We start from the raw sequence: 72,089 nt of genomic DNA, 5'->3' as shown, positions 1-72,089 counted from the left end.
CCTGACAGGTGTTTGTCCAACCTGCTCTTAAAAATCCCCAATGATGGAGATTCCACCACCTCCCTAGGCAATTTATTTCAGTGCTTAACCACTCTGACAGTTAGGAAGTTTTTCCTAATGTCCAACCTAAACCGCCCTTGCTGCAATTTAAGCCCATTGATTCTTGTCCTGTCCTCAGAGGTTAAGAACAACAATTTTTCTCCCTCCTCCTTGTACGATAGTGTAGTCTCTGGCCCATTTGTAGTATGTAGCTGAATGTTCCTCCAGTGTGTAGTTTTGGTAGGAATAATATGGGTCTCTGGCCAATATTGAAAATGTGTTTCAGGGAGTGAAGGATGGATATTTAAAAACCCACTATTTTTCCTGTGTGTCAACATCAAAAACCCATGATTTTTAGAAAAATCATCAGGACAAAATTTATAAGCCCAGGTTTACAACTGAAAGGACACACACAAAAAAGGCATCTTAGCCAGATCCTGATGCCCATCTCAGTCCACTTCCCACAGTAGTAGAACCACTGTTCCTCCTCACCTTGGGTCCTGCACTAAGGGTAACTCCGTTTATAATGATGTTAGTAGGTTGAAAAGTTCATTTATCATTTACCACAGCTCTCGTGAAGTTATAAACATGGAAACCAAAGGAGCTCATTTTATAATTACTCAAAACCCTTCCTCTCCAATTTGATGAAAATAGTCCTGTGCACTATTTCATATTGGATATTATAGTATAAAACAAGCTTAACATTTCTTACAGTAAACTCTGAATTATGAGTAGACAAAACTAGAATAATTAAAAAAAAAGATACACAATTTTTTCCAAAATCTCGGAATGTGAAAATAGCTTTTTTGATTAACCTCACACTATCCCGAATGAACTCTTTTCTTCATAGAGATACACCACCCAGCAGAAATCCTGGGTGAAAAAAAGATTTTTCAGCAAATGAGGGAGCTCAGAATTGGAGCTTTCAATGGAAACTTGGGCCAACCCTAACAATGGAGACACAAGTTAGGCTTATGGGATGAAGACAGGCTGAGTTTTTAATTATGGCTCAGTCAAAAGTTGGCATACATAGTTCAAGACTCTTGCTTCTCAAACGTAGATTCCAGCACACATAAACAGATGTTTGGGTTTATCATTTTAAGAGCTGTTTCAATAAAGGAAGAGGGGAGGGAAATCAAAGCAGCAATGCTATACTCTGCATTTTTTTTTATCTTGTCTGCAGACTATCTACCCACCCCAACACTCTATTAAAGTTTGTGAAGGGCAATTATTTTTAAAGGGCATCTGATAAATACATCTGGTCAAACCTTTCATTTTAAATAATGTATTTATTAGTTTGAGACCTTTACTCGGTTTCAGAATTGGCCACAAATAAGTCATGTGATTATCAGTCAATGTGATATATTCTGTTAATATATTTGGTCCTATGGGCTATTCCAGACTGTTCTTAGCCAGGCTGATTCTCAATTCGTGTGATTGGTCACCTAACTCATCTGGCCTAGTCATGCAGTTTATATACCCACAGAAATCTGACAATTTAAATTTGCTTGTGTACCCATGTATTCACTGGTGAATGGATTAACAAAAGTTTACAGGAAGGGGATGCAAAGCCCCCCATATGTGTACAAGGGATGATATAGTGTCATAAAATTTGGGCCCCTTTAGAAAATGTTGGGGCTCATTCAGAGCATGAGGTGTGAATAAGCTCAACTTTCTAATCCTGCCTTAATCCATTGGTCAGAAAACCCAAGTAGTTAGAAAGTCGAAGTCCATTCTGGAATGTCAATTGCTTTGTGTATTGGAGTAGCTGCCGACTAATTATCAAGTATCAAACACACAGACAGGGGTAACTACGAGATTGGAAACAATCGCTCCTCTTTATTAACATGGATTCAGGGACATATAGAACAAACAGGCCTTTGTCAATGACTTCTTCAGTTTATGGGCCAGTTTTGGGCTTGAGTTGCACCCATATACACCAGAGGTTGGCATTCAATTCACTTGCCCTAATTTTATTTGTCTGAAGCCAGCACCTTGGCAGTTTCCCCCAAGAGAATTGCACTTTGTTTTAGAAAACCTAAAACCAAGGACAGTAGGTTTCAAAATCCAGATACAATAAAGGACAAAGGGAGGCGCAGGAGTGGGGTAACTCACCAGCCTTTCAGATCACCCCTCCATGAAGCAGCATTCCAGTACAATAAAATCATTAAGGACAGTCTAATAAAACCACGCAGAAAACTAAAAGCACAGCATAAAAACCCTACTTCATAGATTAATCCAATGGAAACAATAGTCAAAAGAACACCCCAACATATCCATATTCTAGTTCTGAACACCACCATTCCTTGCAGGAGGCATAGAAAAGCAAACATACATGCTGAGCTCCAGCAAACCTCATTCATACAGCCAGCACAGCTTCTGATCTTTACCCTAGAGCAGTAGTTCTCAAACTTTTGTACTGGTGACCCCTTTCACATAGCAAGCCTCTGAGTGGGACCCCCTTAAAAATTAAAAACACTTGTATATATATTTAATACCATTATAAATGCTGGATGCATAGCGAGGTTTGGGTGGAAGCTGACACGACCCCCATGTTATAACCTTGCGACCCCCAGTTTGAAAGCCTCTGCCCTAGAGCATAATCCAGAACTGTACTTCAACACAAACCCCACGCTGCTGCTAGAATGCCCTTTTTTCTTTCCGAAACCAGCTCAGATACAAAGAGTAGTAGCCACAGCAGCATCTGGCAAGAGCCTATTTTGCTGCTTCTCCTGCCAATAAACAAAAATTGAAACATCCTTCAAATTGAAAACCCACTGCAATAATTTACGTGCCAGAGAGGCTAATGAACTAATTTTTTTAGACCGCCTCTAATTATGTACCAGCAATTTGCCAGCCAAAAATCAATTGCAGGTGCAGATAACAGCATTTAGATGTCTAATTAACTGATCAGTCCCTCAAATAAACCATATCCAAATGTTGTAATTTGCATACTACAATTTACTCTAATTTTGCACAGTTGGGCCCACCTTAAAAATGTGGACCATACATTTTCCCTACAGTCTCACATTTAAAAGTGAGACTCATTTATCTTGCATAAGCATACACATTTCTCAAAAAGTTCTGGTATTATAATGGTTAAAGTCTGTAACTCATAGTAATCTGTGGAGATTTATATTCCAATACTATATTTTGAGTGTAGGTCAAAAGGCAAAAATACCCTGTGACACTTAACTCAGTTAAACATACTTTTTTAATATCAATAGCAAAGTCATAGAGTTTAAGGCCAGGCAGGACCACCAGGTCATCCAGTCTGACCTCCTATATATAATAGGCCACCAACAGCACCCAGAATCTGCTCACTAAACCCAACAACTGCAGTGAGACCAAAGTATTACAGCCCACAGAGATTACTAGACTATTATGTGGCATAGGCAAATAGGAGGGACTGAGGTGCACCAATTTCAGGGAAATGATTAAGTGAGATATACCCAGTTTATCCTGACAAGTCATCCACAACCATATACTTCAAAGGAAGGTGAAAAACCCCCAAGGTCAAAAAACAAAATGAAGGTAACTTAATTGGTCTGATCATCAAGTCTATGCAGAATGGAATATCTAATTTACATGCATGCTTTTGAATGAGTATGCACCAATCTTCAATATCCACCTACAAGATTTGATCGGTTCCTACAAAAAATTAGGGATTCGCACATTCATATCCACTAGTGTGTTCTCAAAGCAGTCCTAAAATTGCAAACCCCCAAATAGAGTGGCCCACTGGTGGAACAGGAACTGCAGCATCTATTCACCCTAAATCTTGTGTATGCTCTACCTCTGAAAGCCAACTCTACTCATGTACTGGGGCCATAAACTCAGCTGAAATGGCAACCAAGAAATCCCCTCCTGACACAGAGGAGCTTCCCCATGTTGGAAGAGTAAGGTGGGAGACTGAGTCACAAGTCCACCCAATTTAGGCTTAATCAATTTTTGCCTTTATTTATAAGTTTTCAGACAGAGCTATTGTCACGTAAAGCATCTGGACATATACTTATGCCAGCCAATAAATAGAGAAGACAAAACTGGGCCTCTGTTCTGGGGTACTGGGAAGCTCTTCTGCACTTCATAGCCTCTGATCCCTGGTCTGGTCCTTCAGTCTCATTCCCTCCATTTTTGATCTGGTATTTCTCTGATTTAGGCCTTGTTCACTTGGTTTCTTATAAAATTTCCATATTACATATTCACTACCTTTTCTCCAGTCATTGTCTTACATATCCCATACAATATACATGTGCAACTTTCAATTTACACAGCTGTCAGTATTTACATTATTTTCATGTCACTATGTTTTCATGTCCCTTTGCTCTTTGTTTTTCCCATTAAATGGAACTGTAACAGTGCTCGCTCACCACTCCAGTGCCACCTTGTGGCCAATAGGAAAAATTAGTTCTGGCAGCCAGTGCGCCCTGCTCTGGAGGTGTTCCGCCTGTCACCTCTTCTTCTCCTGGACCCATGTCCCTCCAAGGATCATGGTAACCTCTTCAGTGACACAGCCCTCCGGCCGTGCCTCACTCTGTGCTCTCCACCTTCTGGGGGACATCTCTGCAATCCCTATCCAGTCTACTGTCTAGCCACTTCCCCAGTGACGAGTGTGGGGGACCCTGTAGAGGCCGCTGCTTGCTACGCCCCTCTGACTCCTCAGTAGATTTCCCTGGGACACTTCCCCAAGGTCCCAGCACTCTCTTTGCCCTTCATCTTTATATTTCAATATCATAAGAACATAAAACTGGCCATACTGGGTCATATCAATGGTCCATCTAGCCCAGTACCCAGTCTTCCCACAGTGGCCAGTGCCAGATGCTTCAAACAGAGCAAACAGAACAGGGCAATTTATCAAGTGATCCATCCCCTATTGTCCAGTCACAGCATTTAGCAGTCAGAGGTTTAGAGACACCCAGAGCAGGCAGTTGTGTCCCTGACCATCTTGGCTAAGAGCTATTCCTGAACTTATCCTCCAGGAATTGATCTAATTCTTTTTTGAACCCTTTTATAGTTTTGGCAATTACAACATCCCCTGGCAACGATTTCCACAGGTTGACTTAATATATGTGTGTAATCGTAACTAGTTTTTATTTGAGCGGGGAAGTTTTGGGAAGTACTGTGACTTTTAAATGTCAAAATTTTTATCTTCTTCAAATATGGGTTTTCAGAAGACTTGCTATTCAAAGTCCATCATCATCTCTGTAGATCACTAAAAAGTCTTATCAGTCATTTTTCTCACTGAATTTTGAGGGGTGCTTTATTTTAGGGCCCTGATAATCATTGTTCCCCAACTCCCAGGTCATATACAACCTATTTCACTTCTTCTCCTGCCAATAAACAAAAATGGAAATGGTCTACCTTCATAGCCTCCTATGTAGAGGCATGACAGAATTGTGGCCAGAAACAGATGAGGTATGTCATGGACCAGTGAGGGTGTGGCCACAACATACTGTGTTATGGGTAGTCTGAGTTGCTGTAACAGCCCTTTGGGGACTATGATAAACAGATAGCTTTATGCCCGAGACCAGAACACTCAATAGCCACCTCCAAAATCTCAGAAACCATGAAGTTGGCATAAAGCCACCTCACAGCACCCAGTTCAGAATTGAGGCCACGATGTCTTATATGTTAGGATTCCTCTTGATTTTTCAACAGGGTTTATAGGCCTGTACTGGAATTTCCATGAATGTGATTTTATACACCCAGTGTTTCCTGCACCCTTTTATAGTGCAACATTGCCATCTTCTGTCCATTCCTTCACCAGCACACTGACAAATTATTGGATGACGTACAGTGTTACAGCTAGTTTGTTCCAAACAACGCTGTTCAAAATGCAAATAAGGTTGCAATTAATCATTTTTAAATGAATTTTAACATTTAAAAATATATAAAAGACATGATATGGCAGGAAAGTATTTGGAGGAAGAATTATGAAGAGTAATGAGAGTATTTAATACCAGTGAAAGAATTAAATCCTGGTACATGGAAACATTAGTACAGGTGTACAACTCCAAGAAGTCTTTCATACCCCTGCAATTCACTCATTCAAAAAAGAAATCATACATTCTTCAAGCTGCAGTTAGTGTGTGTTTGGTTAATATAAAGTGACAGTGCCAGGGTTTATCAGTTTGGGAAAGGATGTACCATATTCCTTTTGCAGTAGGTTCAGTCACCGGTTGAATCCTGTGTGCCTCACCTCAGACATAAACCCTAGAGATTTGTGATCTCTGCTCATTTTTCTTCGTAGCGACTCCAGGAGGGACTCCGGTAAATACATTCCAATTTGTCCACAACAGAAACTTTCTGAATGGAATTCTGGTTTTTGCTGACACTACTAGACACAACTGACTAGATTTCCAGATCTGAGGACACAGATAAGAATTCTTACCTGATTTGCCCTTACAATCATGATTGTGTCCACAGCTTAAGGAGTCACTGATAATTAGGCCCAGTGTGACACATCAGTAGCCCTAAGATAATTCAAAATGATCAAATTGTTGCAAGAGAAAGCTTTGGGAATAAATAGCTGGCTGAAATATTTCCAACAAAATAGGGTATTTTTTCCTATTTTCAACTTAATGAAACTTTAGATGACACACGGCATCTTATGCATATTTTTTCCATTTGCATGCTGTGTCCCAAGAGACAACATGCCAAAGCTGACAGAGCACAGGTCTGGGAGCCAGGAACACCTGGATTCTGTTCCTGCTTCTGCCACCGACTGGGTTATTACTTTGCACATCTCGAGCACTTTACAAACATTAGCCTCACAAGATCCTTGTGAGCAAACCTCCATTTTACAGATGGGGGAACTGAGACTGACAAATGACTTGCTCTGGGTCAAACAGCAGGTTGGTGTCAGAGCCAGGTTTCAGATGCAGAGCTGATGATCCCAGTCCTGTGCTCAGTCCATTAGAACAGCACACACAGGTAAGTAATTTAACTTCACTGCACTCTCAATTTCCCCCATGTGGAAATAACAACTCCTTACATTCCTACCTAGGGTGACCAGATGTCCCAATTTTATAGGGACAGTCCTGATTTTTGGGTCTTTTTCTTATATAGACTCCTATTACCCCCCAACCCCTGTCCCGATTTTTCATGTTTGCTGTCTGGTCACCCTATTCCTACCTGACAGGGGTGTTCTGGGTTTAATAAGTTAACACTTGTGCAGGGCTTTGAAAATATAAAATACTAGATAATAAATAGAATTAAGTGTCCTTGCAGCCTGGACAAGTAGAAAGCAGCAATGCACCAGGGGGAATAAACATCACTCATTGCCTTCCATGGAGCCCCAGAGAGCCCCAGGCCAGACAAAGGAAGCGTGTCTTGACAGAGTATTGACAGGGTATTGAATAACGAGAGGAGCTGGAGCAGAGCAAGAGATGAAGCAATTTCTATGTCTGACTGGCCAGAATGTGGTAGTCTTACAGCACACGTACATTGCATTGGTCCCATTATCTGGCTGAGCTCACAAGCCCAGGGGAGAGAAGACAGATGGTCAGCCTTTCATCTAGGGAGAGATTAGCAGCTTGGACAGAAAACAACAAAAATGGGATTCTGTATGGAAAAAGCAAGACAATCCTCCAAAACTACAGATATTCAGCGGGAGACAAACATAGGCTGCAATTGTACTAAAACAGATCTAGGAGTGAGAGTGGAAGCACATTTGCAGGACAGAGGGCGAATGTTTGCAATGTGATGAGGATGTAAAAAGAGACAAATGCAGTTTTGGCCAGCATACAGAAAGGCAGCACACAACAGGGCAGTACTGGAGTCTCTACACACAGCTCTGGCATAACCCTGCCTGTAACACCCAGAATTCAGTTTAGTAACACTTGAGGGCTGATGAATGATTAAGACAGCAGCTGAAAATGCAGAGCTTTGCTATGTGCCAAGTCAAATATCTGACATTAAGACTCAGGGGAAAAGGAGTCTAGCAAGGTACCAGTAACTGGGAGTCATGAGATAAATGAAGAAATAGAAAGCAGACTGAACATCAAGAAGATCTTCCAGACCAGGAGATCTCTTAACCAATGGAATAATCTCCTAAGGGAGGGCCAGCCCACAACATTTTGGCACCTGAGGCAGGGAGCTCAAATGACACCCCCATTCCCCCTTGCTTGAGCCAAAACTTTGAAAAGTCTCAATTCTGCCTTCTTCCTGTTCTATTTCCCTCATGGTACTGCTCTGCTACCTACCCCAATAACAACTTAAAATGCCTTGTTCAAAAATTTTAAGTAACACTTAACTTTCAAACGCCTGAACAGCAAATGTAACTTTTCTTGTCTGCATAGTAAACACTGGCATTTTTATCTGTTTGAATAATCAAAGTGGTGCTTTCCGTGCCTTCTTGGTTGCAAAGATTTGAACTGCTTCCTGCTGAAGGTCCACAATCTGGGCCAGCTCATGCTCTATTAAGATGGTTGCAAGGCCAACCAGCCTTTCCTGTGTCATTGTGGAGTGTAGGTGTGTTTTTATTAACTTCAGCTTGGAGAAGTTGCGTTCTCCACTGGCAACTGTTACAGGAAGCGTTAGAAGTATGTGCAGAGCAACAAAAGCGTTTGGAAAGAGGATGGTCATCTTATTTGTGCACATATATTCCAGAACAGCCTTTGGAGCTGATCCTGCTGAAATGTATCTTGAAAGGGCTTTCAGTTCATCACCTAAATCACTCTCATCAATATCGCACATGTCATCATGTGTCAACACTGTCTCTAGTGCCCTGCATTGCTGGTGTAGGTCTTCTTCAGGTATAGTGAGGAGTTTTGGAATATCATACAACATCCCAAATATACAGCTGTGTTCCCTGAGCTGCATGAAACGTTCTTCAGCTGACTGTATTGCACAATCTAGCACCTGGTTAAAGAATTCAACTTTGAATTGTTGTTTGTGGTCTCTTATGGGATTATCCTGTGCCTTGTAATCAAAATGTCTTCTTCTTCAGTGACTCTTGTATTCTTGAATGGGTGGGGAAATAGCTTCAGTGTGAAGTTCCTCTGCCAACTTCTGTGCACTCTTCAGAACGTAGGTATGACTTTGCTTTGTCCAGTTGTTCCATTGTTCCAGATATATCAAGGTCAACACCTTGGAGTCTCTTGCTTACAACATTTATTTCAAACAGTATGTCATGCCACAACACTAAGCCACACAGAAATTTGAAGTTAAGTATGTTTCTGGTGATTCCATTTCCCTCTGCCACTGTTCTCCCACAAACAGTTCCTGTCATAGCATTATCCTCCATAATGGCAACTATTGCATCATCTATCTTCCCAATTTGGTGTTTGATAGCCTTTCTTGCCTCCACTCGACTTTCCCATCTTGTGGCACTCAGTGCCACAGAGGATGTTCCCAGATGTTGCTTCAAAATTTGCCATCAATGAGTTGATGCAGAGAAAAATACAAGTTCAATGAATGAGAACTGAATGGGACAAAAAAAGCTCAAGGGTTTAACTCTCGGATCTGTGTCTGCATTCCTCTGTTCTTTCCTCTCATGTTGGCACCATTATCGTAGCCCTGACCTCTGATGTCAGCTATAGCAATTCCCTTATCTTCCACCTTTTTAAGAAGCACATTTGTCATACCAACTCCTGTAGTATCATCAATGTCAATAAATTCTAGAAAATGCTTTCTGACAGTCACCATTGCATGGACATTTTCACTGGGTTCTGTTGTTGTTACAAAACACACCATTAAAGTCATTTGTTCTGTATGGCTGATGTCACATGTGCAGTCCAGAATAACAGAGTAATATTTTGCTGACTTCAGATCTGCCACAATCTTCTGTTTGACTTTTGTTGCCAGTAACTGTATGATCTCATTTTGAATAATTTTTCCAAGGTAGGTGTGTGTGTACATTTCTTGGGAGGTGCCTCTTCTTAGATGCTCCTGGAATACAGCATCAACCTCAGCCATCAGCTCCACAATTTTAAGGAAGTTTCCATTATTTGGCACATACAGCTGATTTGAAGTGCCACGCAGTGCTAGGTTTTGGGTAGCAAGCATTTCTCACAATGGCAATGAGTCATTTCAGAACATTTTGCCAGTAAAGAGACTCTGATGCAATCTTCTCTCCATGCTGATTATCTATGATGGCATTTAACCTTAGTCTCATCTCAAGCTCTTTCCACCTATGGAATGCTCTCTGGTGATTTGCTGCCTTCTCATGGCATGCCAGATTTCTAGCCAGATTTTTCCAGTCCTATGTTCCTATAGAACCCAAAGTGGCTGGAACATTAGATTGGAAGAGTTTGCAACAATAACAGTATGCAGCATTCTGGGTTTTGAGTACATGGCCTCTCCACTTTGTCACCATTGGGGATTTCATGCCAGTAATGTGTTGGATGGAAACTTCTATTTTCATTGTCTTTGGGGAACATGAAGTTTTTCACTTGCTGTGGCCCATGCAGTACAAGGAAGTCCCTCAGGCTACTGCTCAAGTGGGTCCACAGTCCTGGATCATCTAGACTTAAGGAATTAAACTCAGCAGCAGCTGTTTCTTGCGCCTCCACCACACTCTTCTCTGGTCTATACTTTTCTTCAGGAATGTGCATGGTTACATCCATTTGAGATGGAGATATGGATGCTGCAGTAGCTGCCAGGTCACCTGCACTCTGACTAACTGGAAGATCAGGAATTTCCTCACCACTAACAATCTCACTGGAGCGGGAAGGCTCACCATGAACATCTGTGTCTATGTATCTCAGGAGAGCTGCTTCCTGCTTAGACAGAAAAGCTTCCTTTGCTTGTTTTCTTTTTCTGAATGCTTCCCCAGAGGGGCATTTTCTTCTTTCACTCATGACTGCTGTTCTTGCCACTATAGTGGCTCTCAACACTCAACTGAAGGGGACAAATAAGCAGGCTGGTAGCAGGGCCTGAGTGAGGGAAGCATAGGCGGCAGGTTTGTATAATTTTTGGTGGGGCCCAAAATGGTGGTGCCCCCCCCACTCCCGCCCTGTAAGCCGATATAAAATGAAGCTACAACGCGTCAGTGCCACAAGATTACAAGGTTGGAGAAGGGGTAGGGGGTTCCAGGGGCCAGTCAAGGGACAAGGAGCAGGGGGGGTTGGATGGGGCAGAGGTTCGGAGGGGCAGTCAGGGGACAGGCAGCAATTGGATAGGCATGGGAGTCCAGGGGGTTTATCAGGGGACAGGTAGGGGGTGGGGTCCTGGGGGGAAGTTGGGTGGGGTCTCAGGAGGGGGCTGTTGGGGACAAGGAGAAGGGAGGCTTAGATAGGGGCTGGGGTCCCAAGGGGCAGTTAGGGGCAGTTGTCTCGGGAGTGGGTAACGGGGGACAAGGACCAGTGGTGCTTAGATAGGGGGTGGGAGTCCTGGGGGGCAGTTGGGGCAGAGGTCTGGGGAGGGAGCAATCAGCGGCCAGGGGCTGGGATTCAAAGGGCTCTGAGCTACTGGCAGCCGCGGGGAGCCCTGAGCCCTTTAAATCCCAGACGCCGCGGCTGGGATTCAAAGGGCTCTGGGCTCTCTGCCCCTGCGGGCAGCCCAGAGCCCTCCGATTCCCAGCCGCGGCTGAGATTTAAAGGGCTCTGGGCTCCCCGCGGTTGCAGGCAGCCGGAGCCCTCTGATTCCCAGCCGCGGCTGAGATTTAAAGGGCTCTGGGCTCCCCGCGGTTGCAGGCAGCCCGGAGCCCTCTGATTCCCAGCCGCGGCTGAGATTTAAAGGGCTCTGGGCTCCCCGCTGCTGCTGGCAGCCCAGAGCCCTCTGATTCCCAGCCCGCGGCTGAGATTTAAAGGGCTCTGGGCTCCCCGCTGCTGCCGGCAGCCCAGAGCCCTCTGATTCCCGGCCGCGGCTGGGATTTAAAAGGCTCTGGGCTCCCCGCAGCAGCAGGCAGCCCAGAGCCCTCTGATTCCCGGCCGCGGCTGAGATTTAAAGGGCTCTGGGCTCCCCGCGGTTGCAGGCAGCCCAGAGCCTTCTGATTCCCGGCTGCGGCTGGGATTTAAAGGGCTCTGGGCTCCCCGCCGCAGCGGGCAGCCCAGAGCCCTCCGATTCCCGGCCGCGGCTGGGATTTAAAGGGCTCTGGGCTCCCCGCGGTTGCAGGCAGCCCAGAGCCCTCTGATTCCCAGCCGCGGCTGGGATTTAAAAGGCTCTGGGCTCCCTGCCGCAGCGGGCAGCCCAGAGCCCTCTGATTCCCAGCCGCGGCGGGGATTTAAAAAGCTCTGGGCTCCCCGCAGCAGCAGGCAGCCCAGAGCCCTCTGATTCCCGGCCACGGCGGGGATTTAAAGGGGCGAAACCTAGCTCCAAATATTGGTGGAGCAGAGCCCCTGATTTTGAATATTCCTGGGGCTTTAGCTCCACGAGCCCATATAAGTTGGCGCCCATGGAGGGAAGATATCAGCATCTTAAGGACCTAACTGGCTCCTACTACTTCAGTTGACTGCCTGTTCTCCTCAAGTGGGTTCAGGGAAGGAGCAGGAAACAGGAAGCTCCCTGAGAAGCTGGTCTTAATCAGTCCAGGCTCCTGGGGCTGTTAGAGAGGTACATAAGAGGTTCCTCCTCCTCTCTCTCCCTGCAGCTCCTGCTGCTTTCTGTTATTCCCTCTCACCTTTTCTCCTGCCTGCCTGTTATATCTCTTGTGCCCTCCTTCCTCCAGCACAGCACTCCACCATCTCTGTGCTTCTAGAGCAGAGAGAATATATATGCACCAGCAGCAGACACAATTTTCTACACTAGTGGCGCTCCCCCCCCCCCCGCATTCTGGCACCTGAGGCGACCGCCTCAGTTCGCCTCATGCAGGGGCGGCTCTAGGCACCAGCACGCCAAGCGCGTGCCTGGGGCGGCAAGCCCCGGGAGGCGCTCTGCCGGTCGCCACGAGGGCGCAGGCAGGTTGCCTTTGGCAGCATGCCTGCATAGGGTCTGCTGGTCCCGCAGCTTTGGAGGATCGCCCGCAGGCGTGCCGCCGAATCCGCAGGACCGGGGACCTCCCTCAGGCAAGCCGCCAAAGGCAACCTGCCTGCCGTGCTTGGGGCTGCAAAATACCTAGAGCCGCCCCTGGCCTCATGGTAAGGCCAGCCCTGCTTAAGGGAAACAATAGAAGTCCCATCATCACATGACTACTCTGGACACAACAGCAGAAGTACCACAGAGGGAGCAATCCTGCCTCGGCAGAAAAATGAACTGGATGAACTAACCAGACCATTTTTCATCTCTGACTTCAGTGATGTACTATCTCCTTCATTTTGTGCTACTGAATACATTGTAGTATAGGATTTCTGGAATTAGCACATGCACTGCTTGCTGTCCTAGTGGATTCTGTTGTTTTTCTCTGTCTGAATTTCCTCCCTGAAGCTGACACAGTGGGTGCTGTCACCCATATAATGACTAAGGTCTGACAGTTGACAGGCGATATGTCTTCTGTTAGGGAAATTGTTTTTCCCTTACCCTTCACCATGTCAACAAATGCAAATAGCAGATAGGCAAACACCATCATTGCAGTTAGTGAGAGGGCACTGAAGGGGACAACCTGTGAGGTATTGTGTTATTATCCGCATTTTACAAAAGGGAAAATTAGACACAAAGGCATGAGATGATTTGCCTAAGTGGCACGCAATTCAAGAACTGCATATGGCACTGAGAGGCAGGATATCTGGGTTCTAGTTTGGACACTGACATGTTGAATAACCATAGTCAAGTTACTTATTAACCTCTTGCTGTTTTTACTGGGTTTGGCCTCTGTGATATGTTGTGTATTTGGTTGTCATGGTTTTGTTGCTATGGCAACTGAGTTCGATTATTATGGGTTAGCTCAACCGGTTTCAACCGGCTGAGGAGCTCTCTGTATATATGTAAATAAAATGGAGGTTTTGGTTAGCTGCCTGCTCTCTGGCCTCAAGTGATTGCTTCCTACACCGGCTGCCCCAAGGATACAACATGATACATTTCCATGAACAAATGCTCAGGCAGTGAATTAAAATTGGAGATGGGCCCAAACTGAAACTCACATCCAAACATCTCCAAATGTAGGAAAAGTTTGGATCTAAGCTTCATGGCTTCAGCCTAATGACAGATTTAACAAGAGCTTGTAAGATTTAAGATTTTGATTAAAAAAATCAAAGTTTAGATTGTTTTAAAGAAATTATTGGTTGAAATTTGTGATTTTTTTTACAAAAATTACATCCTGTTTTTTGACCCGCTCTAATTGAAATCCAGTTTCTCTACCCACAGCTGTTATTCGTAGATGCGTGGATTGTGATTATCTAGTCTGACCTCCTTTATAACACAGGCCATAAAACGTCCCCAAAGTAATTCCTAGAGCATCTTTTAGAAAAGCATCCAGTCTTGATTTACCCAGTCTTGAATCATTGTTTCCCCTAAATCATTTTAAGAGTACACAGATTTGGGGAATCAAAACTTCAGAAAAGCAAACCAGTTCAGATAAAATAAGAATCCCCTGAATCTGTCCCCAAATTTCAGAGGGTCACATTCTGATATCCTTTCTCACATTCATTAGCTCCTTACTACACAGATAGTCCTGTTGACTCCATTGGGACTACCAATAGCAAAAGGAGCTACTCAACTGGAGCAGGGGTATCAGAATCAGCCTCAGAAAAGTGCCAAAACAGTAGAAGGAAGATGCTTTTGTGATATTTTCAGTCTGAATGGCAAAAGAAAACAGCAAACTTATTTGGATTTGAGGAGAAGCATCTTTCTGCAAGATTTAAAATCTACTTTTGTAGTTAAGTTTTGAATAAGCATCCAAAGGTTTCCCATTAATTAGAACCTAGAAAAATGTTCCCCTGTTTCAGACACTCAGTTATATTCACCAGTAATTTAAATGGTATTTTGTTGTACAGAAAACCAGCACTGTTCGAATTTTCCAAGTTTACCTAAGCAAAGAAGTTTCCTTTTGGATCTTTGAAATGATCAGGCTTAACTCTTAGATCATGTATAGGAAACATTTTCCACCAAAACACCCTGAAATACTATAGCTCAGCCTTCCGCCTTAGTGTCAGTGGTTTAGCTTGGCAAAGAGTTACCTTATTTTGGACAGAAAACTGGGGTTTTGACTAAATGAAATTTTTCACAAGATGTATCTGCTTTTCTTGAAGATGTTCAGTTGTTTGTGGGAAAACCAAAAGCTGAAGTTTTCATTTTTCAGCAACTGGAAAAAAAAATTGCCCCCTCTCCACTCCAAAATTAAGACCAACTCCTATAATGAAATTAGTTGTGCAATCTAGGAAATAGACTTGCTGTAGTTTTCCCAGAGGAGCTAAACTAGGACAGTCAGATCAGCAAACTAATCCAGAATACTGGACTATTTTTAGCTATGGCTTGCTATTACACACAGCACACTCCTTTCCTTTAGGGGGCCACTTGAGAACCTCTCCCTCCCTCAGTGCCGATTGTTGTGTCTGTCAATGGGTGACCAGACACACTGTGCTAGGCCATTTAACAGAGTAATTTTTTGTAAGAAGGAGGCAGCTATGAGCTGTATCAGACTCACACTAGAGAATCAGAGTACTGGAGTTCAGATATAAGCCTGCTGCTGGACTGCAGCGAGCTCTTGTTCTCATTCTTTAGATAAGAATCCAGCTGAACTTCATGAAGGCCTAGGAAAACTATATCTATGGAATTTATTGGGGGCGGGAGTTGTATGTTGTCCTAGTTTTTGGATTGTGATAAATACAGCACAGTTTGTGTTAAGCTATCTTTTCATCAGACCAGCAGGCCTTTCAAGGAGCAGTTACTCAAGGAAAGAGGTCACACAGAGGTGCAGCTGAGTTGTTTGAAAAAAGTTATGCCTGGTCGCCTGTTCTTCCATCCACTTTTTATAAGAATAGGCAAACTGATTAAAAATCTCCAGCTGCCAGCAACATTTCTCAGTTCACTATCCAGGAGCAGCACAGAGCAGCAGAGCTGACCAAGAACTTTCAGCATATTCAGTTCTACTTATGGTCATCTTCTGAAGAACTTCTGAGGCTATTATTGAGTTATCCCAGCCCACCTTTGGAATACATTAGCACACTGCAGAAAGTAAAGAAGCAGAGGCCTCCAAATATTACCAGATATTCTCCTATGGGTCAGCAGTGACAAAACTCGGAACTAACAGTGCCTAACTTTTTCCTTCCAATCATTGTTATAGGCAGAAGTTAACATGTGCACCCAGCCACCTTTTCCCATTTATTATCCAACAGAAGCCAAACTAATTTAGTAATCAGCCTCCAACAATCTATTTCAGCACGAGAGATATTGAGAGAATCACAGCCTCCCATTAACTTTCCATGAAGTACCAGAAAAGCTCAGTGAGAAACCACCAGCCTGCAGACATTTTCTCCTCCAATTTATATTTTAATGGAAGAGCAGAGAACTTATTGCAAAGTGCTGGGAGTTAACAGGATTGTGTAGAGTCTAAGGGTCTGACTAATAAATGTACGGACCCGCATTTTTACATTTGATAGGACAGCCGGGAAAATGGTTGAAGAGCTCATTTGCAGCCGCATTAATTACAATTTGTATGTGAAAATAGCAAAACATGCCACCAAGAGCTAGCTTGCAGGCTGCATTTGTGAGACAGTTCAGACTAGTGTTTAGAACAGGTAACTAGGTGCCAGAAAGGTCCAAAGCTCCAATGGTGGCTGAACCACTTATTGTGTGATCTTCATGGTCAAGACACTTGACTTTCTTGTGCCTTACTCAAATCAGTTGTAAAAGCTATAAAAGCAGCATGACTTCACTGAAAGACAGATGCTGTGTCTGGGTAGAGCTTTCCTAGGTAATTAGATTTCCCCAAGTCATTGTCACTGAAAAACAGAAGAGTTAGTGAAAGGTTTTTGGCTGTGGCATTTACTTTCTCTGATTTAGCACCGGCGTTAATTAGGGCTATGCATTGGGATTTCTCATTCTCTTATCACAGCTGGAGAACACGGCAGAAGTGAAAAAGCCCTGCACTGCCATTCAGCTGTTTCTCTCATTCACTTTTCTAATAGGACAGTGGCAAAACTATCTGGGAAATTCCAGCTTGTATACTAGACTTGAGAGCACTTTGAATCACTTGCTATAGCAGAGGACTGACAGAGACATTGATTCCAAGCCCCATAGTTCTGCCTACTTAATATGTAACTGCTGGTGAGTTGCAGCCTCTTATGTTTGGGTTTTATTACAGATCATAAAAGTAGATTAAAGAGGAGTCAAGTTTGTCCTTGCTTACACTTACTATGCATGCTTAAGTGGTTGACCCTAGCAAAGTTCTTCAAATATCACTGAACAGAATGATCAAAAAGTGCCATGCATAGTCTGTTCCTACATAGGAATTGCGCACAGCAGCCAAGGCCTGGATTTATGGTCTCTTTCCTCCCTCCCACTATGGGAGCTTCAAACACTTTCTTGAGAAACAGTCAACATCTCACCTTCCCTGGATCTATCTAGATATACAGATGGCCCCCACCACTGTAGCATCTGTGCAGCACCTCCCAAATTTGCATGGATTTAGCCTCACAATACCCCTGTGAGGTAGGGAAATGTTATTGCCATTTGCAGATGGAGGCAGAGAGAGACTAAAACACACAATAAATCTATGGCAGAACCAGTAGCTGAATCCACATCTCCTGAATCCCAATTCAGCACCTTTACTGCTCTCAATGGCAGAGCAGAACGGCAATTGAAACATACAGGTCTGCTACAGGGCTCTTTTAAATGACTTGGCTGTGGTTGGCAGATGGATAGCCATATTCGCCTACTTACCTTCTATGGAGTACAAAGTTTAAAAGAAGAGGTGGTCAACAAATGAATCCACCATTGAGCACTGAATAAGGAAAGCAGAATTGTTTGAGAGAGAGAGAGAGAAATACTTCCTAGATAAGTCATCATTTTACCCTCCACGGAGTGAGTGGCAAAGGTAGTTGTGAAGTGCCTGGCCATTCACAAAGAAGAGGTGATATTCCAGCGAAGTAAGCTCAAGACACTGACAGCTATCACAGGCCCGTGATGAAGCAGCCTTGGGTGAATGAATAGCATTTCCCTCTCACTGTCACTGTGAGAAGAGGAGAGCATTTAAGCCATGAAGACTGACCTATAGACATATTTTTCCCTGCTCATTTTTAAAAATGTGGAAACAGTGGGTCTCCTAAGCAGGCTCCAGTCTCAAGATGTGTGTTCCCTCATGAGACAACTTCAGCAAGGCAGCACAAATTGTATTAGCATTAGAGCAGGCACGCCCTGCCTCAACCTCAAGGATGGACCTCCCCTACCTCATCTTGCAGAACCTGAGTGATCAGAGCAAAAGAGTAATCCATAGGCAGGAAGGGAAAGTTGGGAAGCAGCAGAGCACTTAGAGGACTTTCATGAGAGTCTCTCAGTCTTATCAGGATATGTAGAATCTTAACGGTGTAAGTCCTAACCCCAACACACCACACAGATGAACGAGAGCCACAACTTAGCCAAAGTGAGGGGAAAGTATTCTAAAAGATACAAACAACAACAAAAATCAAAAAAAAACAGAACTCACAAAGCATACGGCTATCACCACCACAAGTACTTGGCTCACTGATTGGTCCCTTTGCCCACATCCTTCATTTGCTTTTTGTCTATTCCATTTTCACCAGGGCAAGGACCTACCTTTGTGCACACCTGTAAAGTACCCGTGGGCACTCTCAAACAGTAAATAATAAAGTGGAGAACTTTCCACAGGCTGCCTTCTAGCCACACAGTTCATTATTCTTCTGCACAGCAAACAATTGAGATTTCAATCTACCAAAACCAATCCCAAACCACATTAATTTTAAGACATCGGAGTTGTTTCCTTTTTGCAGGGGGAGAAGGGGGGACACAAGAAACCACCAATAAATATTTTGTATAGATCTTTGCATTTTTAAGAATGAGATTTACAACTTTCCTCTAGTCTTTCCTATTATCCTAGAATTTCCTAATTTAAAGATATATTATATATGTGCTAGTAACATGTTTTAGAAATAGTCTGTATGTAATTACATTAATTAATCCTATACACCATTTCTGAATTGTAAGGGATGAGTTAGAAAAGAATTCTGCCAAGAACAGAGGATGTACTGCCCTGAACTTATGGAATAGGTGTTTGTTTCAGGACCAGAGGATGAAGTCTTCCAGTTCAGACATTTCATCTCAGCTGGCTATGGCAGGGATTCAGATGCCTAGAAAGGAGAGCAGCAAGCAGCATCTATGACGCCACAAGGGGAGAGCAGAGGGATCATACTCAAAAAAGCTCAAACTGATCTGAAGTTGTGACTTATCCGTTGCCAACAAGATCTTGGCCTTGGATGTGCTAATAGTGTTCGTTGGATTCTCATTGCAGATGTTTACTTTTTTTTAAAATTCATTCTCTGTATAGTTTCTGCAAATGCTAGATAAAGCTACCGTTTCAAACACCTTAGCCCAAATTTGCAACCTTTATTCATGTTGGTAAGGACTTGTTAGAGTGTTTTTAAAGGGACTAATCGTCTACATTCTTCTCATTATGAATAAAGTTGCACAATGAGTCTGTAGGGAAAGAAGCATATGTCTGAAAGCTCTGATTATTCTATTGTTACCATTCCGTTGTTGCTTGAGCACTTGGAATGAAATCCTGGCACCTGTGAAATCAACGGGGCTGGGATTTTACATTTATTTTTTGCTCAGTTGCAAGCACAGGTTTACAAGGGCACTCCAGTTCTTCCAAACACTGTCCCCAATGATACCATAATGGAAGTGAGGCTGATGCCAGTTTGTGTAAAAATCAGTTGGATCAAGCTAATATTTTGTCATTACAGAGATGATGCCACTCATTTGACTCAATAACAAATTTCCCATTGACTTTAATGAGAGCAGGATCAGTCCTTTTGTTACCGATAAAATTAGTCACTGTAAGACTGACCATACGTCCTGGTTTTCTGCAAAACGTACATTGCATTATATTGCTAGTACATGCTACAGAGCTTCTGAAAACTTGCAGGAAACCGTTGACTACGATTTAGCCTATACTTTGCTTTGTTTCTAGTAACAAACTGATGAAATTCTTGAAGGACAATGCCAATGTATTGGGAGACTTACATTATTTTAGCTTTCTATCCAAACCTCAGAAAAAAAAACACCTGTAAAGGTCTATTATATTAGTAATGGAGTTGATTCTACAAAAGTAAAGTCAGCTAAAACTGAAATTTCAGAGTGGGAGTAAAGGTAGTGAATTGGCATATCTGCAAGAAACCATTTTCCATTGGTACTAAAATGTGAGTGGCTTTCAGGAGATGAACTCATGCTTCTTAGAAACATACGATTAGTTTAACAGTATTGTCCAACAACTTGCATTTCCACTGATATTATAATACATCAAGATGGACACAGAGCTTTGATATTGTATCTGTAATTATTAGACAGATGTACTTCCTTGTCTCGCTCCATTCCTCATTTACTAACAAAACATTTTAAGAGCAGTAAAAAGAAACCTTGAAAATGGACTCTGATCATTTTGTTCACCAGAAATTGCTCTCTGTGGACACAAACTTTCATGTTTAGATTTATCAGACTAATTCTACATAACCCCAAATTCACACCTATAAAACCAATGTACAGAGTTGTGATATATAGCTAAATACCAACAGGAAAAGGCTGAGAGTCAGAATGGATAACACAACAATTTCACTTATATAAGTAATGTGATTATATTATTCTAACATTTTATTGACTCTTTAAAATGAAATAAACTCTGAGATTAAGAGGGCCATAGACAGACATTTTTATTGACTAGTTTGGTGTCCTTTCAATACCAAATTGATGAGCAATCATGGCAGACAATCTTATTAAGCTAGTTTGCAGATTTATGAAGACCCTGGAGTTTAATAAACTGTTATGGGGCAATGAAAGTTTATGTAGATCACTAGAAATGTCAGAGGAGTACTCCAAAAGGCACCATAAAATGGCGCATTACTCGTTTAATTCACGACCTAACTAAAATAAAACCAGTAGTTGTTTTATTAGTTTGTCCTCATCTTAGCAAAATCCAATTTTCCTGCTTAGAGTATCTACTACTTGGTGAACAGACTGGAGCCCTAATCTGGAGAACAATAAGTTCAAGAGACCTGAATTTCACTTAATGAAAACTGTCTTCTCATTGAGGGGGTGATAGGCCACCCTTAAAGTAAGGACAACAGAAAGAAAGATAAAGGTGGATGGGACGCAAGTACAGAGACAGTAAATGACAACAGAAATTAAGCTGGTGATCCCTTCCTCGGTCAGAGAGAAAAGGTGCTATGGTTACATCCCCACCATCTCTTCACTGCCTTTAAGGAAAGAAGCTAGAGTTATATCCTGCCCCGCATTTTCCACCTTCTGAGAGGAAAGACATTTACACCTCCCCTTTTTCTACGCCCACCAAACTACATGGAAAGAAAAATAGTTCCTTGCAGTTCTCTCTTCTCCCACATACCCACTCTGCTTCCTCAAAGAGAAATAGGGAACCAGGCACGCCTTTTGTACAATCCCATTTCACCCTCTCTCTCTCATATCAAATGCTTAAATTGAAAGCTCTTTGGGGCAATGGTTGCTTTAAAACTCATGTGAATACAGTGCCTAGCATGGTGGAGACCTTTAGGTACTGCCACAATACAAATAATATTGTAAAAGTTTAGATTATATTTATAAGTACAGGAGCTAAGAATAATTATTTCAAGCTACACACTACACCAGCTCTCATTTGTTCCTCCATCTCCATCTGCTCTGGAATGACAATAACACAGCTACTCCTCTGTTCCACACCTGACTTGGAAAATGCAGGTCACTTTATCCTCTGGACAGCACAAAACACATGCAAACTCAACTGGAAAATGAGACTAAAGGCTATAGTGAAGGCAGTTACAGCTACCAGAGAGCGAGAGAAAATGACTCTGCAGTCCAGCGGTTAAAGGCTCCCACCTAGGAGGTGGGAGACCCCGGCTCCAGTCCCCCTACTCCCACCACTCTTTCATTATTTATCCACATTGAAACAGCTTCAACAGGAGAGACTGAGGAGCCCCACATAGGAATTATCCTATAGCAGGGGTGGGCAAACTTTTTGGCCTGAGGGCCACATCTGGATATGGAAATTGTATGGGTGGCCATGAATGCTCACAAAATTGGGGGTAGGGTTGTGGGAGCAGGTAAGGGCTCTAGCTGGGAGGTGAGGGCTCTGGGGTGGGGCTGGGGATGAGGCATTTGGGATGCAGGAGGGTGCTCCAGGCTGGGACCAAGGGGTTCAGAGAGTGGGAGGAAGATCAGGGCTGTGGCAGGGGGGTGGAGGGGAGTGAAGGCTCCAATTGGGGGTGCGGGATCTGGGGTGGGGCTTACCTTAAGCAGCTCTCTGAAGCAGCAGCATATCCCTCCTCTGTCTCCTACGTGGAGGCACAGCCAGGCGGCTCTGCACGCTGCCCCATCTGCAGGCTCTGCCCTGTCCGCAGGCGCTGCCCCTGCAGCTCCCATTGGCTGCAGTTCCCAGACAATAGGAACTGCGGGGGCAGAGCTTGGGGCAGGAGCAGTGTGTGGAGCCCCCTGGCTGCTCCTACATGTAGGAGCTGGAGGGGGAGACATGCTATCTGCTTCCCAGGAGCCACACGGAGTGGGACAAGCCCGCATGCCTGTTCCCAGGCTGGAGCTCCAGAGCAGGGCAAGCTCCCGACCCTGCTCCCGGGAGGGAGCGCCAGGACTCGATTAAAAGGTCTGATGGGCCGGATGCTGCCACAGGCTGTAGTTTCTGCACCCATCCTATAGCTCAATGGTTAGAGTACTCAGAGTTGGGAGACTCCTGTTCAAGTCTTGTCTCCACTTCTGGCAGAGAGAGAGAAATCAAACCTGAGTCTCCCACATCCCAGGTGACTGCTCTAACCACTCATCTAAAAGTTATACGGTGGTCTTAGGGTTCCTATGGGTATGGAACTTGGAGCTAGGGTTAGGGTTCCTATGGGTATGGAACTTGGAGCTAAGGTTAGGGTTCCTATGGGTAGGGCTCCCCACATTAGGGTTAGGGCTCTTATGGGTAGGGTATTGGAGATAGGGTTCCAATGGGTAGGGTACCTGGAGCTAGCGTTAGGGGCCCTATGGGCAAGGCTCCCCACCCCAGGATTATGATTCATAATGGTAGCTTACTTCCAGCTATAGTTAGGATTCCTATGAGTAGGGCACCTGGAGCTAGAGTTAGTGTTCCCATTGGTATGGTATTTGGAGTTTGGTTAGGGTTCCTATGGTTAGGGCTCCCTGCCATAGGGTAAAGGTTCCTATGGGTAGGATACCTGGAGCTAGCATCAGGGTACCTATGGGTAGGGTAACTGGTGCAAGGGAAAGGGTTAAAGTTCCCCTACCTAGGGTTAGGGTTCCTATGACTAGGGTACCTGGAACTAGGGTTAGCGTTCCCATGGGTAGGGTACGTGGAGCTAGGATTAGAGCTCCAATTGGTAGAGTACCTTTTCAAGACATGGGGTATGGGTAGGGTACTAGGAGCTAGGGTTAGAGTTACGATGACTAGGGCTCCCCACCCCTAGGTTATGGTTCCTATGGTTAGAGATCCCCACCCTAGGGCTAGGGTTCCTATGGGTAGGCATCCCCTACTTAGGGCTCGGGTTGCTGTGGATAGGGCTCCCTGCTCTAGGATTAGGGTTCCTATAGGTAGGGCTCCCCACCCTAGAATAAGGATTCATATGGGTAGTTAACTCAAGCTTGGGTTAGGATTCCTATGGGTAGGGCACCTGGAGCTAGCATTAGGGTCTTTTGAGTAGGGTACCTGATACAAGGGTTAGGGTTTCTATGGGTAAGGCTCCCCTCCATAGGGTTAAGGTCCTATGTGTAAGGTACCTGGATCTATGGTTAGAGTTCCTATGGGTAGGGTATCTGGAGCTGTGGTTAGGGTTCCTGTGCGTAGAGTACCTGGAGCTAGGATAAGGGATCCTATGAGTAGGATAAGTCAAGCTAGGATAAGGGTCCCTATGAGTAGGGTACCTGGAATGAGGGTTAGGGTTCCTGTGGGTAGGGTACCTGGAGCTAGGAAAAGGGTTCCTATGAGTCTGGTACCTCAAGCTAGGGATAGCATTCCTATGGCTATGGTACTTGGAGCTTGGGTTAGGATTCCTATGGATAGGACTCCCTGCTGTAGGGTTAAGGTTCCTATGGGTAAGGTACCTGGATCTAGCATTAGAGTCCCTATAGGTAGGGTACCTGGTACAAGGGTTAGGGTTTCTATGGGTAAGGCTCTCTTCCCTAGGGTTAAGGTCCTATGTGTAAGGTACCTGGATCTATGGTTAGGGTTCCTATGGGTAGGGTATCTGGAGCTAGGGTTAGGGTTCCTGTGGGTAGGGTACCTGGAGCTAGGGTTAGAGTTTCAATTGGTAGGGTACCTTGAGCATGAGATAAGGTATGGGTACGGTGCTAGGGTTAGGGTTCCTAGGAGTAGCACTCCCTACCTTAGGGTTATGGTTCCTATGTGTAAGCCTCCCCACCCTAGGGTTAGGGTTCCTTTGGGTATGGTACTTGGAGTTAGGGTTCTAATGGGTAGGGTACCTGGAGCTAGAGTTAGGCTCCAATGAGTAATGTACCTGGATCAAGGGTTACAGTTCCTATGGTTGTGGCTCCCAGTCCTAGGAGTATGGGTACAGCTCCCCGAACTAATTTAAGGGTTAGGGTTCCTAAGGGTAGGGCTCCCCACCGAAGGGTTAGGGTTCCCATGGGCAGGGTACCTGGAGATAGGGTTACGGTTCATATGGATAGGACTCCTCACCCTAGTGTTACGGTTCTTATGGATAGGGTACCTGGAGCTAGGATTAGGATTGCTATGGATAGGGTGCCTGGAGCTAGGATAAGGGTTTCTATGGGTTAGGTACCTGGAGCTAGGATAAGGGTTCCAATTGGCAATGTACCTTAAGCAAGAGATAGGGTATGGGTAGGGTACTAGAAGCTAGGGTTAGAGTTCTGATGAGTAGGGCTCCCCCTAAGTTATGTTCCTATGGTTAGAGCTCCCCACACTAAGGTTAGGGTTCCTATGGGTAGGAGTCCACACTCTAGGATTAAGGTTCCTATAGGTAGGGCTCCCCGCACTAAGGTTAAGGTTCATATGGGTAGGTTATCTCCAGTTCGGGTTAGGATTCCTATGGGTAGGGTACCTGGAGCTATGGTTAGGGTTCCTATGGGTAGGGCTCCCCACCCTAGGGTTAGGGTTCCTATGATTAGGGTACTTGGAGCTATGGTTAGTGTTTTTATGGATAGCATACTTGGAGCTACGGTTCCTGTGCTTAGGCTACCAGGAATTAGGGTTAAGGTTCCTATGGGTAGGGTACCTGGTGCAAGGGTTACGGTTTCTATGGGTAAGGCTCCCCACCCTAGTGTTAGGGTTCATATGGGTAGGCTACCTCCAGCTAGAGTTAGGATTCCTTTGAGTAGGGCACCTAGAACTAGCATTAAGGTCCCTATGGGTAGGGTACCTGGTACAAGGGTTAGGGTTTCTATGGGTAGGGAATTTGGAGCTAGGTTTAAGGTTCCTATGAGTAGGGCTCACCGCCCTACAGTTACAGTTCCTCTGCATAGGGTACCTGGAGTTAGGGTTAGGGTTCATATGGGTATAGCTCAACTCCTATAGCTAGGGTTCCAATGGGTAGGGGACTTCAAATTGGGGTCAGGGTTCCTATGGGTAGGGTACCTGGAGCTACAATTAGGATTCCCTTTGGTAGGGCCCCTAGTCTAGGGTTAAAGGTTACTTACTGGAAGGTTTAGGTTTCCTAAGGATTGGTTCCCTGGAGCTATGGTTAGGATTCATGGAGCTAGGGGTCCTCTGGGTAAGGTAATTGAAACCAGGGTTAGGGTTCCTATGAGTAGGGCTACCCGCTCTAGTGTTGGGGTATCTATGCATAGGGTAATTGGAGCTAGAGTTAGGGTTCCTATGGGTAGGGCTCCCTCCCTAGACTTAGGGTTCCTATAGGTAGGGTAACTGGAGCTAGGTTTAGGGTTCTTCAGTATAGGGTAGTTGGAACTGGGGTTATGGGTCCTATGAGTAGGACCCCCCACCCTACAGTTACAGTTCTTATGACTAGGACTCTCTGCCCTATGGTTGTTGTTCCTATGGGTAGGGTACCTGGATCTAGTGTTTGGGTTTGTATGGATAGGACTCAACGCCATAAGGTTGGGGTTGTTATGGGTAGGGCACTTGAGCCAAATTCAGGGTTCCTATGTGTAGGGCTCCCCGCACTGGGGTTATGGTTCCTATGGGTAGGGATCCCTGCCCTAGAGATAGGGTTCCTATGGGTAGGGTGCTTGGAGCAAGGTTTAGATTTACTGTGGATGTGTTACTTGGAGCTGGGGGTTGGTTAGGGCTCCCATCCCTAGGGTTACGGTTCCTATGGGTAGGACTCCCATGGTTAGTGTACTTGAAGCCAGAGTTAGGTTTCCTAAGGGTAAGGTTCTTGAAGCTAGGGTTAGGGTTCCTGTGGTTAGGCTACTTGGAGCTAGGGTTAGGGTTCTTATGGATAGGGCTCCCCACCCCAGGGTCAGGATTCCTCTGGGTAGGGTATTTGGAGCTAGGGTTAGGGTTCTAATGGGTCAGGCTCCCCGCCCTCAGGTTGGGGTTCCTATGGGTAGGGTACCTGAAGTGAGGGGAGGGACAGCTCAGTGGTTTGAGCATTGGCCGGCTAAACCTAGGGTTGTGAATTCAATCCTTGAGAGGGCCATTTAGGGATCTGAGGCAAAAATCTGTCTGGTGATTGGTCCTGTTTTGAGCAGGGGGTTGGACTAGATGACCTCCTGAGATCCTTTCCAACCCTGATATTCTATGGGGGTTAAGGTTCTTATGGGTAGGGTACTGGGAGCTATGTTCCTATGGGTAGGGCTCTCTCCATCCATTGTATAGGGAGCCTAAGCCCAAGCCCCAAATTCAGCTGTGTGTGTCACAGTGTTGTTCCTGGACTTAACATAAGAACATAAGAAAGGCCGTACCGGGTCAGACCAAAGGTCCATCTAGCCCAGTATCTGTCTACCGACAGTGGCCAATGCCAGGTGCCCCTGAGGGAGTGAACCTAACAGGCAATGATCAAGTGATCTCTCTCCTGCCATCCATCTCCATCCTCTGACGAACAGAGGCTAGGGACACCATTCTTACCCATCCTGGCTAATAGCCATTTATGGACTTAGCCACCATGAATTTATCCAGTCCCCTTTTAAACATTGTTATAGTCCTAGCCTTCACAACCTCCTCAGGTAAGGAGTTCCACAAGTTGACTGCGCTGCGTGAAGAAGAACTTCCTTTTATTTGTTTTAAACCTGCTGCCTATTAATTTCATTTGGTGACCCCTAGTTCTTGTATTATGGGAATAAGTAAATAACTTTTCCTTATCCACTTTCTCAACATCACTCATGATTTTATATACCTCTATCATGTCCCCCCTTAGTCTTCTCTTTTCCAAACTGAAGAGTCCTAGCCTCTTTAATCTTTCCTCATATGGGACACTCTCTAAACCCCTAATCATTTTAGTTGCTCTTTTCTGAACCTTTTCTAGTGCTAGAATATCTTTTTTGAGGTGAGGAGACCACATCTGTACACAGTATTCGAGATGTGGGCGTACCATGGATTTATATAATGGCAATAATATATTCTCAGTCTTATTCTCTATACCCTTTTTAATGATTCCTAACATCCTGTTTGCTTTTTTGACCGCCTCTGCACACTGCGTGGACACCTTCAGAGAACTATCCACGATAACTCCAAGATCTTTTTCCTGACTCGTTGTAGCTAAATTAGCCCCCATCATGTTGTATGTATAGTTGGGGTTATTTTTTCCAATGTGCATTACTTTACATTTATCCACATTAAATTTCATTTGCCATTTTGTTGCCCAATCACTTAGTTTTGTGAGATCTTTTTGAAGTTCTTCACAATCTGCTTTGGTCTTAACTATCTTGAGTAGTTTAGTATCATCTGCAAACTTTGCCACCTCACTGTTTACCCCTTTCTCCAGATCATTTATGAATAAATTGAATAGGATTGGTCCTAGGACTGACCCTTGGGGAACACCACTAGTTACCCCTCTCCATTCTGAGAATTTACCATTAATTCCTACCCTTTGTTCCCTGTCCATTAACCAGTTCTCAATCCATGAAAGGACCTTTCCTTTTATCCCACGACAGCTTAATTTACGTAAGAGCCTTTGGTGAGGGACCTTGTCAAAGGCTTTCTGGAAATCTAAGTACACTATGTCCACCGGATCCCCCTTGTCCACATGTTTGTTGACCCCTTCAAAGAACTCTAATAGATTAGTAAGACACGATTTCCCTTTACAGAAACCATGTTGACTATTGCTCAAGAGTTTATGTTTTTCTATGTGTCTGACAATTTTATTCTTTACTATTGTTTCAACTAATTTGCCCGGTACCGACGTTAGACTTACCGGTCTGTAATTGCCGGGATCACCCCTAGAGCCCTTTTTAAAACTTTTTAGGTGCTGCGACACTAAGCGTTGCAACACCAGTGCCTTTGTGGGTTCCATCTCTTCTTATATTTCTCATTAAATTGTCTACCCCCTAGTAAGTGCTATGTATATTATCTAGAAACAATGTGGATAGAAAGATAACTCAGCACCATGTTGTAACTATGTATTAGAGGGTGTTTGGAGGATATGATTCTTAACTATGAATTTCCATCCATTTGTTAATACAAGATGAATTTTCTTTTAAACAATAGCTTATCTCACCAACGCTTCTTTTATAAAAATTTCCCAGTATTGCTTTTGCTAGGACACGACCTCAATCTAAAGGTATGAAGAAACCAGATCAGTTAGCAATGCTCTCTTAAATTCAATGTACTGTGGTTTACAACCGGATTCATTAAAATCAGCTCATTGATTTCAAGCAGAAGCAAACTGTAGATTCCTTTGAAAACTGAAATGTTCCTTTAATTTCAATAGTTCTCAGCTGCACATTTCCTAAAATCATAGGGACAGACCTTCAGCTGGTGTAAACTATGGTAGTGCAATTGGCTTCAATGGAGCTATGACAATTTACACCAGCTGAGGAGCTGGTCTATAATTTTGTTAGAACCCAGGAAGGTAGAGAGAGACATAAGAATGAATTAGGACATTTTTTAAAAAGTCATTCAGTTTTTATTTCCTGTTTCTGTGCTCCTAGGTAAGTAAAAGCAACCATTTGTATCTACAAGATAATACCTATGTTTGTATAGAAATATTGATTATTGCATTGCTCACAGTGAGAAACTGAGTTAGTTTAGCTGTCTGGCAGGCTATAAGACCCTGGTGTTCAAAAAAAATATGTGCCTAAGCGTGTGTGCCAAAGTTAAGCCTATCAGTCATGCCTTCCCCCATGGCCACCATAGCACACACGTAATTGCATGTGTGTATTTAGGGCCTGATATAAACCCACTGAAATCAATAGAAGATTCCCGTGCACTTCTGTGAAAATGTGGGCTTCATTCTGCAGGAGAGAATGGATCCCTCCCCCACTCCTTAGTTGGTTTTAAGCTATTAGGGGTGGGAATTTCAGAAGTGCTCAGCATTAGTCTAAATCTGCTATCATTGGCAATAATTTCAACAGGAACAGAGTGAGCCCATTGCTGAACACTGAGGTTAGAGATTTTAGAATTTCTATTTGCTATCATTTTTCATGCAAATGTTTTTTTTAAAAATTAGTTGGCCTGATGTAAATAACTTTATATGGAAAGCTACTCTCTTGCTGAACACAGATGCATTTCATTGTAGTAAATAGGAATGTTTTCTCATTATATTGCTTCATTTTGGTTTTTAATGTTATTGAAAGTGTTCAACAGCTTGCTTTTAAATAATGTTCACACAACTTATCAAAACATAGAATAAGTAGTTCAAATACCATTACATGCTAGGAATATTATAATGCATGCGGTGGGGGAGGGAAGAAATCATTAAAAGAAGATATTTGGACCAAACGTTGTTTCTGTCTAACAGTATGTTCTAGCATGTGGCTTTATTGGTCCAGTGGTATATTTAAATATGAAGATTTGTCATTTGAATTCCAGCTAATCATTTTCTAATTACCCAGTTAAGTCCATATTATAATACAAGACCTACTGCATTAGATCAGGAAGTCAATCCCCTACCTGCAAATGAAAGATATTGTCTCCAATAGAAGATTTACTCAATATTAAATTGATACTACACTTGAATTTCACTAAAGGCCAAGATGTAGTCAAATAGTAAGTGCTTCTCATGCAACAGCTGACAGGTATTTTAGGGTTTGGTATCTTTATATTATATCTTTATATTATCCCTTCCATCAGTCCAGACATATAAAAAAAATTGTTGTTACTATATCAGCATTACTAGCTGAATTTGCAGGAAAGGTCTTACTATCTGGATTAACAGACCATCTCCCACAGGACAATGCAAGGACAAAGAGAGTTTCAGTAGAGTCTTGCACAAACTCGTGCCTACAGTTCCCCCACCCGCCACTCTCAATAATATAGGGCTATGTGCCCAACAGCCACACTCCTGAGTAATGGATGGTGAATAGTCACATGCAGGGAGATATTCCCATAATTTATTTCAACTAGAAATGGAAAGTCCAATCAACTAGAAATGGAAAGTCTTGGGTATCATGAAAAACAATGAAGTGGATCCTGTGGAACCTGATAAGTAAGGCACTTTGACCAGAGACCACAACAGAAAAGTTTCCCATCAAAATGATAAGATACTATTTTAACCTTTGGTCAATGTTTTTTAGCCTTCCACACTTGATCTGACAGCCTCATCTCCACAAGCCAGTATCAAGGGCTATGATTCTTTAGCCACCGCTGTCTCTCACTTTCTCATGTATAAATATGCTTATTTAGAGAGAGAAACCCTAGATGTGTCAGGATTAGGACTATTAAGCCATTTTCTCTGTATCTTCCCATGCTGGGAGTTGAGCTAGGCAGGGACAGATTTAAACTGACCCTGATTTTAGTTTTGCAAAACTCAACCAAATGACAAGGATTAGCTAAAAGAAAACAAGCTCAGTGTCTGCTCATCTCCAATTTTATGTTTAATTAATTTGTATGTGAAGAGTGGGCAATACACATTGCTGAATAACGTGAGTGGGGCTTTAAGAAATTCTGCAGGAAGACTGGCTGCCATAGTATATTCAGCCTAGTTCTCCTCTCACACTTTTAAAAAAAACCACCAAGCTAATTTCACTTTCCCTATTTACATGCATTGCATTTTTTCAGACTGCTTAACTTCTCAAGTTTAATATTGCATTAACATTCCTATTTTGAAGAGTAGAGATGTAGACACATTGTAAAAGTATTTTGGGTGTCCTCTGGAATAAAGGTGATAGATATATGTACATAAGAACATAAAAATGGCCATACTAGGTCAGACCAAAGGTCCATCAAGCCCAGTATCCTGTCCTCTGACAGTGGCCAATGGCAGGTGCTCCAAAGGGAATGAACAGACAGGTTGTCATCAAGTGATCCATGCCCTGTCACCCAATCCCAGCTTCTTGCAAACAGAGGCTAGGGACACCATTCCTGCCCATCCTGGCTAATAGCCATTGATGGATCTATCTTCCATGAATCTATCTAGCTCCCTTTTGAACCCCACTATAGTACTGGCCTTCTCAACACCCTCTGGCAAGGAGTTCCAGAGGTTGACAGTACATTGCATGAAAAAATACTTTCTTGTGTTTGTTTTAAACCTGCTACCTATTAATTTCATTTGGTGGCCCCTTGTTCTTGAATTATGAGGAGTAAATAACACTTCCATATTTACTTTCTCTATACCACTCATGATTTTATAGACCTCTATCATATCCCCCCTTAGTCACCTCTTTTCCAAGCTGAAAAGTCCCAGTCTTATTAATCTCTCCTCACACGGAAGCCATTCTATACCCCTAATCATTTTTGTTGCCCTTTTCTGAACCTTTTCCAAGTCCAGTATATCTTTTTGAGATGGGGTGACCATATCTGCATGCAGTATTCAAGGTGCGGGCATACCATGGAGTTATATAGAAGCAATATGATATTTTCTGTCTTATTATCTATCCTTTTCTTGATGATTCCCAAAATTCAGTTCACTTTTTTGACTGCTGCTGCACATTGAGTGGATGTTTTCAGAGAACTATCCACAATGATTCCAAGATCTCTTTCTTGAGTGGTAACAGCTAATTTAGACCCCATCATTGTATATGTACAGTTAGGATTATATTTTCCAATGTGCATTACTTTGCATTTATCAACATTGAATTACATCTGCCATTTTGTTGCCCAGTCACCCAGTTTGGTGAGATCCTTTTGTAGCTCTTCACAGTCTGCCTGGGACTTAACTGTCTTGAGTAGTTTTGTATCTGCAAATTTTGTCACTTCACTGTTTACCCCTTTTTCCAGATCATTTATGACTGTGTTAAATAGGACTGGCCCCAGTACAGATCCCTGGAGGACACCACTATTTACTTCTCTCCATTCTGAAAACTGACCATTTATTCCTACCCTTTGTTTCCTTCTTTTAACCAGTTACCAATCCATGAAAGAACCTTCCCTCTTATCCCATGACTGCTTATTTTGCTTACGTGTATATTCACTACCAGAGAGCTTGTGTGTAGTAACAACCTTCCATACCAGCCTTCATTGCACAGCATTGAACCAATGATCTAGAAGGAAACATTTTATGCCCTATTACCGATAATCTCAGCCATCCTCCTTCCAGTTTCATCTGTACAACTCCTATTTCAGTAAAAACATATCATTGAAATTGTTAAAGTATGCTGTTGGCATAGGCGGCAGGTTATATATGTTTGCGGTGCTCGAGCACCAAGAATATTCAGGGCTGGGGGCCCTGCTCCAGCAATATTTGGACCTGGGTCTCTCCCCGGGCCCTGTCTGGATTGGGCCCTGGTGGGTCTCTCCCCCGGCCGCGCTGCGTCCCTGCCTGTCAGAAAGCAGTGCAGCACCTCTCCCCTGCCTGCTTCTGCTGCCGGAGTAGAACGGCTCCCGGCAGAACTGCTGTCTGCTGCCCCAGGGTCCTAGTGCCTTCCATCCTCTACTGGCAGGGCAGGCTGCCCTTACCCTGCCCTTTGGTCCTAGCCCTAAGCCTCTCCAATGCCCCAAACCTCTCATCCCCCCACACCCTAATCCTCTGCCTCAGCCCTGAGCCCCCCCACATCATGAATCCCTCATCCCCAGCCCCACAGCCCTCACCCCTGCATTCCCTCCTATCCCCAAACTCCCTCCCAGAGCATGCACCATCTCCCCTTTCCCACACACCCCTTCCCACCCCCAAACTCCCTCCCAGTACCTGCACCCCTCACCCCTTCTTACACCCCCACCCCCAGCCCAGAGCCTGCACCCAAACTCCGTCCCAAAGTCTGCACCCCTCACCCCCTCCTGCACACCCACCCCCTGCCCCAGCCCGGAGCCTGCACCCAGCACCCAAACTCCATCCCAAAGCCTGCACCCTGCATCCCCAGCCCAGGACCTGCACCCCAGACCTCCTTCCCTCACCCAAACTCCCTCCCAGAGCCTTAGGCAGGTGGGGGCGGAGTTGGGGGGCGGGTTCTGGGCACCACCAAAATTTCTACAAACTTGCCACTCATGCTTGTTGGCAAATCAAAATGTTTACCATGCAAGGTCTCGATTCTGCAAACACTTATGTATGTGCCAGCTTTCAAGCTTGTGAGCAGTCCCACTGAGGTTCCATTTTTATAAGTAATATTGAGCATTATGAACTTGAGCATTTTTCCAGAGAAAGCAACAGATCTCAGTAAGACTCACAAAACAAGAAGTATTTCCAGCTCACACGCAAGTCATGTTTGCACAAACTTTCCAATCACAATGTATAAAATGAACTAATTTTTTTTCCTGCAGGAATAAAGGATGAGAGAGCCACTTACTCAGGGATAAATGTCCCCCAGTTTTAGCTATGGGCTGAAACCAAATATGGAAAATTTCAGCCCGAAAGGAATTAGCTGAATGAAGTTAGGAGCAACTCAAAAAGGAGATTAGAATGGAAACAGTTTTCTAACTTGCCCAAAGTGGCCACTGCCACACCAAGTATAAACATGCAATGCAGGCACCTTTGGATAAAGGACACAGCAGTTGTTAAACTGAACCCAGCTATACTATACACCAGTATGCACAGGAGTATTCTGAAATGACACAAGATTATGGCAGTGCTCTGACCATGAACAAATAATAGTGAATATAGCAAAACAACAATGCCAGCCTCCCCACCATTTGATAAATATTCCCTATTAAGAATCTTCTCCATTTCACAGACACATCTGATTAACTGAAAGTGATAGCCCTTGAACGCATTTTAATTCACATTGAAAGATTCTCCCCCCCTCAAAGATTTTTTTTGTCCACACAATTGACATTATAGCAAAGCTACAAATGTTTATGACACGTCTCAGTCCTTAAAGTGAGATAATTGTATGGTGTCTTCGAAACCATTATGAATTTATTTCATGAAATCACTGTGCTTTCACTGAAACACATTCAGTTTTGTTCAAAATGGTCTACAGCACTGGAACTGCTTGCTTACCTTTCTGCTTCCTATGCACTTGCGGTTTAGTCATGCCCTCCCCGATATACCTAGAAGAAAGGATGGAAAAAAAAGGCCCCACTGAGCATGAATGTCTTGCTGATTTGCAGCTTAATGACAAATGGTATCTCCCAAAGGAGCGTGTGGTTGGTGAGAGATTACATCAGCTAGTCTATTAAGGCAACACCAGAAGTCAAACACCAGCTTTCCAGGTGGCCTTGGTCCCAGTGCATATCAGCTGATCGGGCTAGTGGGATGCCATGTCTGAACACAAACCACATTACCCACAAATACAATCCCCCTGAATTGTATACACAAATACAATCCCCCTGAACAGAGGATAAATGAGTGGCAAGGAACACAAGCAGAACCAAATTATTCAGTGTCACCCGTGAAGCCTCCCTCATTGTGCAGAACAGAAATTACAATATTGCAGACAGGATATGGTATAAACTGAGGGGGAAAGCTGCATAAGGGCTGGGATCGAATTCACCCCTCATAAAACCCCACTGAAGCTAACGGGGTCAAACCAGGGGTTAATTTAGCTCTTTGTATGGTGACAATATTAGTATTATATTATATTAGGAGGGATAGCTCAGTGGTTTGAGCATTGGCCTGCTAAATCCAGGGTTGTGAGTTCAATCCTTAAGGGGGCCATTTGGGGAACTGGGGTAAAAATCTGGGGATTGGTCCTGCTTTGAGCAGCGGGTTGGACTAGATGACCTCCTAAGGTCTCTTCCAACTCTAATATTCTATGAAGTCATTAGGAATAATAACTGATGGTGGGAAACTGAGAAGCATAAGCAAGTTAGAAGTAAAACATTTTCAAGTAAGAACTGAAAGAGTTTGGTAATCTCAGTATAGTGGATTGCAACATGACTCATCAGCCTCAAGGGGTGGCATAATCAGGCCCTAACCTGTACACCATGTTTAGTTTGGGCTGATGTGAAAGACATTGTATAAAATGAAACTGTTGCAAAGAGGCCTGATCCCACAGACACATGGATAAATACAGTAAATGGAAAACTGGACAGTGACATGAAATATTATTAATATTAATGAGATTCCTGGGGCACAGATTCATTTCAAATATTTAGGACATTATTAATAGAAGAGCACAGACAATACAACCTGATTTCCATTTATTTTTATAAGTTTCTCTTTTTTAAATGATCCAGACGTGCCCTCGTTGTGGTGATGAGAACCCAGTTTAGTTAGTTTAATGGGTATGAATTGTACCTAGCAGGTCCTACAAAAACATGTTATGCCTAAGTCTCCCTTTCCTTGCACTTTGTGTAGTTATTCACATTAGCATAAAGTGAGTGCAGAACACTCCCATTCAGATTTACTAGCCCTTGCCACTAGTGTAAGTAACTGCACAAGGAGAATCAAGCCCACTGGTTTTTTTCCCCCCTTCTACTGCAGCTTGTAATAAAAGGCACAGTCATTTAAAAATAGAGACTGAGAAATTGAGGATGATTTTCTTTCAGGGGAGCTTGCTTTATACTGTGGGATGGTGGCAAGTCTTTGTGGTAGAGAGACGGGAGTGGGTGTCAGGGTTGTATTCCCAGCTTGTCCTACCTGACCTGGGGTGAGCCATTTCACCTTTCTCTGTCTGAGTTTACCTCCAGTAAAATAGAGGGGCTATTGATACCCACTTCACAAAAGTGACTTGAGGACACATTCACTAGTGTCTCTAGAGAACATTGAGGTTCTCAGCTGGAGGGCACTACAGAAATGCAAACTGTAGCACTAGAGGTGGTGATAGCCCAGAATCATTTTTCTAGGCTACTGAAAACAACTGCTCCTACATCAGTATACTGAGTACCTATCTTATTTTCAAGGTCAAAGAGTCAAACAGGAACATTTTGACTTAGAAAAAATAAGATAAGATGTTTCAGTCTGATTACATATCAGCTGCCCTTACTATTTAAAATACATAGAATAGAATATTTCACTAATATAGGATAACTTGAGACATCATGATGCAATACTACTGACGTCATGACATAATAAAATGAAACAAAGTTTTTAAATGACATTTTATTTTCCTAAATGAAATTTCAAAATAAAGAAAAATTAATTTCAAGATTTATGCCCCCATTGGAATTCTTATCAGTCTACTGATTTTGTAAAAAAAATTTTAAAAATCTGACATGGTATTTTCCAATGGAAAACTGTTTCAGCAAAAAAGTTTTCTAAGCAGCTCTACTTATTATATATCCAGCCAAAATTCAGCTCTTCATAGAACTCCTCACTCACCTTATCACAGAAGCAACAGATGTGAATGGGATTTATTTAAGAAACAGGCAACAAAAGGATAAAGCCTAGCTCTGCAGCAGGTGTAAATAGACCTGCCAAGTGTCACTCATTTGCAATGTGCAACACACAGCAAGACAGCAAATCTGTGTATTTCTTTCAATGTCATTCCTCCTTCCACTTTGCTTGGTTTAAAGAAATTAAGCCTTTTGATCAGGAAAGTTTTGCATGGCCTCTCAGAGATAGGAAAATACTAACAGGGCGAGAGCCCTGTGAATCTCTGCTTACAAAGAGGAAGGGGCTGGGGGTGGGGGAAGGTTAATGTGTGTATTTGTTTGCACAGAAAATTAAAACTGGTTTTGAGCAATTTATAAACCCAGCTGTAGGTTGATCTGATCAAAGGCATTTGGACTAATAAACAAAACTTGTTACGGCCAAAAGACTGAACTAAGAAAGATACTAAATGTAGAACAATACTTTTCAGAACATTGTTGTTAATGTTATTTTATATTAGATAAGATCATTCCTTTTCTCTCTGAAGACAGGTTTATTTTTCTCATTGCCCCCCCAATGAACGCTGACTAAAATCTAGCAAGTATCCAGTTTAGTTTATCTGAATTAAATCAAGTTTATATGAGGAAAAATAGAATGCACACAAACATACCTCACACTCACTTTTTAAAAGATCACCAAGCAGGCCAGAGGTTCTAAGTTACTTACAAGTATGAAATAGTATCTACCACCTGGCTGTAACTGATACCCAGCCTTTGGGAAAGCTGCTTGCCTCATCAGTGACCCATCCAGTGTTTCTCTCTCCCTTTCCAGGAAGTGGTTCATTATGAAATTCATTCCACCTGCATAAAACCTGAGGCTAAAGACTCTAACCAGGTGGAATGCAGAGGGAGTGGAGAGGTGAGATCCACTATCCCATCCACAGGTCAGCGAGCAAGGCTGCTGCACTGCCCCTCCCAATAACAGTAGCTACTATTGCCTATGAGCTGCAGTATCAATCACAGCCCCTTCAATCCATTTGCACAGGGGTTTTGAGGGCCAATGGATTTGTGTTAATGTGCATCCTGCAGTCTGTCCCTTTGCCTGGCCCAGTCCTCCCACATTCTGCCTTCTGTGCTAGCCCAGACCCTTTCCATAGCATGTATGGGTGCACAACACTCCTGCACAAATCCTCTGCTTGCAGTATCCCCACATAGTGCCTTCTGCAGGGCTTAAATGTATTGAAGGACTTGTGCTGCCCCTCTGCACCATAAGTGACTTTCACCCACAGAGTTTTGTAAGGAGGCAGGGGCTTTATCTTCCAAACCACTCACAGGCAACACTTGGCCTGCGTGAACAAAGAGTCATTTGCCATTGCATCCCTGCTCTCTTCAAAACTTGCATATAGAATTACTGGCTGCTGTTCTCCACAGAGAGCCAACCAATTTCTAGCGAGGATTATGTGGGCAGTTTCTTCAGAGCCCGCAAACCCTGATGAGCTGTTTTCCCCAGAAACTGACATATAGTTTATTCATACAGAAAGTTCAGAACAGTTCAGAACAAGAACAGAAACTTGTTGGGTGTCCAGATACAGCCATCTGTTACATGGACCATGTGTGTTGCAGTGGGCATGCACAAGTAACTAAGTAGTATTGTGACAGCAGAAGTCCAAACTTATAATATTTTTTCCAAATATTTAACAGCTGTCAAAGAATTTATAGACCATACCCTGCATCCTTTATATGGCTAGCCCTCGGAATTCAAACCGTATACTAACATACTCAGAATAAGTACCAAATTAGGTCGCAACTACTTGATAAGGCTGGTACATGTTATATTTGAATTACTGGTGTTTAAACTGAGCTGTGAGGCTGATGAGTTGACAGACATTTTTAATTTTGCAGGTAGATAGAATCAGTCTTTTAAAATTGGCTTGTCTTTTATCTTAGAATTTAACAGAAGTTCTCTGAAGTTAATTTTCTCAGTGCACATAAGAAGCCTTGCTATGCCTTAATCTTGAAACAATATTTTAAAAAAGTAGAAATGAAGTACATGATTTATGGTGGTATTTAAAGAAGATATTGAAGGCATGATGACAATTTAAGTGAGAGAACCAAGTGTGAAAAGACCATTTAACCTCTCCAATTCACTGTATTTCTGTAAAGTCTGATCCAGTATCCATTGAAATCAGTGGAAAGTGCCATTGACTTCAATTAATATTGGATCAGGACCTTGCTATTTATAATAATAACACAAGAAAACTTTAACCAACCACAGCAAGTGTCCTTAGCTGAGAGGGAGCATCATCCAGCAGATAGAGCACTGAACTGGGAGTCAGGAGACCTGGGTTCTATTTCTTGCTTTGCAACTGACAGGCTGCTTGGACAATTCACTTCAACTCTCTGTGGGTGTTTCCTTCCTATCCTTTGTCTGTCTTGTCTATTTAGATTGTAAGGGACACCAAGGTCTTGAGCACTGGCAAAAATGCAAGAGTACGGACGGCTGTGAAACCCTTGTTGTCCTGGCTACATTCCATCTTCAGTAGCAACACTACACTGCATTTCTTCATCTTCTGGTCTAAAATGGGGTGCCATGTTGCTGTGCGCTGTTAAAAAGTTGCCATGTTTCACCCCAGAGGTGGCCATATTTTAATTAGGGGTGAAGTGGTTCGTATGTATATAATTTATATATCTGTATATGAGACACTTTGGACTGTGAGGATGTACGTGACTAGTGGAGTTGCACATCTCTCCCAGGAACATTGCATGTACAATTCTATTGGAAAGCTGACTGGGCTGTTGCTTTCTCTTGGTGAAATGCCATTAGGGCAGTGTTAATGCTGTTGGATGTGATTTCATGCTCCAGAGAATGCCTGCCTTGGGAAGAGAGTGCAGCTAAATTAACGTTTTGAAATTCTGTTAAATTTCATTAAAGCTGTTAGTTTTAGTGGATCTTTGTATTATTCATAAAGGATCTGTTCTGAAACCCATAAAATTAGTGAGAGTTTTTCCATTGACTTCTATGGGTTTTGGAATCAGGCCTTATGTCAAGGTTGATCTCGAGGGGATTTTATGTGGTTGAAGTGATATGGCAAGTACAGTTTTTACTACTACTTCTTATCTAAAATTCCCCTTTTTGATCATTGAAATAGTCATACTAAATCAGACTCAAGCTCCATCTAATTCCATGTCCCATCTCTGATAGTAGCCAAAACCAGATGCTTCAGGGGAAGGTGAAAGAAACCCACAGTAGGCAGATACAATCTGCCCCTTCTTCATATCCACTGGTCTCATACCATGGAAAATATTTTCCACAGGTTTGTTTTTGATGTTTTCCAGCTTTAGGAGGTCAAATCATGTTGTTGAATCTCCAAGGGGTAGCCATGTTAGTCTGGATCTGTAAAAAGCAACAAAGAATCCTGTGGCACCCTATAGACTTAGGACTCTTTGTCGTTGTTGAATCTGTAATTCTAGATCCTTTCCAGATTTTTGGTCTGTATGTCCATAAAACATTTGCTGAAAAGTTCATAAGGCCCTGATCTGAGAGCCAGGCTTCTAGCCTCCCAAACAGATTCAGCAAAACAAACTCTATACCTTAGTCCAGCTAGTCACTAGGAGCCTGAGACGGACCTTCACTAACGACTACCTCCTCCCTAACTAATCTGCATTTGCCTCTTTTCTGATTATATAGGCCAACCCCAGGCCAGAGCAGGGAGCCTCCTCAATTACACACAGTCTGTTTTTATTGTGAGCTCCTAGCCAGGGACGGCTCCAGGCACCAGCACGCCAAACGCGTGCCCGGGGCTGCAAGCCACGGGGGGGCGGTCTGCCGGCGCCGCGAGGGCGGCAGACAGGTTGCCTACGGCGGCATGCCTGCGGAGGGTCCACTGGTTCCGCGGCTTCGGCGGACCTCCCACAGGCTGCCGCTGAATCCGCAGGACTGGGGACCTCCCGCAGGCAAGCCGCCGAAGGCAGCCTGCCTGCCGTGCTTCGGGCAGCAAAATACCTAGAGACGCCCCTGCTCCTAGCTGTGCCTTAAAGGGGTAGATTATGGCCCTCTGAATGGTTGCCTTAGAATCCTACCACCCAAGAACACAGATGCTTTCTTGGTCATTCTTTTTGAAGTGTAATTTTGTTTGTGAGTTCAGTAGTTGTTGAATTGTGATTTCCTAAGAAGTGATGGTTCCAGTACCAAGAATTGGGAGAGAGGAATATGTGATGTCACTTTCATCGTAGCAAGAGAGTGATCAGATTTTCAGAACCATTCCATTTATCATACTGAATATGCCCAATATTGTTCTGAAGTTCTAAAAGGAATTATGAAGTTAATAAATGTCAGAGAAGGCATTGAATGGCCTTTGATACAGCACTATCTAAGCACTATCTGATACAGTGCTAATAAGGACCTGGATCAATTCTGGTATCCCAAGATTACTTCATTTCTTATTTTTACTTCCCTAAATTCAGGTTGGCTTTGGCAAAGGAATTCTTAAAAAGTTGTCCAGGTGTTCATTAAACATTCACTGAGTTATAGGACTTTTCTGATCATACAATGATATGCCACAGCCAAACACCATTTACAGAAGTACTTTTCCTCTAAATCATTTGAACTAATTGTTCCATCAGCTACAATGTTGTCAACCAGCACATTAATGTATTTTTCTCTGTGTATCATAGGAAAAAATAAATTAGATTAGGCAATCATCTTATTTTATTCTTTATCATTCCAAAGATATTCAGTTCTTGTAAATACAACAATAATTTGATGAACAGAGATGTTTGCACTGATTGAGTGATTATAATGCAATCTCTAAATCAACCTTTTATTCCATGCATTACCATGTATAAAGTAACACATAATACTGGTTTGACAGCAGACATTTTTAAATCTATGAACATGATTTGAAGAAACCTACCACTTGCAGTTGTATCTGATTAATCTCTGAGTCAAATCCTACAATCCTTAGCTAAAATTTAAAACTCCAGCTAACTTCAACACTGAGTCCCATGGACATTTTGACTTGTAATTACTGCAAGATTTGGCCTTATCTGAATTAAACTAAGATACTGACTTTCTCTGTGTAATTTTAACCATTTGATGATCTAGCCTGGGTCTGAAGTGTAAATAAAATCTCTTTGGGATCTATGTCTTCCTGAATGCATTTGTGTAATTTTCCTTATATGATCATGAAAATTAGGCATCATCATAGAGGGTGGTTGCATCTTTTGGGGCTCTTTAGTTAAAATTAATCCGTTTATTACAAATATAAATATTTGTATAGAAAGATTATGACATCTATTTCACCAAAGTTACACTTTCTTTCTCCTTCACCCTTCTCCCTCCACCCCCTACTGACAATCAGAGTGAAATAAATGTTTTGTTTCTTAGTAGTGTGTTTATTATCATATACTTATGCTAGGGTCTCAAAAATATCATCTGGATACAAAAGAAACCCTGTAAATATGCTGTCATCTTCAGCACTAACATAGATCCCATTCCAATCCCGTCCAACCTCCAGCCAAACCTGATCCCCTGCATTTAATTTCAAAATGATCAGGAAAGACGCCTGGTCTATCTCTTGACCATAAAGTGTTTCACGGGTTTTGACTATCTTCTTGTTTTGTGCCACAATGCTGATTCGAGCAGGCCGCCCTCTGATCGTCATGTGATAAGCGAAGACATACGCTCCAGGAATGCTGCAATTGAACTTGCCTGTAGAAGGATTATAATCTTCCTGATCATTGTACAAAATCTTGTCAAATTTAATAGGGACATTTGGTGGAGGGAAAGACTTTGACAAGCCAGCACTGAAAGCTGATCTTCGGACTTTTGAGTTATCACCCTTGGAGCCTTTGATACCTCTGGAGCCTTTCTTTCCACTAGCTCCTCGGGCCCCTTTACTACCAGGATTTCCCTTTGGCCCAAGAGGTCCCATCACACCAGCTGGTCCCAAGTCCCCTTTTTCACCCTTACTGCCTGGCTCACCCTTTTCTCCCTGTTGTCCATTCATCCCAGGAATACCCTCAACTCCAGCGTCTCCTTTGCTGCCTTTTTCCCCTTTTATTCCACCTTCCCCTTTTTCCCCCCTCTCTCCTCTCTCCCCTGGCTCCCCACAATGCCCCTTTTCCCCCAGATCTCCCTTTTCCCCCTTATCTCCATTTTCCCCATCTAGCCCCTGTAAGCCCAGCTCTCCCTTGTCTCCCTTCTCTCCTTTGGTCCCATTCTCACAAGTGTCCCCCTTCACTCCCTTCTGTCCCTTCATTCCAGGAAGGCCAGAGTTTCCTTTGTCTCCTTTAACTCCAGCTTCACCTAGGAAAAAAAAGATAGAAAAAAAGAGTCAGAAGAAAGAATAAAAACCATGCAGCACTACTAGCCTTGGGCTGGTCACTGTGCTAGGTAGGGACTAGCAGAAGCAGATGGAAACGCCAGGTGGTTGGGGCTAAAAAGACGACTGCATGTTCCATTCTCAATGTTTTCTTTCTGTTTTCCTCTGGAGTAGGGTGAGTGGAGTGGAGGGAGTAATTTGCATTGTGAGTGAGGGGGGAAGTGGATTTGGGGGAGGGGAGTCATCATGGGCTGAGTGGATTTGATAGGAACAAGTGGAACTGAGGTAAGAAGAGGAAGATGTTGAGAGGAGAGGTTAGAAAAGGGAAGAAGGAGGAGTAAAGGGCTAAGAAGGCTTGGGAAGGAGATTAGAAAACAAGAGAGAATAGGAATAAAAGATGAGGACAGAGAGAGACTGGGAACGTGGAGAAGACCAAGAGAATGCAACACTGGGTATGTGGGGAGGAAGCTGGCTTGATGGAAAAGAGAGAAGTAATGACATTAAAAACAGTTCCAAGGTATATGGCAAGAAAGAGAAAGTGGAAGCAAAGAAGAAGAAAAGGCAGAAATTGTAAGTCAGTTTTTTAAATGCATTTACCATAAAGTTGAAGGGCAACATACAATTGAAAACACTAAATCCACCATATTAAAAGCAATTGATAAAATACATGTATTCTATACAGGGCACGATTCTCCAATGCCATCTATATGCTGGTGTGATCTGGCCTTAAAGCCATCTTAATCAAAGGAAGATTGCCCCAGTGTGAGGGTCATCCTCTGGTGGCATAGTGCCAGTGTAGCAACTCCTACACCACACACTCTCCTGGCTGTCAAGGCAGCAGAGAAAAAAGGTTGTGGCTTCAGGAAAGCAGGTGGTCAGGACAACTTTACTCTATGCTGATCCTTGGATTGTACCCCAAGACTCCTCTAATGCACCCCCAAGACTCCTCTAATGCAGCCCAGGGATGACACGCCTGCAGAAAGCAGAGTTTTAAACCACATTTGCATACACATCCCTGTGCATTCTGTGCCATTGGGTTGCACCAGAGGATCTGATCTGTCTCTGATGAGGTTTTTCCCACTATCTAAATATGGCTGAAAATATCAGTGCCAGGTGTGAATTTTATCTCCAGCTCATAAAGTTACTTTTCACTGAAGAATAACTTTTCTTGCTTTCAGAATGCAACAGATTGCAACAAATCTCATCTCCAATACATTTTCCAGGTGGAATATACTCCCCTACAGGAACTCTCTCCCTCTCTCTCTCTCTCTCTCACACACACACACACACACTCACTCTCTCTCTCTCTCTCTCCCTTCCCCGCTCCCCCGCCCCCTCAAAAAATTATTAGTTTGGTTGGTTGCTCAAAGATATTGCCTGGGTGGTTTGCATCTGTCAGTTGGGCCCTGTTTCTATCATACACTAGGACAAGCTAAAGTTTATAGTATCTACACACAAAATTAAATGATTGAAACTGCACCATAGGTAGACAGGAAGGTAGACAGATAAACAACATAATTCAGTATGTAGACTGTAATCTAAATACTGAAGTCCACATTCAGTTCTTACTCACGCACAGCTCCCACTGACTGTAGTGAGTTTTTCCTGAATGTGGACTGAATAAAAACTAAGTAGTGAAATCCAGATTGGGAAAAAACAGATTAAATATTAGAAAACCAGATTAAAGAGGAAGATAGATCAATGTTCTTGAGTACTCTGGTGTAGCCTTACGTACCTTGTTCTCCAGGTTTACCTGGATACCCTGGAATTCCATTTGTTCCTTGGTCACCATGTTCTCCTTTATCTCCTAAGACATTGTTACCATTAATATGCTGCTAGGTATATTATTTGTAGCAAAACATTCTTTATGCAGCATGGGGCTTACACCATTTGTGTGTGTGTCACTCTCTCTCCTGTAGTAAAAATGAACTTAAAAAATGACAGTCCTAAGAAGGTTCTTTGGGACCCCCTAACTGAAAACTCCAAAACACCAGCACCCATCAAACTACCCATTGTGTTGTACTTATGTAGTTATCTGGTTCATCTTAATGCCTAAGAAATAAGTAACTGTATAAAATCAGTAATGTTGGATAGGGAGGGCATTTACTGTCATTTAATGACCCGATAGAGAAGCTGATAGCCACTAGACTCAGTATTGTCATTCTAGTTTGACAGCCCTAGAAAGCATTAGGCAAGAGGGGACATCATAGCAGAGGACATCAATTGAATCACACTCTGATGTCATTTTTTCCCCCTGTTAAAATGTTCAAGTGTATTCAGTACTTATTGGCTTTAGCAAAGTATGATGCATGCAAATGCTGTGCAAGCAACCACTTATAGCTTTGCCAATACAATTCAGTCCTCATGCACTATTCTAGTACACTAAACCCTTTGGACAGAAACAGGCAACTGAGCTGAATTATATCCAGTGTGTGGTAGTTTAGTGACATGCAAAGTGAGAACTCTGTCATGACCATCAAACTCATTTTCACTTGAGATTTGAACACAGGTTTCCAGGGCAAATGATTAATAGACCCAATAACCACACAGACAACCTCTTGATCAGAGGATGGCTTAGAAGAGGATGCACAACCTGACTGGGTATCTATGGTTATTGCAAATATTCCGAATGGGACCATGCTTGACTTTTTTCTCACTTTTGTATTGCACACAACTCTCTAAGTTTGTTTCATCTACAGCAACCATCCCTGGGACAAGCAATTATTCAAGTGTAGGTGCTAAGTGTTTAGGGATACTGAAAATCACACAGGTGCAAACAGAGAAGCATCACTCTAAATAACAATTAGTTTAGTGGACCAACTTTTTAAACATTTTTAAAAAAAATATGTTTTCTCCATGAGCAAGAAATTTCTAGGCCATACTTAGAGTGATACATGATAGCAGATTGACCACTGAGGGCCTGGTCCAAAAAATATTAAAGTGAATGAGAGTCTTTGCATGAAGTTACAGCTAATGAACTCAATTCTACTCTCTTGCTGGGTGCAGTCAATTTGGTTTGAGAGATTTAACTTTTAAAAGCTGCTTCTATGCCCGCCTGTTGCTTTCATGAAGATCTTTACTACACCTGGGCCTGATTCAAAGCCCACTGAGGTAGAACTTCAATGAGCTTTGGATCAGGCTTTTGTGAATACCCATTTTTATTTTGTGCTGTTATAAGCTATTGGTTTACGGTATTACAGGCCATAGGAATTACAAGGTATCAATTTGTGCCAAGACATTTCAATTGCTTTAGAAAATAATTTCTCCTACAATTTTGCTTTATTGGACTGAAAAACATATGAGCAAAAAAAAAATCACATGTGCTTTTGAAATGAGCAGCTACTGTTCCTCACCTTTGTCTCCTTTGAAGCCCTTTGGACCTTGAAGTCCAGGAATTCCTGGTAGGCCCTGAGGGCCAGCATCTCCCAGCTCTCCTTTAGGACCTGGAAAATGAGCATTTGAAAATTCATTAGGCAATGGAACTCTATCTTCAGAGTAACTGAAAAGGATGAACTTTATAAAGTGACCTATGAATGTTAGTTAGGTAATAAGCCACAAATGATGTGGGGGTGCCACATACTGATGGGTGCTTTGTGAAAACAGCATCATGGGAGTGATACAAAAGAAGCAGAGCAGGGCTCAGGACTGAGTCATATTTCCTTCACAGATGAAAAACACTGTAATTGTTCAAAGCCAATTAGGGGCTTTAGCCATACAGCTGAAATTAATGGGAACTGTGTGGCTAAACGCTCTCGTCAGCTATGAAAATCCCAATTTATATTTCATGCTATATCTATTGACTGGTTCATGGACCTTTGTCTTTCACCTAGTGCATAAATCACCATACCGTCTTTAAGACCTTGATTTTTGAGTTTGGAGGTTTCTTAGCTTGAAAAAGTTGAAAAATAGCTTTCAACTGCTATACAGCTATCAAAGCCCAAACGCATAGATTACAGCCAAATTTGTGTGTCCAGTATTTAAATGCACCTGAAGACATCCTATATCTAATTAACTCCACCTTTTCTTTTTTTTTTTAATCTGCAAATTCAAGTATGGTAATCGGGCAGATCAGATCCACACATTGTGAGAAACATCAGGAAGACAAGCAAGCAAGATACTCGGTGGTTTAATTTTACAATAAGCTTTAAAAACTTGGGCTAGCTCGTGCACGTCTGGCCCTGTTCATTGTCACAATACAAACAACTTGACATGAGCTCTTCTTCCATCGGTCCTCGGGAGATGTATGCATAGAACTCCCTCTATAGCTAATACAATCTTGTCCCTTATTAACAATGGGAGACTAGAGTCCCTTGAATACAGTATATTTAAAAAGCAATAGGCATGATTCTACCACCCTTACTCAGATGAAAAGTATCTCTCTCCAAAAGTAGTGCTATTAAAATAAACATGAAAACTTGCAGATTAAGGTCCTGCTCAATGTAAAGGTGTCAGAATCAGACCCTATCTGGGTGTGTATTTTAATAATAAAAAGTGAGGTTACATAATATACAATATATTAGGTTACAAAATAGATAGCTCTTATAAAATATTTATAGGGTACTTATAGAGACTCTGTTGAGCAAATTAATCATATTTAAAATGCGGAGCCTTTATTGTCTTTTGCATTTAACTTCCCTGTTTCCAATAAAGGGTCAGGGATTTTATTATTAATTATTATATAACCCTGTAGAAAAAGACAAAACTACTTTCAGGTAGCTTGAAGGGTCACAAAACCGTGCTAAAGAGAATATGTAAAACAATCTGCAACTATTAGAAGACTGTAAACACAAAAGTGCAGGGAGAGTAACTGTCTGTGGGTTTCCATGAGGATATGACAAGGACTAAAGGGATCAACGTGAGCAAAGGGAAATTCAGACTGAATATCAGGAACGTTTTCCTAGCTACTAAATCATATTTTCCTGTAGGTAGTCTCCAAAGAGAGGTAGTAAAAGTCTCACTGCTTGGCAGATGTAAAATCAGACTGCAGACACCATGGAAGAAAATATTGCATCGGCTAGTGGAGGGATTGGGTAGACTATCAGGTTTTATCTCTTTTTAAATCTATGCTCTAAGAGTCTGGCAAACCAGGGAAATAAGGAAAATTAAAATTGGGGGGAAGGTTAAAGCTTTTTGGGGTGATCTGTCCTTCTCCAAATGGCCACTCTTTCTCTTTTCAAATCCCAGGTACAACTCCATTATAAAGCAATAAAGATGATGTAAGTACAACAGTCCTTAGTCTTAGTGGACTTTTTGTATAGTCTGTCTGTTATCGATTGTAAGCTACCCTCAGTGCAAGGACATTGTTTTCTTCTGTGGGTTGCCTGGTGCCCAGCTGCTCTATTAACACTCAGTTAAAGAAAATAATAGAACATAATAATCATACCCTTCTCTCTGTAACAACATCATATATGAAATGTAATATTTCACAGTTTTCTGGGATTTCTAAAATACAAAGGGAGAGAGAGGCAGAGGAATATGGAGTATTGTCCAGGAGTTTGTGTGCAACAATAACTCTGATTCTCTTTAGTTTTGAGTATAAACCTGAGACCTTGTAAGTCCTCTATATGCAGAACACTGATTTTAACTGGAGTTCCACATGTGAGGGACTTACAGAGTTGGGCCCTAAGTTACCATTGTTTTAATGTAGCATTTAAGAATAATTAGATTTTTATCTGATATTATATGTAATATGAATCCATTATGGCCAGTCCTCAGCTGGTGTAAATCACCATAGCATGATGTTCCGGCCTGCAAGAGAATTTATTCAAGAATTAATAAAACTGGAGAATCATTGCCACTTTCTACTTAGTTCATATGCTACAGCTGACACTGCCTCTTGAGAAATGAATAATGATAATAATTGCTTTCCCCTACCTGTCAGTCCATGCTCTCCTGGTTCCCCTTTCTGACCTGACACAGGGGTACAGCAATCACAGCAATTAAAAAAGAAATCAGCTGTGTCAAGAGTAAAATTTTCAAAAGGAAACAGAGTGGTGGCCGTTCTGAAGGCCGGGTTCAGCGAGGATAACTCCACTGGCATTTCGCTTGTTTCCGATATTTCTGTGAACGGACTTTCTTCAGTGGGTGGCACAATGGATGTGTCAAAGCCATCAGTGACCTCCATCTCTGGAGACTTTATCTTAGTAAACTTTTCAGCCAGGGTAGCTTTCGCCTCTGTGCGTACAGCGGCAGCAATAAGTATAATGAAGGTGGTGCTGTGCCAAGGTAAACGCCACATTTTTGTAGCTGTAAGAAAAGATTAATGCAATTATAAAGCATTGCAGCAGGTTTCTGGTATTAGCAATTTCCCTGTAAGGTTCACTTGTTTTGCATCCGTTATTGCTTTTCCTGCACTTCTCACCGTTAGCCTTTTCTTTTTAAATCCAAGAGAAGCAGCTTAACATATGAACAGCAAAGAGTAAAAAAGCAAAAGTACAATTTTTATCAGTTAATCAGGTTTCTTCTTTATTAAAAACAGCTCACAGCCCTGATCTTGTCAGTTGATCTATGAGGCGAGGCCCTTGTATCTGTACAGAGCCCCAGTGATTTCAGTGGGGGCCCTATGCAGCTACAGGGGCCCTCTACCTAGGCCAACTTCTCAGATTGGCATTGAGTGACATGTGGAAAGTAAAAGAAGTTAAGAGTTCCTGCTGTGCAACCCTGTATTTTATAATGAGTAGGTACGTTCCTGTTGTAAAGAGACACAAAAGGACAGTACTACTAGCTGCCCAGCTCTTGGCAATAGTTCCTGAAATCTCAGAGGTTTCAAGTGGGACACACTGGGAGGAGGTAGGCTTTGTCCTAATGCAAGAATTATCTTTGTAACACATGAAGAAAGCATAAATGCCACAAAATTAGAGAGGGGAATCTTTGATGTCCTCTTAGACACTTTCTATGCCTCTCTAATTTGAAAAGAAAGTTTATTGGAGGTTTTTACATCTCATTATTTTTCTGCTTAGCAACCTAACTGAAGCAATTAGAACACAGTGAAATATCAGTAATTTGAAATTAGCAAAGCCAATCCTTTCTGCTTGAAATCTAGAGTGGTCACACTAACAAGGCTGATGCTGCTTCAAAAGATTCGACCAGAATGAGATATTCTATATTTAAAATGAGGAATATTGTCTGTGGCTAGCACGTACCAGTAGCAACTTCCCTCTCCCCCGGATGTCAAGTGGCATAAAGCTGGCGTAATGCAGTACAGAACCAGGTCCTCTAAGGGTACGTCTTCACTACCCGCCGTATCGGCGGGTAGCAATCGATTTCTCGGGGATCGATATATCGCGTCTCCTCTAGACGCAATATATCGATCCCCGAACGCGCTCATGTCGACTCCGTAACTCCACCAACGCGAACGGCGGTAGCGGAGTCGACATGGGGAGCCGCGGACGTCGATCCCGCGCCATGAGGACGGTAAGTAATTCGATATCAGATACTTCGACTTCAGCTACGTTAGTCACGTAGCTGAAGTTGCGTATCTTATATCGGTTTTCCCCCATAGTGTAGACCTGCCCTAAGTGTGACCATGGCTACCAGTGTTGCCAACTCTGCCAACATTTGGCACCTGTTATAGAATCCCAGTTCCTGGTATCAAGAGATGGCATGAGAATGTTGGCTTTTTAAGTATGTTTTCTAGCCCTTGTTGTGGAGAAAAGCCTGGAGGCAAGAAGGAGTTGGTAGTAGTGGTTTCAGGGCAAGAAGCTGAAGCCTGGCAGATATTTCATCACAGCTGGAGGTAGCTGGGCCCCAGCTCGCTGTAAAGGAAAGAGAGAGGTGCTGGCAAGCAGTAGCTAGGGAGCTGCAAGAGGAGAGGAGGAAATATATGCAAAAGCTCAGGTAGATCTGAAATTGTGACTTACCCCTGAAATGCTGACTCTCCTAGATGAATAAATACATTTTACTCTTTTAACTCCAATTGCAAACGGTTTTTAGTTTGAATAAGTTTGCCACTAAAGCCATTACATTCATGGGGGCTTCTGTATCTCTGCAGGTTGCTGGATAAAACAGCCTCCTTCAGATAACCAAAATGGGAAAGACAAATGGAGAAGGAAGCGAACAACCAAGAACTCTGCTTTAGTGTTATCTGAGCACTTGGGTCCAATTCTCTTCTCAATTATACTAGTGTCCCAGTGACTTCAATGTGGGTTATATGAGTATACACGAGAGCAGAAATTGCCCTTTGGCTTTTTGTCTGTAGAAGATAAATCCACATATTTACAAAGGACTCATGGACTTCCTCCAAACATCAAGTCTGATTCTGAAAAACACAATCATTTGAGTTGGGACTGTTCCAGTTGAATTCTCTGGGATTCCAATGGGACTATTCTTGTCAACGGGGGTTTTCAAGATCTAACCCATAAACCCCTTCCCAAGTGGAGAGAAACAATGAGCTTGAGCCCCAATTCTCTCTGCAGCTTTTCCTGGACCTAATAACACCGCAATATGTCTTATAAAGCTTGAGAAACATCTGGTGCAAGGGATGGACAATCAAGACCATGCAGGGGGGTTCCAAGAATACAGAAAAGCCAGATTCTGAAGTGTGTGATGTACTGAAATGATTAGAGAGAATTCAGTAATGACTTCAGAGTCAAGCACAATTACCCACTTTGAAAGGCTTTGCTTTAAAGGAATAAGTGGAAACAAAATTACACCCTAAGTATTCCAAGCTGTCTGAAGTAAATATTTCAAAGAAGGTAAGATTTTCCAATTACATACTCTATCTTGGTCTAAATTTTCATCTTGGTTTCCTTATCTTTCATACAGCTAATTGCTTAAGCAAAGAAAGGGAGCCTAAATAGCAGGGTTGCAAACATTTTCAGAGTGTGGACCACATTTCAAAAGATGGATGGTCTTGTGGACTCCTGCTTTCCTTCCTTTCAACAATTGTGTTGACTACCTCACATCCAATTGGTTAATATGAAGACTATCTCCCTTCTTGCTAACTAATTTTATAACATTGCAGTGGCAACAACAGCAGTTCCTTACACTGAAAGCTAACACTAGGAAAGTGTTTACATATTTTTTGCTGTCCTCAGTATCATAAGGAGTTCTGTCTGCAGAAAATTCTGATGAAAACAAAATCAAAATTCATTTTTGTCTAAATTTTCCATGGAAATTATAATTTTCAGCAAATATTTGAAAACTGAATACTTCAGCTGAAAACCAAAATATTTCAATATAAAAATGCTGTATGGTACTTTATGGGAATTGTAGTTAAGATGCCTCATGCTCCAATTCTCTTCTACAGGCTGGGCTCCCTGGTCAGACTACTATGCCCATGATTCACCCTGATCAGGGCCGGATCCAGACCCCAGCGCGCCAAGCGCGTGCTTGGGGTGGCGTGCCGCGGGAGGGCGGCAGGCGGCTCCAGTGGACCTCCCGCATGCATCCCTGTGGAGGGTCCACTGGTCCTGCGGCTTCGGTGGAGCATCCGCAGGCGTGCCTACAGGAGGTCCACCGGAGCCGCGGGACCAGCGACCGCCAGAGCGCCCCCCGCGGCGTGCCGCCCTGCTTGGGGCGGCGCAATTCCTAGAGCCGCCCCTGACCCTGATGTCCCCCTCTGGGGAACGGATTCACTGCATCATGGGAGTACCTGTCCACAGTGCATCATAGGACCTGTAGTTCAACTGGAGAATCTGGCCCATACAGAACAATGGAGACATGAAGCAACCGAAATACAATTGCCATAAAGCATGGCAGCAGCATCTCTAAATTTTGGTTTTCAGACAGACTCTTTCTATTTGTAGGTGTTCGGTTTTTTACAAAAAAAAATCCACAGAACGCAGACACTTTTCCTGAAAAAATTAATTTAATCAAAAACCCAATTTTCCATCAAAAAATAGTTTAGACAGAACGTTTTCAACCAGCCTTATTGTATAGGTTGACAGGCTGTCTCACCCTTCCACTTGTTCTGTTTCTCTAGCAGCAAACCAGGAGAAGAGCCAGCATCATGTATGCAGTTAGTGCCTCCCAGATCACCAGGCATCTGACAACAACAGTTTAGGAGCTTCTGGCCTATGTGATGCAATTCATGCAGAAACTCTAAACCAATTACATTTCAATATTATATTAAGGACAAGAAAGAGACTTTGGGTCTCGCTCTAAGGATTAGTGTGTAGCTGTACTGCCCCAGGAGTAGACAAGGAAGGAATTGTGAATTAGACTCCGTTCCTTCCTTGGTTCCCATTTGTTCCAGAAGGGCAGTAATCTGTTGCTGGTTTAGGTGTGCTGGCTGGCATGTGGGCAGGTGGACATCAGAGCCAAAGCTCCACCCATGCCCCACTCTGCCTGCCCACCTGATCTGGTGAAGGATTAATAGACACAGTGCTCTGTGTGTCACCCTCAGAGGTTTAGTAGGGAAGGATTCTTACTCCACCTTACTTACCTGAGTGTTGTCTAAAAAGAGAAAACTGACTAGATAATGAAATGCTCAGAATGTTTATTTGGTGCAGGGAGTAAAATTCATATTGTCTGATCATGCAGCCATGGCTAGCGTGCATACCTCAAGGGGCAGTCACTGGCTAACGTGTGAGTATGACCTGATCTGACAAGGTACCCTAAAACTCACATAACTTCAGCACAACTTCAGCACAACTTCACCTTACAGAAGGCACTCTGCAGCTCCCGGCCCACAGTCACTCTTTCAAAACTTGCTCTGATCATCCCAGGGGAAATAACCTAGAACTGCAGAGCATAAGTACCTCTTAGTGCCCATCTAGTCACAATGCAGTGAGTGGCTTTTGAGCCAAGAGGCTGATAATAATACATTTACCTCAAAGCAGCAGGTTCAGCACCAGCCAAGAACAGAACAGAGGGCGACTGTTTCTAAGATGTTAGCAACAGATTAATGCAAGATGTGAAAGGTCATCAGCCACTTCTTTTTTCAGGATATCTTTGCTACTGTATACTCCGAATGACTAAGAACAATCCATGGCTTTGTACAGAGCACTGTAACTCAGGCAATTAGCAAAGTAATGGCTTGTGTGGTTCATTAGAGCAGAACGTCAATTTAAACACCTGGCAGGATGCTTTGGAAAACCCATAATTTACAAATGGTACAAATCTGCAACCAGAACAGCAAAACAATAGCATTTTACACTGTCAGGTTACTCCTAGGAGCTAGCAAGCAGAACAGTACAGTAGTATCTGAATTGTCAGTTCATTTCTGTGCACATTATAGAATCATAAATAAAATATGCAAAATAATATTCGTAGGGTCTAGCTTCATCCCACAAAAGTGAAGAAATACCACATCATTTGCTGACAGTCTGTCTCTTAGTCATGAGTTTGGGAACACAAAGGCTACAATGTACATAACGCATAAAGCGTTTATTTTAATTTTTAATTCCATGACTTTTTTTCAAGTTAGACATTGGACAACGTTTAATGTAGTTATTTAAACGCGAAGAGCAAGAGCAATTATAATAAAGATTAAAAACACCTAGCAGGAAATCCTGGCCCCCTGAAACCAGTGGCAAAACTCCCATTGATTTCAATGGGGCAGGTTTTCACCCCGTAAAGTGTTGGAAGGTATATAAACCTTCATGCTTCAGGGCAAAGCCAACTTCTAAATATTGGACATTAGGAAGAAACTTTAACTTATATGGGGTTTTTTTCCATAATTGCCTAAAGCAGAATTTCCTGCACCTTCCTCTGAAGCAGCTGGTTCTGTCCACTGTCAGAGACAGGATACGGGGCTAGCTGGCCCATGGGGCTGATCCACCATGGCAATTCCTGCTTTCCTATCAAATGTCAGAAGTAGTTGCGTTTTATTTTTATTTCTTATTTAAAAATCTGAATGGCATGAAATATATTTAATTCATTGCCAAAATAGCGTAATTATGCCAAGTTGCTAAATTGTAGCCTAATTATCTTTAGGGGAAAAAATTATTTTTCAAATCAAAATCATTTGAGAGTTTAACAGGCACAAAGAGCTTCTGTGACTATTTCTAAACACAGAGATACTGTACATTTAAGTGGCCAAATTCAAATGAATGGGTTTACATGATAGTATAACATAATAAAATGAATACAAATAAAATAAATTGCCTAAATGCTCTGAGCTTGTATATGTTTCAGCTAGTGGTGAATTTTAAAGTCCGAGTTTTACACTCTTGAAAATAGGGCTGATGATTAGACTGCTGAACCCTGTATTATAGTGGGCAAAGGTGTTACTAAAATAAAGACTTTAATATATGTAAATACATTTTAATAAATGTGAAATTATTCATTTTTCAATATATTAGATTTCTTTCCAATTGCTCTAAAATTATTCACTCTAATATACTCACTTGACGTTTATATTTCACAATAGACCCAAACTGAGAGCAATTATTCTTCACTGTAATGATGTCAAGTTTAGCACATCTATCCTTTATTGGGTCTAAATGTCCATGAAATGTTAGCATATGTCTCACAGCTGTACACTCATAATGCAACTGTGCTATTGTTTTTGTCCCTGAATAACTGAATTCAGATATTCTAGTTCACAACAGAAGTTTATCCACAACCAAAAGACTTTAAATAATGGGCAGATGGCTATGTTTCTTTGTTGTTTGAATAACATTTTGCGCTTTTATTCTGGGGGTGGGAGAGTAGACCAGTCTTCTCACAATTACACAGTCATTAAATACACTAGTATTTTTTGAGGCAAATTATACTGACAGTACCTTTTAAACTCCACAATTTCATTGCAAAAGCCATACTGAAGATAAAGTGAAGCAATGTTTGTTATCGCCTACCTTATGAATGTTTCCTTTATCAGGAATACCCACCCAGGATGGCACATTGGAAAAGCCAATCTTATTCTCAATCAGGCAGTAATCTGTTTTATTTCTTTAATTACTTTTATTGCAACCAATGAGATGGGCCACTGTGACAGAGAGGAAGTGGGATTGGTGAATTCTCCTCAGAGTAACTAGAATGACACTGAAATTTGAGGAAATGCAAATGTTGCCCGCAGGCTGGGACACTGCTCTTCACCTGGCCCTTTTCTGGCTGCTCTCCAGGCCCCTACTACCAGCCTGCCGAGCATAAAGGATTCTCCTTGCACAGCAATGCTTTTCAGTGATTTCAGAGGATGCTTGCACAATCCTTTGTGCTACTCTAGAGACAGATAGGAATTTATGGCATGCTATTTGCTACACCCCAGGGTCAGATGAGAAGAGCAGAAGGGAAGAAATACTTTGAGATTGTTCATGATGAGCTGTGTGACAGATGCAACCCCACGCCTCACTCAAGTCCCAGGTGAAAACCTGGCTGCATTGAAGTCAATGTGAATTTTATCATTCACTTCAGTGAGACCAGGATTTCACCCCCAGGATTTAACAGTCACTGAGATTTTCTAGTTAGGTATGTGTAGGGTTTTGCAAAGTAAGGGAATGGTCTTGTTTGTCTTAACCCCTCCATCTTTCAGTGTCTACAGGAAAGGTGAAGAAATAAACTGTAGTGTGTGTGTGGGTGTAAGAAAGCCAGTGAGAATAAGGCAAAAATCTCACATTTCCTAATGTGTTGGCAAGTCTGGGCTGGTGAAATGTGTCAGATTGACAGCTCTAGAGTATGAAGTACACACTACAAAACAGGTGCGGGCCAGGCAAGTCTCTTTCCTAGTGTCCAGTGGCTAACCCAGGGGGCTACTGAAATCATGAAACCTCGGTTCTATTCCTGACATTCCCACAGACTGGTTGTATGACCTTGAGCATGTCACTTCTCTTCTTTGTGCATCAGTGTTCATAGACAGTAATTATACTTACCCTATTTTGTAAAGTGCTCTGAGATCTAGAGAGAAGTGTTCTATAAATGCTAACCAAGTTACGTGCTTTTGCCCTTAGCAAGAGGGATCACCTCTAGGGATGGAATGGTAGTATAGTTTTCACACATTGTCTCCTTCCTGTACATATACAAGCCAGAAATATATTTCCAACATCCAAATTGTGTAGAAGATCCATAGATAACTGTCATAAACGGGGCCTCTCAGTCTATTGTAATTTTTGGAAAGTGTCATTTACAGCAGAAGCCACTTAAATGTTAATATTTGCCAATTGTCATCATGTAGCATCTGCAAATATATTGTTAAGTATATAGCGAAACTGTGTATCTCAGCTACCACTGTATACTCTCATTAGCAAACGGCAACTACTATAAATGCAATCACTTGAATACTTTTATGTTTGATTTTGGATAGATTCCAATTCCTGAAATTATTTGTTTTAGTTGAATTAGCTTGGATTTCTCATACAGTACTATCCTCAGAGGGGTTTTTTAGATGGGGACTTGTGCGTTATTTTTGTTTCTTTTGGTCTGGTTTGCTTTTTGCCTTTAATCCCCTGAGCCTTCTGACTTTCATTCTGATAGAAGAAATTTCATTTGTTTCTTGGTATATGTTATGTTCCATCAGAATCATTTTACTTTGGAGCAGTTTGGAAAAATTTAACTTGTGTTTTTGTACTGGGATAAATTATTAGATACTTTTGGTCTAACAATGTATGGGAAATGTAATATACAATATATTCACTTTGGATTCCTTCTTGTACCCTCCTTAGTTTCTTCAGTTCTTATATTCACATATATTTCCACTTTCTCTCTATAACCAATTTTCATCTATTTTTAGCAAAGTCCATGATTCTAATACAATCATTTTCCTGCTTTAGACTCTTTCATGATTTTCTCCAATAACACTTGGCAAGCTGACAAATAAGAATACCAATTACAATAGCAATATATTTTATTGATTTAGGACCCAATTTCTCTATTGCAATAGGAACGGGATTGAATGTCAAGTCAAACTAAGTGAAGTGTGTAGACAATATTTGATTGTAAAAATATGTATTTTTGGTCATGTCAGAACTCACATTTCTGCTTTATCATCAACTTCCAGGGCTCGATCCTGATCCCATTGTATTAGCTGAACATTTTGGCATTCACCTGGAATAGGTTTGGGCCATCAATATTTGCAGAGAAAATTAGTTTTGAATTGGTTTAAAGATGTTTAATTCCTTTTTGTTTTTCCTTCTCCAAACCCAAAACTGCCTTTATAAAGAGTGGTTTTCCCTTTCCCTTAACACAAGGTCCATTTTGGTGCTCTCATTGTTTTAAACTTTGGAAACTGCATAATTCACCGATCATGTTTGTTCATTTTAAAAGGGAAGCTAAAGGTGGTGCCTCAGTGATATTATACAGCATTCTACCTTTAAGTAAAGACAAGACAGACTTAGAGCAATGGAGGGTTCAATGTGACTAGGCCAGAAGACTTGATGTTGGAAACAAACTCTGGCAGCAAGAATTTTTAGTTTCTCAGCAATGCTTTTCAACTGAAAAAGTCAGACTGATAAGAGATGTAATTAACAGCCAGGATCTCAAAAGTTATTGCTTGTCTCATGATGTTTAGATTGCATGTGATTCACTGTCTTCCATAAATACACAACTAACGTTCATATAATTTTACATGCTAATTTTCGTATTTTATTTAAATGTTCTCACTTACCCTCATTGCCAAAGCCAAAAAGTCAGCTATTGATCAGGCACCTGTTCTGAAAATAAAATGGTGGCAATGAGGAAAACCTCACCAGCATACAACAAATACAGGGCATGGAACACTGAATAATTGCCCTGTTCTGTTCAGTCCCTCTGATGCATCTGGTACTAGCTACAATCAGAAGACAGGATACTGGGCTAGATGGACCATTGATCTGACCAGTATAGCATTTTTATGTTCTTTTTACCCTTTCCAGCAGCTGATGCTTTTCATCATTGCTTCTAGCAAAGGAAATTAAGCAGCCAGAGCAACACACTCTTTCACAATTATTGTGCAAACCATGGGTCTAATTCTGTTATGCTTATTCACCCTGAGCATTACCAATCACTGGGGAAAATTCACCCTTCCCACATTAAAAATTGTGGGAGAATATTTTTTTACAAGTAAATTCTCATGTGAATTCCCAAGTGAAGATTACTCCACTTTGTCCCATCAGACCGATCCCATGCGATCCATCCAGAAGCCCTCATCCCCTGCTCCTGCACCAGTTGTCCACTCCACAAACTTTCTAGCTGCATGGTTCTATTGGAGTCACTCTACACCAGGGCATAGCGGCTCCTGGGGATCCTCAGTGGGGCCATAGCCTTGAAATGTATTACCATAATCAGGTAAGATCTGCAGTACTGGCAGGGATGGCATGAGGATGTTCTGCCTACCCTCCAAGCCTGTGTGGTGTATTAAAAATTGTGTTAAAATTACAAGCTATCATTTTACGTTTAGAAGAGGTTTCCTGGTCCTGCTTGCAGGCTAGGGAGCTCAGTAGGGAAGGATGCAATCTGGGTTTTGTACAATCAGTCTGAAAAGAGCCAGCCTAGAGCAAGGCCAGTTTTATTATGGAAGTTGAGTTAGGGAGCAGCCTGTTTTGTCTCAATGTGTTGATGGGTGATGGTGTTTTTTTTCTTGTGTGTTAGGGTTCTGGATTCTAAGAAATAAATTAGTGTTATATTGCAACCTTCCAAAAAGCGTAGCTTATGTTAACACCTGCACCCTCCTTTCCCCAGTCCACATGGATAGGTCTCCAGGAGGTCTAGATGGTATGGTGCCAAAAAAGTGGCTGAGATCCACAACAGTGTGGAATGAGGTGATCTGCAATCTGGCCTCCTGGTACAGCCCTGAAATAAAGAACTACTCAATATCAGTATGGGTGGTGGGATATTGTGTCTAAATTTTTATCTGTAGCATTAGCTCTTTGGATTTTTGTCCAGAGAGCATAGCAGGTTAACAGAGGGTATGTCTCCACAGCAAAGAAAATCCCGCAGCTGGCCCATGCCAGCTGACTCAAGCTCACGGGGCTCAGGCTACTGGGGTGTTTCATTGCTGTGTAGACTTCTGGGCTTGGGCTGGATCCCAGGCTCTAGGACCCTGCAGGGGTCCTCATCCTGGTGAAAATAAAACCAGAAATTAATTGCATTTACTGATTCAGCATTTACTGTGTTACAGTACATTGAAAATTCAGTTTGGCCATTGGACAAGAAAGAATGAGTTTGTTTCAGACCTTCTTAAAGTTAACAATCAATTCGCCTTTGATAAAAGCTGCTGGAACTGTAATCTTCCTCTATCTATTTGTAATTTAAACATTACCTTTTCTCTCCCCAACACTCACACTCTATGACTTTTAGCAATAAGAAAAGCTCAGCACGTTATTAAATATACCAGGCCATATTGATTCATCAGTTTTTCAGATGATGTCTGAAAATCTTTGATGTCAAAAAGAAGTTTTGCTGTAAAATCCATTATAGCCCACACATCCTGACAATATCACAGAATAACCACTAGGAGTGACACTAAAAGTTAATGCTTACTAAACTGAAACTAGGACTAAGATCCTCCACCCAACAAGGTCAGTTCATTTTTAATAATATTGGTTTGTGTATCCATTAATCAGTCCCAATTCTTTATATTTTAAATTGAAATTCAAAATATTTAAAACCTGATGAGACAAAGGGTGTATGTGAACTGCAGACAAGCTGCATTGTTTCACAAGGGATTAGGCCTTCATAAAGGGATATATTCTGTTCTCAGTAACACTGTTGTAAATCCAGAATAACTCTGCTTAAGTGTTTTTGAAGGTAACTGATTTACACCAGAATAACAGAGCAAAATTTGGCCCAGAGTCTGCAACATTTTACGATCTTTACATTCTACTTTTTTTGCTATTAAGTTTTTAGACTCTTGCTCTGCTTACGGACAGCAGTGAACAGGAAGAGGATTGACAACATACTATGGGTCCGATCCTGCCAACTCCCACACGCCTCCTGAGAGTTGCTGAGCACGCTCAACTTTCATGGAAGCCAACAGGCAGGAAGACCTCAGCCCTTGACAGAATGAGATACAATGGCACCTGGAAAGTTTGTAATTTCTTGTTTTGTCAAGTATTTCTCATTAAGCACAATGATAAATTTCCTGGATTAAGGAAGAAAATTACTTGTGTTAATAGAGTCCCATTCTACAACTGGAAGCCAAATAAAATATAACAGATACAAAAAAAATACAGTGTTGGTACAAAAAGGGTAATTTGCACATGTAATTTGAAATAAAATTGTGTGCATTAGTTTAATCAACTGTATTACAATTACAATGAGTATTCGGGTCAAAACATTTAATTGTTTCTTGAATGCTGCCAAAGTTACTCATGTATTTTAAATGTCTTGGAAAAGGCTAGGTTCAGCTGCTGACTCATTTCTTTCAGCTTCCTTTTAAAAAAAAACTACTTAGTTTAAATAACCTTACAGTGTCAGTGTCTAAAGGAAGGCAGGAGTTATAATTGTTTCTATTGTTTAACAGCTCAACATTGTAACATCACATGTATAATAGTGTGACAGCAAGCCCATTCGGAGCCTTTTACGTATTATTGTGAAGGGGCTGCACAGAACAATGGTCATAAGAAGTTGCTTTGTCTATTGCAGCCTGGGCTGCACCAGTTAATCTCTATTCTGTGAATTATCATGGACCATATCTTTCAATCCTTATTCTTGCAAGTAGTCCCACTAATATCAATGGCTCAAATCAACCACCAACACCTGGATTTTGGATGGGCCCTGATCTTCTAGAAGTGGTCAGAGCATGACGCAAAAGGCAAGATATCTTCCCCGGGTTTGATGATCATGCTGGGGCTTAGGCAGATAGGCATCCAGATGCTTAGAGTGAGGCATTGTGTGCATGCCCAGAGGCAGAAACATAGGTGCTTGGGGAACTTTTACCACAAAAACATAGACACCAAATGAGTTCAGACACCTACAGGATTATGTGGCAGGTGAGCATGGGTTTTGAAGATCTCAGCAGTGCCTAAATCCGGGGTTTAGGCACCTAAATTCCTTTGTGGATGTGGGTCAATGGGACTGCTTATATCAGTAGAAGATAGCAGCATCAGGCCTACACTGGAGAACTTGTCACATCTGTTCAGTCGGGAGCTCCACATCAGGAAACGGCTATCAAATTGGTTGTAATAAAATCCTTATGTTGATTTCAAATCAGAACCCTTCAGAAGGAAAATAACTTATTCAACGGTGCAACTTTTTAAATCAAGATTATTGCCACTTACAATGCTACCTGTGTATTCACCAAAGCTACTCTTTCCTGGCTTCCAGTTTAATGTCATATTTATGCATATTAAGGTTAGAGCATTATCTTTGCTACAAAGACAGCTTCAATCTCTTGTTGGTATTTGCTTAAATGACTTGAATGCCGTCTGTGTGGGAGCTGAAAGACTATTACTTGCTTCTGTGACAATTTCAGGTGCGTCGGTGAATGGAAGATTTTCTCAGTAAGTCGAATGCACATTACCAACAGCAACTGATATGATGCAAAACTCAGAATGTGTCTTTGTTTTCACGCTAAGCAGTAATTATTGAATTTTAGGCACAGTTTGGAGAGCCCAGAGGCTGAGCATGTAAATTAACGTTTATCTTCACTTACATCACTTTCTTTATTAATATAATTTAGAATTCACATTTAACTGGTATAAATGATGCATGCAGGCCATGAAATGCCTTAAAGTATATACCCACAGACATTGCTAGCATCATGCATTTCCACAGGGATAAGCTGAGACTTGTAAAGCTGACTAGGAGATTTAGGCACACAATTCCTATTTAAATGAGTGGTAGATTTGTGGCTAAATTACCTATTCATCTTTGAAAAAATCTCAACCTATGCTTCTGTTTAATCACAAATATCCTAATAAAGAGCCCTTTGTGAAGGAAACTAAAACTACTGCAAAACAAGAAACAAATAACTTTTTCTTATTTTATCTAGTATGAAAAGAAATGTTTCTTTTTTTAGCTAGTTGTGTGGCTCAGTAAGAATCCAAGGCAGAACAAAAGAATTCAAATTACTGTTTATTTGCACAGCTAAATAAAGATCAAATAATGTACACAAGGTTATGCCTAAATAACATTAAGAGCCACTCTGCATTACTTCCAGCCCCTAAGAGCTTTTGGTGCATCAGGAAATCAGGATCAGGTTAAAAGATTGTGACAGACCAGTAAAAGCAAGGAAACACAAAACTAAAGGCAAAATCAGCTCTTTGCGAGCCCTAATACGCAAGCTGTCCACCCCGCTTGACTTTCAGACAGAAAGAGAGAAAGAGGGACATCCCTAGCAATTCCCAATTCTCCCTCTCCCTCCACGGGTAGATTTTTTTTTCAGGGGTGTTTGGGGATGGTTGAACTTGAACAAGGTTTTCTGGATGCTCTTTCTTCCACTACAACTTCACACCTAACTCCTGTTAGGAGACTCATGGGGGTAACTGATGCCTTTAGGGCTGAGAGGAAAGGGCAGGAAAACATTTTTGTGACATTACCTCTGGAAAAGAGTGTGTGAAAGGAAAAAGTGTGTGTGGGGGGAAGGCAGAAAAAAATAGAAAATGTTTCAGTCTGTGAAAACTGAATTGCTGCCAGAGGCAGGGAACATAACTATCAGGGCTATTCACAGTACTAACCACTATGCCGAGGAGGAGCCGTTTGCAAGATCAGGCCTATGGATGGCATTTTGAAACAGATTTGAACAGTTTGAATATATTTGGTATTAATGCCAGCAGCCAGATCACTAAAGGAGACACAGAAGGTTCCTCTAGAAGTGGTTTCACTTCTACTTGTTCCCTAAATGTAAAAAATGAAATTGGAAAATTGCATTTACAGGCACAAAGACAGACAAAAAAAACTAGCACAAAAAATAGGAAAAAAAAGCTGAATAACTGAACATCACAGAAAATAGGCCAGGATTTTTGTTAAAACGAATTAAACAATAAGGTTGCTAAATGGACAAACATCAATAAACAAGTAAATCTAGAAAGATAAAAAATTCAAAGGAAAATAGGCAATGAATTGAAATAACAAAAAAAACAAAAACAAAGATGTTGAATGGAGAGCTGGGTGGTTAATTGTTTTCTGCAGAAAATTTTGAAATATTTTCTTTTTTTTCAAAATTTCCCACAAAAATGTATTCATTTTTGATAGAAAACCCAATTTCAGTTTTCACAGACTGAAACATTTTCTATTTTTTCTGCCTTCCCCCCACTCACACTTTTTCCTTTCACACACTCTTTTCTAGAGGTAATGTCACAAAAATGTTTTCTCTTTTACATTGAAAAACTAAAACATTTTGACGGAAATGAAAATTTTCTGCTAAAATCTTTGATTAGAAAAAATACTCATTTGGACCAGCTCTCTGTGCACTCTTTCTCCCACTACTGTCCATATTATAGTATAGTATCTTTTAAGAATCTGATCCTAGATTCTGTGATTGTAAACGTCTTGGGGCAGGGACCAGTGCCTTTAAATTTCTGCAAAATGTACAGGACACATTTTGATGCTACATAAAGAATTCACAACAGTGATAATAATGCCCTTGCTGAGGTAGAAGAAAATGAAATTACACCCATTCATAGATTCCATAAACAGAATTTGAAGTTAAATGAAATAGAGTGAAGTGTACAAATATGTAACATATTACAAACAAGAGCAATTTGTCTTTGTGATCTGAGTTGACACTGTCAATAATCAGCAGCTTATAATCACAGCATATGTGCCTTATCCTGCAGAGTGCTGGATGTCCCCTGATCCTATGTTTAAGTACTGCAGGAACCATATCTACAGTATTTTATATTATTTTGAAATTTTCTAGTCAGGGAATACCAGAAAACCTGAAAATACAGAATCAGTGGTTTCATCAGCTATCAGGCCATTTTGAGATGCGTTCAAAATCTGGAGCCAAACTTTATCATCTTCATTAAGATGAATAAATATAGATCCAGAAACCTGACACACATTATATGCAGCTTGTTTGACAGGTCTTACACTGGACATTTGTAGAATTCTTTTACCATTGTGGAAAAGTGCACCCCTCAGTGATTTGCTGGAAACACTCACATGGTAACTGAAAGAGTAGATACCTCCAGTGCTGGCTACAAACACACCTGACTCCACATTATATGCTTCATTTTCATTAAGGAAAATTTTATCAAATCTCACTGGAGACCCTGGTGGTGGGAAGCTATTTCTTTTTTGAAGACCAACGGAGAAAGCTGTGATGTCACTTTCTTTGCAATTTCCCTTCTGTCCTTTTTCTCCTTTTCGTCCTGGAAGTCCAGATGGCCCATGTTTTCCAGGATGACCCATTTTTCCATGAACCCCAGGATCTCCTTTAAGACCTGGAGCCCCCTGGACTCCTGGTGGCCCTGCATATCCCTTTGGCCCCCTCTTACCTGTTTGCCCTCTTTCTCCTCCATGCCCCTTTTCTCCAGGACTCCCACTCGGTCCAACATCACCTTTTGGACCCGATTTTCCACACTCCCCCTTGTCTCCCTTAAGTCCTTGAGGACCTCTAGAACCAGTGCTTCCAGCATCACCTTTATTGCTGTTTGGACAGAAAGAAGACCGACCTTGTTCTCCTTTCTGACCAGGAGGCCCTGGTTTACCTAGATCACCTTTGGATCCTTGATTACCCTTTTCTCCCTTTAGTCCTTGTTGTCCAGTTTCTCCCAAGGGCCCTTGTACTCCTTTTTTCCCTGGGATACCTACAAAGAAAACAGTTGTATTTCAGATATTACCATCCTACATATGCTCTTTGTCAAGTGTGAAATGTCCCAAACAAACATAAAATTCCATATCAGAATGTTCACTTGACATTTGCATTTTATAATGGTAATTCTAGACTGTGTGATTATAGAAAGCTAAGCTGTAAATTTCCTATGTGAAAAATTACCCATTTGATATATTTTACAATAGACAAATATTTAAAAGAATGAAAAGTCTTATCAATTCATGCTATTTGTCATTTGTACATTACCCCACCTTTTAAAAAAATACAAAAAAAACATTTTGTTAGATTAAGGACGTAATTTTAAAAATATATGTGTTTCATCTGAAGAGGAAATTTAAATTATGTTATTTAGAGATGGGTCAAAGTTCAAATCTGGATCTAAACTCCTCCAAAATTTAAACATGCTGGATCCAGAGGTGTGGTTTGGAGCCATCTCTAGTCTGATGTCAAGGTTTCATGCTATATAGTGAACTATAGCGTTTAGGAGTGGTCATCATGCCATCTCAAAAGAATATATAATAGTGGTGCTACTTGAAGAGCTACACAATTAAAGATGGTCAGCTGTTCCATTCTGAAATCATTTGCAGGCTTTAATGACCTATATAGGATTTAAATCAAGGCTAAGGGGCCTGATCCTCTAAAATAGGGGTCGGCAACCTTTCAGAAGTGGTGTGCCAAGTCTTCATTTATTCCCTCTGATTTAAGGTTTCGCGTGCCAGTAATACATTTGAATGTTTTTAGAAGGGCTCTTTCTATGTCTATAATATATAACTAAACTATTGTTGTATATAAAGTAAATAAGGTTTTTAAAATGTTTAAGAAGCTTCATTTAAAATTAAATTAAAATGCAGAGCCCCACCCCCCGGACAGGCAGTGTGAGTGCCACTGAAAATCAGCTTGCGTGCCACCTTTGGCATGCATGCCATAGGTTGCCTGCTCTAGAGGCTTACACACATTAGTAGCTCTAAACATTACCTACTCATGGGATGACACATATGAGTAAATGTTTGTAAATTTTTAGAGCCTGGTCTTGCAAACATAGGCTCATCCTTGATTTTTCTTTGTAATACAACATTCGAAAAATTTGGTATATTGTGGTGACAAAAAAGTTACATTAAACAAGTTTTTTTAGAAAAAAAATTGATTTAGAAAAGAAATTACTGTTCATGTGGAGTAATCTTTAAATACAATTCCAAAAGGTTTCTTGTTGGCTGCAATAAGGATAAATCCTCTCATTTTTTATCCTATTGTAATTTGTTTATCAAGGGGAGAATAGAACCAGTACAAAAACTGCACTGATACAAAAGAATATGCCCAGATATTATCCTGTATTATGCCTAAAATTTTCTAAATTTGCTTAATGGCACCTTAGTTGCTCCTAAATGTGGATTTATTACACGTGTTAAAGTGTAATAGCTAGAAAGGTCCAAAAGCTACAATTTAGTAACTCCCTAAATGCTTGTTTACATGAAAGACTATAAACGCTTCATGATAGCCATTTCAGTCTATTGAATCAATAGCTCTAGTCTTGAAGAATCCCTAAATACATATTTAAAGTATCAGTAAATTGTGTTTATTTATACATCAGATAGAAATGATTCCAAATGAACCATTATGACTCATCATGCTGAATCTCATATACTTCTAGAAAGGTTTGTACTTTTCTTAGCTACCATTAACAATGCTAGATGTGCTATAAACTACCACATGTGCACATACATGTGATCAGTGACACCATGAGTTGTGACACAAAAAAGCCAGTTCAATCAGGATGGTCCTCAGCTTGTCCGAAGGTGTCTATTGCAGGTACAGCGAGAATAGCAAATTAGCACACAACACTGTGTGTGACATGTGATACAGTGGCTAGGCACAACAGGACAAGGCAGGTTTTGTTTTGTTTACATTCTGTAGTTTCATGCACAGTCAGTGCATAAGCAAGCACAGAATCCAGATTTGTAGCTGCTGAGTATTATATTGATGCATCTGCTTTTACCTAGGAAATAATTTAGCTCATTTGAAAAATGTAGCTGACCAAAAGCATTAAGTGATAAAATTACCTGGATCCCCTTTTTCACCCCGTTCTCCCTTTTGTCCTTCAGGCACAGGACTGTCACAGAAGCACTGTTTTCCTGCTGCACTACTGTTTTCCTTTGGTGTATTAATGGAGAAAGAAGCAAAGTGATCATCAAATACAATGCTTTCATTAGCACCAAGTAATGGGATTAAGATGGTATTGTTTTCCTCCTCTCCTCTAGGATCAATTGTTACTGAAAAAGTGTTCTCAGTGTTTGTGCTGGTAAATACTTCTGAACTGACTGGTGGTTTAGGGCCAGTAGAAGTGGGCTTCAGCTCTTGAAGGTTAATGTTATTTTCCACTCCACCTGCCTCATTGTTAAAGAGAGAGGTTGCTGGGGGTGTTACAGCATGCTGGGAACTTACTTGAGTTCCAACATCTGCGACTGGATCAGTTTCATTTGTCCCCAGGTTTGGACCAGGGGGAACAGTAGATGCTTGTTTAGGATCTTCAGTTTCAGCAGCACCATTGAGGGCATCCATTGTGAATAACTGGTTGGGAGCTAGACTGAAGATAGTTGTAGATGCCACAGGACACCAGACACTGCACAGCAGAGCCTGTGTCAGGAGTGTAGAAATCATTCCGGCAATAGTCAGAAAGCACACTGTAAAATAAAAGTGACCAAACTATAGCCATGCCCTTATGAAAGACAGAGGTCTGAATAGATAACCCTGAACACACACATTAATAGGAACATACAGTAATTAAAATGACAGTCTGAGTGTATTTCAGTGACGTAACTTGCACTCCTGAGTGCACTCCTGAGTCCTGCCATAGGGCCCAGTTATGTAGGACTTCATTTCGGGGCATAAAGGCTAAAATGTACATGTTTCTTATGTATTATAAGAAGACAAAAAGAGGGGGGACTTCTCTTTCACACATGCACACACATGTGAAATGTGAAGGGGACAGCTCAGAGAAGGAGAGGGGAGGGAAAGTGCTAGTGTAGTGTAATGGTATATGTCAGGGGTCCCCAACACAGTGCCAGCGGGTGACATGGAGCCCGCCGGGGCGTCTAAGTGCCCCCGCGTACTGGCCGGCAGACGAGCAACTGCTGAAATGCCACCGACAAGCTGCATCATCCAGAAGTGTCTCCGCCCAAATGCCGCCGATTTTCAGCGGTATTTCAGTGGCTACACCTCTGGATGACGCTACTTGTCGGCGGCATTTCAGCGGCGACGCCTATTGACGTTGCCGCTTGTCGGCGGAATTTCGGCAGATGCTCATCCACCGCCACGGTCCTCCGTGGCTTTTGGGGACCACTCAGGGGCGGCTCTAGCGATTTCGCCGCCCCAAGTAGGGCGGCACGCTGCGGGGGGCGCTCTGCCGGTCGCCGGTCCCGCGGCTCCGGTGGACCTCCCGCAGACGTGCCTGCGGAGGGTCCGCTGGTCCCGGGGCTCCGGTGGACCTCCCGCAGGCATGCCTGCGGATGCTCCACCGAAGCCACAGGACCAGCAGACCCTACGCAGGCATGCCTGCGGGAGGTCCACCGGAGCCGCCTGCCGCCCTCCCGGCGACCGGCAGAGCGCCCCCCGTGGCATGCTGCCCCAAGCACGCGCTTGGCGTGCTTGGACCTGGAGCCGCCCCTGGGACCACTGCTATATGCGGTGGTCTTCACACAGCACTGATCTAACATGGCTAATACCCACAAAGGCAGGAAAGAGTGGCTTGAGACCACTGCTCCCCCCGATCCAGAAGCAGTGAGTGTATCCAGGTAACATAAAGTGTCTTGGAGCTTCTTTCCAATTTTGGAGTTAGAATCTCTTCAGCTTCCCGGGAGCCTTTGAGGGTAGATTCGGAATGGGGCCCATAGACCGCAACAGGTAACCAAGTCTCAAAATAAAAATACTTAGCGTTTATAAAGCATTTCCACTCAAAGATCTCAAAGTACTTCACAGACATTAACAAATTAAGCTTCACAACCCCTCCTGTGAGGTTGGTGTGGCAACTTTTATTAGCCCCATTTTACAGATGGGGAAACTAAAACAAGTAAAGCACAGAGAGGCAAAGCATCATGTCCCAGTCACACAGCAAGCCATTGTCAGAACCATGATTAGAACCCAGGTCTCTGGAGACTCAGTCCCATGTTCTAACTGCTAGACCTGGCTGCCTCCAAAAATTAATCCAATTTGCCTCCCCAAATCTTCTTCTCTTCCTAGTGCTAAATGCAAGAGAAAACTATCTGGCAGATTTCACCAAGTAACAGAGAGGTTTTAAACTTGCAAAAACACAGACTTAATTAACTTCAAAGTACTGTATCTTTCTACAGTATATTTATCTGGAATCAGAAAACAAAATTAAGGATTTAAATTGAACACTCTGAAGAAACTATGATGAGATTAAAGTTTTGGTTTAATCAGCAGTACAGGAGCAAAGGAAATTTTAGTTAAGCATTTAACAGCACTCTCAAATGAGCCTGTAGGTATTACTCTTCCAGAAAGGAGGGCTCAGACTACTATTTTGTTATTATCAGGATAACTATTATGGTACCAAAGTGGTTTGTGACTTGCAGTAATGATGAGGAATGAGTCTTGTACACATACAACAAAAAGACAAAACAGCACTTAGGTTATATCTAAAACATTTTAGTTAACATGCTAGTACATTTTAAAATCCTGGTGCAGACTCAGGACAAGTTGTATTTTAACATGTGTTAGCTGGCAGAGATGAACCCTAGCAGTTGCACTGCCTACACTATGGTGTTAAACATGTTTTCTAACATGTTTTTAAAAGACCCCTTTCGGCCTAGCCCAGACACACCCTCAGGGGTTAACAATCCCAAGGCTTGAAAAATCCACTTGCCCCTGAAGACAGAGAAGCTCTCCTGGGTGAATGTCAGCAACATCTAAGCTCACACATTCAAAAATTTTATTTCTAGTGCTTATGGCTTTGATTAAAGCCTTTTAAACATAAGGCATATGCACTAATCAGTCCATATGCAGTGAAAATTCCCACTGCAGCTAAGAGGATTAAGAGCAGGATAAGTCCTTTCCTTGTGCAGACATACGTTTCCCCCCATTGATATTAATGGGAGCTCTTCACATGGATGAAGAGGAAATACTGATCACATAACAAGTTGAATTGTAGAAAAAGAGTCATAAAGATACACTATCAAATTCATTGCAAGCTTCTTACCTGAAAGAAAATCTGCAGATATATAGGCTTTTTCAGCATCCACAAAACTGAAAACTCAAACTGAATTAACAGACTTAAATACCAAAACGAAGAACAAAGACCATGTATACGTACAATAATTAAAGACACACATGCAGGAAGATCAGTATTTCTCCATAATAAATAAGCATCTGTAGGAAAGGCTGCAAAAAGCAATGGTTTGTTCATCCTTGTGCCCTCATAATTAAATTTTTTTTCTTCACAATTTCTTTTTTGATGTATAAAATAATACCTCAGAACTCAAAACCTATTATTACATCCAATAACTGTTATTTATGGGGATAATGGACAACCAGCCTCTACACAAAAGCATATGGAAAATGCATTTAACTGTTGAAAGGAACAAAGGCCAAATCCTGAATCAGGCATAGGTTCCACAGAAAAGGTAGTAATTTTGCCTGAATAAGGACTTTAATAATTTGGACCAATGTTAGAAAGTAATTTATGAGAAAACTCTAGAGCTTAAAGGGCCAGTTAGGTCAAATTTGGACAAGATGCAGCTATTATAAAAATAAGGTTTTAGATTAACAGAAATATTTCAGCGGCAAAGAGTTCTGTGGCACTTTATAGACTAACAAACGTATTGGAGCATGAGCATTCGTGCATGCATACGACAAAGTGGGTATTCACCCACAAAAGCTCATGCTCCAATACGTCTGTTAGTCTATAAGGTGCCACAGAACTCTTTGCCACTTTTACAGATCCAGACTAACACGGCTACCCCTCTGATACAGAAATATTTCAATGACCTTAGAGTTTTATCGTTCCAATAGAGACAGACACTGGAACAAATTGATTCTCAGCTGGTTAAACCAGCATAGCACCATAATTAGGCTGATTTATGCCAGCTAAGAATCTGACTGTGGTTTAAAAAATATTATTTTTCATACCTATGTCTCTTAGCCTGCCCCAAGAGCAAACAGTTATTTTCACCCGCTGGGTAACACTATTACATGTAAGAGAAACTGAGGCACGCATAGGATTCATAAAAATATTACAAAAATGCCCACTACAATTCACCTCTATGATTCAGACCTCCCCACTTCAGGCCCTATGGAGGATTCTGCACAATTCAGGGTGAGTGCTAGGGGAGGGAATGAGACTGGGTGAGCAGGGAAGGGAGTCATGGATGGGGCAGGGATGCAGATCATTCCCCATCTGATTGCAGAAATTAGACAAAAATGA

The 72,089-nt window shown here is 42.0% G+C and overlaps 1 protein-coding gene across 1 annotated transcript; it reads right to left on the bottom strand.

Moving 5' to 3' along the window:
- Positions 1–42,168: 42,168 nt before the first annotated feature.
- OTOL1 (otolin 1) lies at positions 42,169–70,969 on the bottom strand. Its single transcript, XM_045029084.1, has 8 exons — positions 70,948–70,969; positions 68,096–68,334; positions 67,714–67,804; positions 65,496–65,630; positions 48,958–49,329; positions 46,437–46,526; positions 44,819–44,890; positions 42,169–43,067 (listed from the first exon to the last, which is right to left on the bottom strand). Exons 1-8 carry the CDS (start codon positions 70,967–70,969, stop codon positions 42,169–42,171), a joined length of 1,920 nt encoding a protein of 639 aa, XP_044885019.1.
- Between the last annotated feature and the right edge of the window lie 1,120 nt (positions 70,970–72,089).

Source organism: Mauremys mutica, chromosome 9, assembly GCF_020497125.1.
Source record: "Mauremys mutica isolate MM-2020 ecotype Southern chromosome 9, ASM2049712v1, whole genome shotgun sequence".
Classification (NCBI taxonomy): domain Eukaryota; kingdom Metazoa; phylum Chordata; order Testudines; family Geoemydidae; genus Mauremys; species Mauremys mutica.
The sequence above is the reverse complement of the archived record's forward strand: the minus strand, read 5'-3'. Positions and strand labels throughout refer to the sequence as shown.

Coding starts and splice junctions, on each gene's coding strand:
- OTOL1 (XM_045029084.1), bottom strand. CDS start 70,969: ATGGTCTTTGTTCTTCGTTTTG. Junction 67,805..68,095: donor TCGCAGATGTTGGAACTCAA/GTAAGTTCCCAG, acceptor AATACACCAAAG/GAAAACAGTAGTGCAGCAGG. Junction 46,527..48,957: donor AGGAGAGCATGGACTGACAG/GTAGGGGAAAGC, acceptor CTCATTTTCCAG/GTCCTAAAGGAGAGCTGGGA.